General features: G+C 50.0%; 2 protein-coding genes across 3 annotated transcripts; one reads left to right on the forward strand and one right to left on the reverse strand.

The window, feature by feature from the left end:
* Positions 1-7,017: 7,017 nt before the first annotated feature.
* On the forward strand, positions 7,018-42,365 carry ARHGEF6 (Rac/Cdc42 guanine nucleotide exchange factor 6). 2 transcript variants are annotated; one of them, XM_072876817.1, is made up of 21 exons: positions 7,018-7,171; positions 10,426-10,510; positions 15,399-15,526; positions 15,941-16,142; positions 18,770-18,840; positions 20,270-20,364; positions 21,924-22,019; positions 22,887-23,009; positions 24,264-24,402; positions 26,326-26,385; positions 28,540-28,686; positions 29,554-29,640; positions 30,487-30,565; positions 31,350-31,483; positions 31,780-31,905; positions 35,927-35,947; positions 36,761-36,854; positions 37,836-37,925; positions 38,729-38,828; positions 39,727-39,781; positions 40,033-42,365. In XM_072876817.1, the coding sequence occupies exons 4-21, from the start codon at positions 15,944-15,946 to the stop codon at positions 40,171-40,173; spliced, it is 1,857 nt and encodes a 618-aa protein (XP_072732918.1). In that variant the 5' UTR covers positions 7,018-7,171; positions 10,426-10,510; positions 15,399-15,526; positions 15,941-15,943; the 3' UTR covers positions 40,174-42,365. The 2 variants fall into 2 exon arrangements, with proteins under 2 accessions (XP_072732918.1, XP_072732916.1); XM_072876815.1 differs by lacking the exons at positions 7,018-7,171; positions 10,426-10,510; positions 35,927-35,947 and having other exon boundaries at positions 15,403-15,526.
* A 4,825-nt stretch (positions 42,366-47,190) lies between these two features.
* On the reverse strand, positions 47,191-53,705 carry CD40LG (CD40 ligand). The gene is made up of 6 exons (XM_072877165.1): positions 53,550-53,705; positions 51,639-51,776; positions 50,347-50,392; positions 49,992-50,048; positions 49,631-49,693; positions 47,191-47,639 (listed from the first exon to the last, which is right to left on the reverse strand). Exons 1-6 carry the CDS (start codon positions 53,703-53,705, stop codon positions 47,269-47,271), a joined length of 831 nt encoding a protein of 276 aa, XP_072733266.1. The 3' UTR covers positions 47,191-47,268.
* Between the last annotated feature and the right edge of the window lie 3,759 nt (positions 53,706-57,464).

Here is a 57,464-nt window from a genome sequence, read left to right on the forward strand (position 1 = left end):
AGTGCATAATCAGAATTTATTTTCAAAAATCAGACCTTGAAAATAGAAAATTACTGTAAAAGGCAGTTCTAGTAACTAGGTTCGCCACATAAAGTTAAAAAAATGTTTGTTTAAAGTTAGTGTGATGTTTCCCCCCAGTCATCTTTAGTGTTAAGTTCAATTTTAATGCTGCAAATACCTCATTATTTACAGTACTAAAGACAAATTTACATCTACTTTTTTGGGCAATAGCTATAAGTTAAGACCGAGTTTACCAGATGATGGGATGCCAGCTGCCACAAGGAGGAAGGCACTAGGAAAGATCTTTTTGGTGGAAAAATTATCCACATAAAATACTACTATCTTCAATAATGTTGAAAATGTGTAGCTAAAGATCTGCTTGCACTGTCTGTCTTTAAAATAACAGAGCACTAGAAATTATTTTATTTAAAAAAAAAAAAGTTTCTTACCTTAGAGTAACGGTACTTCTGTTTCTTAAGATTTGGTGAGTTTCTGCGTTGAGCAAAAAAAAAAGTAGTTTCACACTTGAGCTCTGCAAGCAGCAGCAGAGGCAGGAAGATGTAATCACGGATGTGGGTTCCAGCAAGCTGCTGCACAGGAGAACTGCGCTGGTGGCAGAACTCCCCGCCATGAATCCAGAAGAACAAATTGTAACGTGGCTTATTTCATTAGGAGTTTTAAATTCCCCTAAGAAAATAGTAGATGATCCAGAAGAGTTCCTGAAAACTTCTCTGAAAGATGGAACTGTGCTTTGTAAACTCATTAATCGACTTCTTCCGGGATCTGCAGAAAAGGTAACTCTTTTAAGATGTGTTTTGCTAGCCTGAAACAGAGCACCGCTCAGTAAAATACTGTCCTGGTCATTTGAAGATATGGTTTTCTTTGGTAAGTACGATGAGCAAGGAACATCAGAGAGATGAATGTTTTACATTTCAGTTACTAGTTGTATCTAGTTGAGGGCAAAGTACGATTGTAGCTTTAGTTCTTTGATTTTGTCTCTACATCCAGAAAAAACCCCCGAAAGGTTGCAGTTGGCCGAGTTAACGTGTGTTCATTCAGTGGCAGGAAATACTGGGCCTACCAGAGATCAAAATATCTTGGTTTTGAATAGAAGGATATGCAGTTTGTATTTACATGAATATTAATTACAACTGTAAATATATTCACTCTTTCAGAACTCTTACTGTAAAATACTTTCTTAGTCAGGAAATACACTAGAGAAGCAGATTAGGTTAGGAATAAATAATAAACCTTGCATCCATGCCATTTTGAACTGTCCCAAGGCCAGCAAATCCATTGGTACTGAAGCCATTTAAGCCATGTGGGTACCTCCTATTACAGTTTTACAAGGCATATATTCAGACAGTCCAAGAGTGTGATAAGTAGCTGCAGGAGAAAAAAAGGGAAGGAGTCCAATGAGAGATAGGAAATGGCAACACAGAAGAGAAGCTGTTTAATTAAAAAAAACCCAGGTTCTCCACCCGGTAAAACGGGAGCCTTTATTTATTATGCAAAAATCAGTTTTGCTAGCTCCTTATCTTTTGCTTATGTGATGGTTGGGGGCAGTGTGTTCTTAAAGGTCATCAGTTTCCCACTGTCACTTAGGGCACTGTCATATGTTGACATTCAAAACAAGATGCCGACCATTTCGATGTATGCATCACTTCCTCCAGTGGCTCTTTCTTCCTGCTTCGACAGCTTGCCTGCCACCCCCATCCGCCCCCTTAAGAAGCTTCCCTAATTCAGTATAAAACGCACATGTCAATATTCTTGCAGGCCTTCTGAACAGAGGCTATATGGAAGGTAATGCAATAATCTCAGGGGATTTTCTTTCTTCAGTATTGCCTGGAGCCTAAAAATGAAGCTGATTGCATCAGTAATATTCAAGAGTTCTTGAAAGGCTGTGCGCTCCTTAAAGTGGAGGTAAGGCAACTTGGATCCTTTATTTTATTGTTGTAACATGCTTGTTTAATCAGCCTTCTGAAAGGAAGCTGGATACCAGAGGGACGAAATCGGTAGTCGTTCCTCATCTTTTGTATTATAACATAAATAAGAGCATGGGTAATTTAATATTCTATCTGGAGAATTTGGAAGCAGAGTGTATTGACTGTGAGCTTAACAGATTCCTTCTCGTCATTTGAGACAAACCTAAATGGTCAGGTAGAAATACGTGCAGCAATAATGAGAGGTCTGTCTAAACAGAGGTAAGCAGTGTGGACCTGTTTACATTTTTTTCATTATTAGAGAGAAGGGGTTGCAGGTTTTAGCCTTGCTTTAATATGAAGGTGAAATATTCTTAATATTGCAGTATTTTTCATCCCCTTGCAACTGTTGTATGAGATTCTGCCAAACACGTAACATTAAATAGATCCTTACACATGAAAGTAACCCTAATGAAGACAAAAGACACCTTCAGTGGCTATTCCTGATCCTGTCTATATGCTGATTCCTATGCTTAAGCATAGCTCATATTTGCAAGATCAGAGTCTAAATGAATCACTTAAGAGTTCAGCTAATTTTGCCATCAATTTTTTTACGAAGTGCATGTGGATTTAAAATTTAAAGGCTTTTGTATCACACTTAAATTCCTACAGTAAAAAAGAAAACTGTAACTAAGAGCTGTCACTGTCTCACTTGAAATATGCTCAACATTGTGGAAAAAGATATATTCTGAAGACAAATTCTGCCAGAAGCAGGGACAGCATGCTTGGGCATTACACAGAATATTCATGCACCACAGTGAGAAAAGTCCAACCCATGGTAGCTCTGTTCCTATGCTTTTCCTTTGAAGGTCTAAACAAGCAAAGAGCCTTTCTTCTCTTTAGAGCTTTTCAGCTAACCAGCATGAATGTTTGCTCATTCCAGAACTGCTTCACTAGCCTGTTGTTTCCCAGTAATGTATTTCTCAGAGCCTGCTGCAGCAGCCCAGTTTTAAGACCAGATATATATAGAATCACTGAAGGCCTATCACATCAGAATCAGTTGTTGCCAGTCTTCTGGTACTGACCATGTGATTTCCTCCATTTTTTCAGAGTTCATTTTTCTATTTGAAAACTAATCATAATGGTTGTGGTGGAAAATATTAAAAAATAGGAGTATTAAACAGCTAAAAGATAGGACAAGGGAACAGTCCTCAAATGTGCTTTAACTTCTCATAGTTTTGAAAGCCTGTTCTGCAATATTGCAGTCACATTCCACAGTTTTCAGATACTAGGAGCTAGCAACATTTTGTGTCCAGCTCTGGGTGTTGCTCTGATCCTCCCTGTGCCTTTTCTGCCTTGGTTTTAATTTAAGAAAAGGTTTCTGATTTTTTTCTTCTGATTTATAACTCCCTTAGTCTTTGAAACATTCTGACCCTTCAGTAACTTCCCTAGTGCTCGTGTGGTTGCCCCTGTCTTGGTTGCTGTGAAAGGAGACCTCAAAAGCTGAATAAAAGCTCAAATCTCTCAAGCTCAAGTTTAAATTTTGCAGCAAAATGCAAATGATTTCTTCTTATTTTTTGCCAAAATATTAAGTCATATTAGAATGCCAAGTGAAGACAGGAATTTTGCTTCTTCCTGGCTCCTCTCTGTAGCCTCAGGCAGAGGAATGCTCGAGGTAGGACAGCTGAGATGGTGGGCAAGACATGGCACAAGTCAGAGTGCTGATGCTTCCCTCTGGCTCTTCTCCTCCTGTATTGCCAGCTTTTCTGAGTGCTCTGAAGGCAAAGCCAGAGGAGACATGAAAACCTTCTGCCATCTGTTCCTTCTAAATCCTGCCCTGTTTGGACCCTCTTGGCAAAGAGGCTCTAAGAAGCACACCTATAGATGGTCCTCCCTCATGTCTGATGCTTAGTTTGCCTTGGGAAGGGCCACTGCCCTTCAGAGGGGGTTTCTCTGCAGCACATTTACTCTGAAAGCATGTTTGGGGCATCAGAACAGGCAGGGAACCTTCTGGTTCCAAGATCCGTCAGCAAGGAAGTTGCAGTGATCTGGTGGTGTGTCTAAGGAAGATGGGCATAGGATAGAAAATCTGTTTTGCTCCAGTAACCTAGCTTGAGAAAGGAGTAACATCAGGAAAGCTCTTGGCTTAATAGGTTTGAATTCCCTGACTGCCATCCTGCTGCTTACACAGATTTTGGATTTGACAACAAAACCCTAATGGTTCTGTCAAATTCTGCCCTTCTCCAAATGCCATAGAGAACTCTTGTTCTTAGCTATGAAGAAGTAGCCTGGGACTGGATCTGAGCCACTTCTCCTGTCTTGAGACTGACAAGTTCATGTTAAGGTCAGAGATTCTGTTCCTGTTGCAGACGTGAGCAGAAGAGGATGTTCTGAGGAAATTCAGAGCTCACAGCTTCTACTCTGGATACTGACCTGTACAAAAGGGCCTCATCCTGGGGAATCTCAAGCATGAAAAACTTCATACGTGACATTAGCATCCCATCATAGCATCCCATGGCTTCATTGTACTTTGCCAAAGCAGCGGCTACCCTCATACTATGCCTTAAATTTGTTTTTGTCGTAGAAATTTGTACAGCTGCCATTTGGAGCTGAATACATCCCTTCACTGAGCGTTGTTAGCGTGCAGGGAAGGTGATCAGTGTGGAAGGTAGGGTTTCCAACAGCATTCGGTTGAAACCCAAGTCCCACCTTCCACTGGACGGATACTGCTTGCCAGTCTCTTCCAGTGGGAGGGCATGTGAAGAGGTTACTCCTGCAGAACTACACATATGCACTTCCCTCCTACCCTTCCTCTTTGTTGTCCTGGTAACTCAATCTTAGGAAGTGGAGAAAAGGCACAGCAAGGCAAACAGCACCTTCTCCCATTTTACAGGAACAGTGAAAGATTTGGACCTAGTGGAAGGGAGGGAGAAGGACACTCCATGACCTTCCTGCTTTGAGGTGGCTCCGTTAAGTTGCAGCAGCTCTACAGGCTGGTGGTGTGAGCTGGAAGAGTCCATCTCATTGCAGGGTATAAATAACCAAAGTCTTCCTTAGCTTCAGGCCAGGACTGAAGCCTGCAAAGATTTGCTGCTTCAAATGTGTTAGTCCTAAAAAAGAAGGCAAGCAGGGGAATCAACACCTTCTAACTAGACAAGTGCTGTAATTAGGTGAAACAATGAGACTGTGTCTAAAATTTCCTAACTGCTTTTCAGTGCTAGAATTTGATCCAAGTAATGGGAATGTCTATCAGCCCAGTTCTGCTGAGACAGAGGACTGGGCAGAGGACGTGGGCACCTCTTTGTAGCTTAATTGTCCTTAGGGGATTCTTTGGTGGTTTGGACTGAGGAACAGTGCAGATGACCTGGCTGTGCTTCATTTACACTGTAGCTTCAACCTCTGAGCTGTGCATATGACCCAAGATCTGGTCCAGTGAGTGAGTACTGCTAAGGCAGTGACAGCTGGATACAAGCGGGTTGAGGTGGAAAGCAGAAGGCAAGAGGCTCAGGCCTGGTGGCCAGGTGGAGTCTAGTTTAGAATATACAGGGAAAAGATCATGAGTAAAGAGAAAAATCAGGCAGAAAGCTCCCGGCCTAGCTTGTTCTTGAGGGCACAAATGGGAACTGTTAGTCTTTGCTTTTGGTGTTGACACCACTGTGCAGGTAGTAACAGCAGCTCAATAGCTGAGTATCATTTACTGCTGAAGAAGCATAAGACCTTCATTCACCAGAAGCATTTTATTGCTAATACGACCACAAAACTTCTGGCAAGGGGCTGAATTTTGTGAACTAAGAATGGTATCTGCAAGATAAATCAATAGCTGGATTGAACCCGACTGGCCAGAACGATCATAGAGCATGCAGCGTGTTGTTGCCATCGTGGGCAGAACTGAAGCTATTTCTGCAGCTGGAGCTGCTTGCAACCTTCACCAACCTGTTTGTACTTGGATGGAGGTCTTGGGAAAGCAGATGAAAAATCATCACCCCCTTGGCTCCCCATCCATATGCTCCCAAAGCCTGCTCTGCTTTGGCTTCCCTCCTGGTTTCCTAGCTGGGTAATGTCAAAAGCAAAAGCTCCAGCCCAGCACCGACCAGTGCAAGCACTGGGGAATGGCTGTGTCTGAATTCAGAGGGACGCAGCGTCCCAGAGACCTCTGGCTCGCAGGTGGTGGGGGTGTCTCTGACACCCGTGTCCTTGCATGGGGTTGGGACCTACAGCTGGGCTTCAGCCTGGATGTCAGTACAGTGCTTCGTTCCCTTTCCACGCTGCAGCCTGCTGTTGCACTGAAGTGTCAGGGGATTTTCATGCTCCCCGCAGGAGAGTGTTCCCCAAACAGATGGGCACACACAGCAGAGGCACCGTGCTCGCCACGCCGAGGACTTGCTGTCTCTGAGAATTCACTGCCTCCACTGAACTGTGCCTCATCTACAGGCCTTTCTGCAGCATTTCCCTCCTTAGTGGTGCAAAACCGCTGTAACTACCATTTTCAATAGCCTGGATTTTCCTTTCCTTTCCCTTTCTTTTTTTCCCTTTCCCTTTCTTATTTCCCTTTCCCTTTTCCTTTCTTTTTTTCCCTTTCCCTTTCCCTTTCTTTTTTCCCTTTCCCTTTCTTTTTTCCCTTTCCCTTTCTTTTTTCCCTTTCCCTTTCCCTTTCTTTTTTCCCTTTCCCTTTCTTTTTTCCCTTTCCCTTTCTTTTTTCCCTTTCCCTTTCTTTTTTCCCTTTCCCTTTCTTTTTTCCCTTTCCCTTTCTTTTTTCCCTTTCCCTTTCTTTTTTCCCTTTCCCTTTCTTTTTTCCCTTTCCCTTTCTTTTTTCCCTTTCCCTTTCTCCTTTCCTCTTACCCCTCCTTCCTGATTTACTTTTTCTTTTTCCCTTTTCCCTCCCCTTTCTCTCCCCTTCCCTTCCCTGATTTACTTTTTCCCTTTCCCTCCCCGTCTTCCCTTCCCCATCTCCCTTTCCCCTTTGCCGCCCGCTTTCCCCCCTCTCCCCCCCTGGCCGCCCCAGGCCTCCCGCCCGCGGCCGGCGGAGGGAGCTGCGGCCGCACCGCCCGCCCGCGTCCCGCAGCGAGCGGCGGGGCGGAGCGGGGCGGCGGCGCCGCCTGTCACTTCCCCTTCCCCTTCCCCTTCCCTTCCCTTCCCCGCGCCGCGATCCGGCTCCGGGTCAGAGCCGCAGCGGCCGCCCCGCGGCCCGCAGCACCGCCCGCCGCCGCCGCCGCCATGCCCCGGGGCTGCGCGCCCGCCCGCCCGCCGCCGTGAGTACCGAGCGCGCCGCGGGCACCGGCACCGGGCGGGCCCCGCCGTGTCCCCGCCGCTGTGCCTGGCCCGGCCTCGCCGGCGTCCCCGTCCTCCGGCAGCCCCGCCGGGATCGCCGGGTGGTCCCCGCGGGCGTCCCCAGCCGGTCCTCGGGGGAGTTACCCCCACCGGGCAGCTCCCACGGGCGTCCCCGCTGAGCTCGCCAGAGGCGGAGCGCGGCCCGTTGCAGCCCAGAAGGCAAACCTGATTTTGGGGCTGGCTGGGGGCTGTGAAAGCGCCGCGGCACGGAGGCTGAGGGGTCCGAGAGCCGGCGCGGCGGGCTGCGCTCCGGGCGCCGGCGGGGAGGGCTGGCGCTGCGGCCGGAGGGACGCTCCCGGCCGCCGGCCTGTCTCCGGCTCGCCGGCTTTCGCAGAGCCGGCGGAGCCCGGCCGCGGCGCCGCTCCCGCTGGCGGCAGAGGCACGGCTGGAGGGCAGCAGCCGGGGTTAGCAGCGCCCGAAACGCCGGCGTCGCGGGCAGTCGGGGCGGGCGTGGGACGGTCTGGCTCCAGCCCTCATCCTCGGGTTTGGATGAAGGGTCGCGGTCGCGCCGAGCGTTGGGCATTGCGCCCAGCTTGAGGTTTGCCGGGGTTTTGTCTAACTGTGGAAGTAGTTTGTGCGGATAAAACAGCTCGGGCTCGAAACACAACCCGACTTCCCCTAACTTTTCTGCAGCTCCCATCCCGGTACTGGGATTTTGGGTGCTGATGACTTGCTAGACGCACCTGGGTTTGATTTTTCGTCCTTCCCGACAAGCTGGGTGCTCTTCTGGTCCCTGCCCTGTGAGCACGGGCCCCTCCTCACCTTCTCGCTGTCTTTCGGAGGAGGACTGGCAGTGCAGCAGTGCAGGTTTTCTCTCTCCCGGTGTGATGCCTGACAGCAGCCGGAGTGTTTCACCAAGGGGAGCTGCAGTCTGTCATTCTGAAAGTTGGAAAAGCATTTTAATGGAGATCCGCAGATGACAGCCGTAGATTTAAGCAGGGTTTTACTTATGTCCACCAGATCTTCCATGAGCTGAGAGTGAAAAAGTCGTTCCCCCCTCTATTTTTCTTCTGGCCTTACAGCTTGTCTTTTAGTTAGGAATGGAATTATGGGTGGATTGTGCTGGAAAAAGTAATTTTTAGCTCATAAATGAGGACTTTTCTGTATGGTGAATTTATTCTGGAACAAGCTGTAGAGTATATTTACATTACAGTAGCTGATCCAGAAGAGTTTTCCACATAGCTATGGTTCCACAGTAGCTATTCCAGACAATTTCTCCATGAAGAAAAGTCCTAAAAGTTATTGCTTGCTTTTGTGCTAGAATTTTTTGCATAACCCTCCCACCACCATTTCCCTCTGGACTTTGTCAGTCTGATGACTCTGAGCTTACAGCATTATTCTGTGCATTGAAGGATCAGGGATGTATTTTACTACTTTGGTCCTTTAAAAAATAAAAAAAGAGATGCCATTCATTCAAGGCAGGACTTGTTTTTCTGGACTCACTGAAGTGGAAGAAAAGGGTATGACTGAGAAAATGACACACCAGAGAGATGCACGCAGACATCCCAGCCTCGCTGTTTACTTTCCTCTTCTGCTTGGCAGGAGGGTGAAGGCTTGTTACTGTAATGTTGCATCCTCCAGTGACTGCCAACAGGGTCAGCGCACGCCTGGGCTCTCCGTTACCACCTCCCTTTCCACGGAGACACTGATGTCGCTGCTTAGGGCTGGAGGCGATGCTCAGATAGCACTGGCTGCAATTGCAAGGCAGGAAAACTAGTTCACGCACCAGCTGGCAGAGGGGAAGGGGTCTGCGTGGTCCAAAGGAGCAAACCCAAGCGAGCGTGGGCGATAAATCAGCTCGGAAGCAGCCCAAGGTGGGTGGGGATGTCCCTGAAATGTGCAGAGCGGTAGATGCGATCGGAGCTGTGGAGCTACTGATTTTAATATTTGTAATGACGGCTGTTCCCCCTCTAAGCATGGATTACATTTCTTTAGGGTAAAGCCTTTCTCCCAGTATTGAGTGGCTGAGTCAGTTTTTAAATATATTCTTAACAAAGAGCAGCCTTTGTACTGACTGTGTTGGACTTTGTTGCTGCACTGATTTGTCTGTCAAGGGGAAGAGATGCCGCGAGCATCCAGGGCTGCGGAAGAGGCCAGTCCCCTTCCTATTTGAAATATGCCAAGCATACTCAAGGAGCTATATATGGAAAGCAAGAAAGGGCCATCTTAAAGGGCAGTACTACCCTGAAGGTAATTAAGGCTCATTGTACTTGTTTAGCAGGATACACTCTTCAGTGCGTTGGAAGCGTTTGTAAGTAGATGGTGTCTGCCAGGAGAGCTTTAAAATCATCTTTCCTGTTCATTGGATTTGCAGATCTGTGGTCTCCATCTGCAAGACAACGTGTATTTGGGGATTAGCAGATGGTGCCTTGGTGGTACCAATAACGGGGGCTTCTTGTATCTCTTATCTGTGCTTCATTAATGGTAGGATTTGTACAGTCTGTATGAACTTGAGGGCATTTCTCAGGTGTTAGAGGGGATGGCAGTGTTTTGGAAACTCAGATTGCCCCTCGTTGTGCTGGTGGTGATTTCTGAAGGGCTGGGTGTACAAGGCCCAGGTTACCAGTCATAGAAAATAAGCCCTTGCTGACTATGTATATCTGTTTTGCCGTTGAGGCTTAGCAACACAAAATTCTTTAGAGTGGAATTTTTGCACATGAAGTAACTGGTTTTGTCTTCCTGTAAAAAAAAAAAAGTAAATGTATTCTATATGCCATATTGCAATAGCAGAAAATTCTGTGTGTTTGTTTCTTCTGCTGTGGAAAATATGTGTGTGTATATATACATATATATGTACAGCCTCAATCTCTTCAGCTTTTGATAGCAAAAATAGCAGCAAAATCTTTCCTTCCCTCAAGGCAAGCAATAACCTTCTCCGTGATTTTCTGAGGAGTCCCTTCTCTGCAGACAGCACCGATTTCTTCCTTCCCTGTCCCCAGTGTTACGCTCCAAATGCTGGTGGGTCCCCCTGCCCTTCCCACGCTGCCTGCCACCGGCACCCCAGGAATTCACTCGCTATAGAGGAAATGGGACTCGTCAGCCCTGAATAAACACCCTACCCCTGCGGGGACATACCGGCTACTTAATCCTCACTGTCACCCTCTAGAAACGTGGGCTGCTCAGATGGCCGGAGTGAGATGTTTCGGGCTCAACTGACCGAGTTCCTCTTTTGCAGGTGTTTGATCCACATGATTTGTACACCGGAGAACAGTTCTCCAAGGTCTTGAGTACATTAACAGCTGTAAATAAAGCTACCGAAGGTAAGAAAGGTTTTTTTCTGTTGTCTTTTCAAATTCTGTCTTGTGTATGCTGGGGTGTTTGTTGTTTTTTTTTTTTTTTTGTAATTCCTCGTTTATGATGATTTCTGGAGGCTTGGCAAATTGTGCTGCCAGCACCGATGCCTGATGCTGGACGGTGGAATCGGCATTTCATGCTTCTACCAACTCTGGGTTTAGATGTGGCATTTCAGAGTTGCTGTATGCATTTTGCAGAGCTTGATTATCGCTTTACCACTAAGGGACCTCTGCTCAGTTTTGACAGTACTAAGGGACCTCAAATTAGGTCATTGTAAAGGAGCCTCGATGTAAATGAGCATGCACCTCCCAAAATGCAAATGTCAGATTTTAAAGAGCGTGTTTTAAAGTCAAAGAGAAAAACAGATCTATCTGCATAATATCTTTACTGAATGTCAAAACAAACATTGTTGCCAGATGCTCAGTCAATTTTATTGATGTTTCTCTCTCTCCTCTCCCTGGGTCCATGGAGTAGGATCCCGGATTTGGGAATCAAGCTGATGGCTTGTCCTCCCTCCCCGGGTGCAGGAGCAGGCTGCTGAAGCAAAGCGAATCAGCTCCTCTTGCTTCCATCCCAAATATGTAGCTGTTCCCTACGAGCTGCTTTAAACTGATATTCAGTCACACAGGCTGTGAAAGGAGAAGTTCAACGGGGAGGATGATTATGGCATTACGGACGATTATGGTGCTCTGGGGAGGGGTGAGAGGACCAGGGTCTCTTTGCTGAGGGGCTGAGGGGCAGGTCTGTGCTGAGCTGGAAAGAATTTGCGGGATGGAAAGTGTTTATGGCCCCTGTCATGCAAGCGGATTTGCACAGAGTCCTGCACACCCACCAAAATCTAGCACCAGGAGGAGAGTTTGATTTCCCTGTTGCAGATTACATTTTAGGCGATTAAAAGGAGAAAAATTCAAAACCCAAACCCACAATTTTCCTTTCATGGGAAGGTTTTTCTGTTGACTTACTGCGTTTTGCCTCGATTTGGTTTGTGGTGGTTTTCTCAGTTGTTTCATTTCTCTTTCAACTGAGTTTTTACTTTTGCGTTCTCTTCTGCTAGTACAGAAGCTGCTCGGGTGTTCAATGAAACAACCTCATTGCTGGGACTGGACCCTCTCTTCCTTATTTCCTCTTCTCTGTTCTGTTCTGATGCAATGCTTTATAAAATCATATATTAAAAAATATATACCATATTTATACGCTGTATAAACTATTGTGTATTGTATTATAATGTATATATTATATAAACAGCAACATATATATAATAATATATAATGTATAATAATAATATATATGTGTGTACACACATACGTATACAGGTATAATGCTACTCTGAAGAAATTCAGGTTCTTAGGCTGCCTTTCTGCAGCCAGCACTCAGTTCTGCCACCAGCTCGCTCCCTAGAAGTCAGTGATGGTAATTCAGGATCAGCACATCTCCTGACAGCCTCTTACCGCTCCATTAAATGGCAGCGCCCGGTGACCCCGTGTAGAAAGCTCTTGCAGTTCAATATGATGTGGGATATAAAATGCAAGTTACCAAGACCAGGAGTAGCCTTTGCGAACGCTGTCATTATGGTTGACGTTAGCTTCGTTATTCTGAAAGCAAAAAGAGTGAGAAACTTTCCTGCCTCTGTGCTTGCCTGTTGCTGGACCGGAGCGGTGTGATGGGGTGTGTGCTGATGGGGCGGCGAGGCTGCAGTGTCGTTGTCACAGCAGTCCCCTTATTTACAGCCCCAACTCGCTTCTTGCAGCCACCTGTGTCCCAGCTCAGTCCGTGCAGTCACTGGGTGAGGGTCGGGGCTTTGCTGTCGAATAGTTTCTATCACACGTTACCGACGGGGCTATAGGGAAGCTGGAGTCCTCTTGGTTTCATGGCAAACATCTGTTTGAACATATGCTTTCTCCGTTTAAATGTTAAAAAGCACAATGCCCGAGATATAATTAGCTGCTCAGGCAGAGAGCACCCTTGGGAAAAGTACAGGGTAAAATAAATACATGTCTAAAACATTTGCTTTTTGGTGGCTTGGCCAAGTTCCTGAGAAGCAAGAGCCTGTGTCCTACAAACCACCACTGCAGATGGTCCGGTTTGTCCATCTCGCCAGAGGCCAAGGGCTGAATGGAACATCAGGACAAGCCTGGTACCGGCTACTGCAGTTCCTGCTATGGCCAGGGCTCCGGCATGCCTGCACATCCCGACACCCGCAGAGCTGCTGCATCCCGACGCTCTTGTCGGAGGCAGAGGGAAGTAGGTGACAGCTAAGGCAATGTGGGAATGTGTTTCTCAGCATCCATTTGAAGTCCAAATCCTTGTGTCTTCGTGGATCTTGTTATGCAAATAACTAGAGGCTTTGTTTGTAGCGGATAAACTCAGAGTTCAGCAGCTGTCCATCAGATAACAGCAATACAGAGCTTGAGGCTTTTATCTGAAAGAGAGGGCAAGGGAGGAAAACCAGCTGTGCTGGATCAGGCGAGGCTCATCTGCCAAAAATAGTGTAGGAATGTGAGCAGAAAACCCAGCTATTTTAACCATAGTTTAAGCAACATATGGCAGCAGTGTTCCATGCTGGACCAGGCATAAAATAGGACGCTGTCATGATGCAATATAAATGATACACTTCCTTGCCAAACTGTCAAAGTCAGTTTTACATTTGTTTCTAGGTTGCTGCAGATATTTATAAAAGCTTTGGGAGACTGGGAGGGGCAGGGAGAAGCATAAAATCTACAGTAACCGAGTCATTTCCGTGGGACTGTTGCTGATGGCTTGAATAAGCGGAGAAGTCTGGACTCGCGGTTTACGCACTCCCTTTTTAGAAGGAATCAGGGAAAGAACATCTCACGCTGGCAGCCAGCCACCCCTCCTGGCCTGTGAGTCGCCGGGAGCAGCCGAAACCGCTCCTGCTCAAATATCAGGATGCTTCAGAGAAAAAAAAACACTCCGTGTTTGCCAAGTGGGTTTTCCATGTGGAGGGGTTTTGCTGTTGTTGCAGACCAGGGAGCTGGGAATTCACCATGTGGTCGTCAGGCAGTTGTGTAACGAGCAGGGCAAGACAGAAAACTGACTCACTGACAGCACACGAGATTTACCGTGAATGTTGTCCATCGCTGGAGCATGGACCGGGCGGACTGGTTGCCGTGCGTATGGTATGGTCGGGGGTTTGTAAGGCAGCGGCGCCTGGAAGTCATAGTCACGGATCTGGTCCCCGTTGTGCAAGGCACTGGAGAAAGACAAAGCAAGTCCATTCTCCAAGAGCTCACAGTTTGTGTTGCTCCAGGTCCAATCTAAGGATGAGGTATTTTTCTATTGAAACAAAAATCCTCTGGGGAGAATAAAAGCCCAGCTGAGTTCCTGTAACTTCCACCAAACTTCCCCTTCAGAATTATTTTTCCATGTTGACATTCAGACTGGAGGAGAATGGGGGCACAGCCGTCTTAGAGTTTGTGTTTTCTGATTCCTGCGCATGCTTGGTGGCTTGATCACCCTCTCCTCTTGCAGTGTTTTCAAAGAAGAACTCCAAACGTTATCCAGGGGACTTGCACACCCAGCACAGTGATGTCTGCAGACTGCAGACTGCTCTTCTCAGTTCTCCTTTTGAGGTCCATGGGCATGCTAGGTCCACACTGCAGGTGGAAAACAGCAGCTCTGGGATACAGAAATGTTCTTAAATCCAAAAAGAAGCTACAAGGCAAATCTCAAAAGTACTTCACAGTTTACTGAAATGATAATGTCTGCCATTGCTTCATTTGAGCACCATGGCACATAGAAAGGAGGTGATCTGAGGGTTGTCCCACGGTGTGATATGAGGTACAGTAGCAGAGAAGTACTGGGAATTACTGCGTGGCTTGAAACCCATGTTTTTACTGCTCCGCAGCATCCAAGCAGGATTCTGGGGCTGAGAGCTGCGAGGTCCTGCAGGAGCTGGGACTGCTCTTGGTGACGAGGCCACTGACTCAATCTCAGCACAGGGCAGTTGTGACCGGGAAACTCTTTACCCTCTGGCAAGTTTTTCGGTATTAATATAGAAACAAATCACTAATCGTGAAAAATAGATAGGTGCCAGAGCAGCAGGATTATTTCCAGCATCAGGCAGGTGGTGTCAGGAACAAGCCCAGAGACTACTTTGCAAAGCGAGGAGCTTCGAGCGTGTGAAGGAGGCAACTCCAAGAGCTGCTGGAACAGTCTGAGCCTTTCCGTGGGCTGCCAGTCTCCTGGGGGTGACACTCCTGTCCTTCTGCAGCGCGGTCTGAATCCCTCTCTCACATGGTAATGGCAACAGTCCACAAACAGTAATCAAAATTGTGCCTAGCCTCTTTCAGCTGTATAATGAACCCAGAAGGACTTATCTAAATAGAGAAGCGATTGTGTTGACCAGCTGTTCAGCATTCTTCCCCACTCAGCAGGGAAACCCACGCTGCAGCTGCAGAGGTGACCTAAGAGCACTCACTTGCGAGCTAAACTTTGAAACACCTTCAACAGTGCTTACTCAGATCCCAGAAACATTCCCCGTTGGGCAGCATTGGGCTGTTATTCTATTTTTCTACATTTTTAAGGGGGATTTCAAAAACATACTGTGATCGGATGTGTGGCTGCAGAGCTGGCATAACCTAGGAGTGCATTGGGATGCAATTCAACCTCTTCCATCATGGAAGGGTTAACCCAGCCCAGCAAAACCATCCTCACTGTTGACTAGGAGTACCCACACGGGAGATGCAGTGCACTTGCTATTCTGCTCTGATAGATGCTCCTTCAACTATTGTGCCTGTTCTTGTTTCCTTTACAGGCTTTAGTCTTTGCTTTGCTGTGATGCAGAGGGATGGTGGACAGTTGGGTAAAACTCAGATGTTGTTTTTGCCTCACCAGATCAGCCGTCAAAAGGACCATGTTCACATCTATCATCTCTTAGCTCTGCAGCTGGAGGTCCCCAGGCTGACTCCAACGGCACAGCTTCACAGTCAGCGAGGGTGTTAAGGAGGCAGTCCAAGCCTGTGGTATCGTTTATTTAACATCTCTTCGAGGGTTTGATGGCTGGGGGTAGAGGGGTATGAGTGGTACCTCTGGGTCAAGCACGCCAGGGAGGCTTGTTCTCGCTCGATCTCCATCATGGCTTTGCTGCCCTGGCTGGAGAGAGTCTCATGGCTTCTCCAGACTGCGGTGCTCCTCTCTGTGACATGAGAAGAGTGATTCTTATCTGCCCTCCATTGCACTGTGAAACTAAATTAATGCTTGGGAGGGACTTTGTGGTCCTCTGGCAGGAGCGCTTACACAAAAGCAAGACGTTATTGCTGTTATAAAGAGCAATACTGAAAAAACAGCTGTCACAACAAAGAAGAACAATAGCTTGTCCTAGTGGCTTCTGCTTTTTTGGACTATTTACTGATGTTTTTCCATGTTTCTTTCCTTAGGAGATGACCGAGAATGGCAGTCATCAGCTGGTGGTAAAGGCCAGGTTCAATTTTAAGCAGACCAATGAGGATGAACTCTCCGTTAACAAAGGAGACATTATTTATGTCACCCGCGTTGAAGAAGGGGGCTGGTGGGAAGGGACCTTGAATGGAAAAACAGGCTGGTTCCCAAGCAACTACGTCAGAGAAATCAAATCCACCGGTAAGCAAATTGCTTTCAAGGGCTGATTGAATGACAGCAGTATAATGCGGTGTAGATCCTTGTGCCTTTGGGAAATTGCTGCTATTTATTAAGGACCGTTTCTGTCCTTAAAGCAGGAGGGCTAATGGAAAGATGAACGAGGCCAGAAGGGTAAAGCCTAGTCTTTCACATGAGTTGTTTGAGAGCTGCTCTGCCCTCTTCCCCAGCGCATCTTGCTTTTCTATTGTTCCCCCAAGCCCCAGCAGCGCGGGAGCGGGGACGTCGCCAGAGGACGAGGCCAGAGATGGCTGCCTGGGTCCCCTTTGTCCTGGGGAGCTGCCAGGTTGTTCCAGTGTCTGAGCACAGAATTAGTTTTTTGTTAGAGACCTCGGTCAGGCAATGTATTTGTGTTTCGTCCTGCCATTTCTGGCAGCGGTGGAATGGATGCTCACGGTTGCAGTGAGGAAACCAACAAAAACTACATGGCCACAGGGAACAGTCCCCTGGTTTTGTCCATAGTGATGGCTGATTTCGCATAGTACATTTCCCCCCAGATGCATCTTCTGCTGCGATATTGAGAAAGGAAGAGGGAGGGGATGATCCATCTGATGACATCTGCCTCTACTGAGCTTTGTCTTGAGTGTCCTTAACATTTTCTGCGATGTGATTTTAACCAGATGTGGGGTGGTGATGACATGAAGCATGCCCCTGGCTAACTGCCCTGGAGTGTTACATATCCATTCAAGCAGCTCACCCTGTTGTGCTTCCGAGGCCATTGTGTGACAATAAACTTGTTTTTTTACAAAATACAACTTTAATTCCTTAATGTGCCTTGAGGGCTTACTCTAGACAGTGACCTGTTGTGTGCTCGGTGCTGGTGTTATGGCTTAGGATCAGCCCTGGCCTTAAACGCCATGAGCCATCAAGAGTGGTCTGCAAAGTGGCTGCAAAGTGTACAATCCTTGTTAGACATCCTTGCTCCCACACCTGCAAGCAAAAAAAGCAAAGGAGGGAAGAATAAAATTAATGAGTGAGTGTTCAGAATTAGGCCAGTTTTTATTTAATTCTAAATGAAAAAATCACAGTTAGGATATCTCATCTCCCACTGTTACCCTCTGGGAAATGATGTGTGAGCTGGAGCAGGACGTTGCAGCAGAGATTGAAAGCTTGTCTGGCACAACCCAGGAATCACTAATTAAGTCAGTGAGTGGAGAAGAGAGATGTTTTTTAAAAAAGGAAAGCAAACTTCAGTCCCGTGGGGAAAATCAGATGGGAGCTGCCTGAAATAATGGCACCTCATTGAAGCGAAGGACAAGTCTCCCATTGATCCTGATGTAGGAGCCCATCCAATTTTTTTATCTGCAGAGCTTTTCCCTCCAGATCCTCTCTCCAGCACCCATTTCACATGGGAGGAGAGTTCGTTCCCCTGGTCTCTGCTTGCTCAGGACACGCGGCTGTATTGCAAATGATGGATGCAGGGACCGTCAGCTAACCCTCTCCTGCCCCAGGACCGCTGCCTGGGGGCTGCAGCCCACAGGGACCCTCGCTGCAAGCCAGCGGGAGCTGCTTTCCTCACCTGCAAAGTGTGAGACTTGTCACTAAATGGGAGTGTCTGTACTTCCACTGTGTCCTAAGTGTGCCTTTTGGGTGGAAATAACTAGTTGTGCGGAGCAAAGCTCCTCCAAGCCTTTAAATGAGGCACAGAGCTCCCGGCTGGAAGTGACAGGAAACTCTACGACGGCAATAATTAGACAATACATCAAGCTGCGGTTTCCAGGGGCTACATTTATCAATTTCAAGCTTCTCCCCTGCTGTCGGTGTGAAAGTAATTGCCTTCTGTGAGCGATTGCAGGGAGAAAGGAGAGACGGGTGCTCTGCACGGCACACAGCCGTTTCAGTACGAGGTGTGCGGTGTGGCCGGGGCCGGCGGTGCAGCCTTGCACTGACGACCTCTCCCAGTCCGGAGGGGTAACGGTGCCGCTGTGGTGCTGGGAGAGCTGGCAAAGCCGTGCTGCTGGCAGGGAATGGGCTTCTCTAGCGAAGGAAGAATGGAGCAGAGACTTGTGTGTGTGTGTGCATGTGTGTACCACGCTGGAGGCATCCGCAGGGATTGAGCAAACGCACAAGAAGATGAGAATTGACTTCCAGGTTTGTGTGAGCTTTTTATTCAAATCTACCTTCATTCAAGAAGGATTTTGCATCACAAATGACTGGGGGTCGGGGTTCAGCATATTGATTGTTGTTGGCTTCAAGTGCCTTGTGAATCACCTGGAACAAATCGCTGGATCCAGCATTTCTGATAGACACCCAGTTTTATAACCCGAATTTTGTGGGCCGGGTGAAGCCATGGTGTAGCTCCAAACAGTGCCAGACACTGGGCTGCTGCCAGGGATTGCAGAGCAAACCTGTAAGTTAGCTGGCAGAGGCTGCGCGGTGCTTCTGGTGTGACTCGCTCGGCTGCCTTCGGTGTCGTGCACGCCTTCAGCTTGCTCCTGTTTTTTCTGAAGCAGGCAAACAAACCCTGCAAGTGAAGTTTTGTGTTCACAGAGGTGAAGTTATGTTTGCTGGACATGATGCGGCAGTGACTTTTCCTGCTGGAATAATGAGAGCTGTGCACTGTAATTTATTGATGTATTTTTTTTGTACAGATAAACCACTCTCTCCCAAAGCACTAAAAGGACTTGAAAGCACTCAGCTGACAAAGAATTATTACCCTGTGGTAAGTTTTAAAGTGCTGATCGTACATTTTAATAAGTAGCATATTATTAATCTTCTGAACTGGCTCCTTCCTTTAGAAATCATTGAAGCGATTTGTAACAATTGGGGATGCGACTCTGTATTTAAATGCTGCTGTTGCCATTTCCTTGATTCAGGGCTGTCGAGACAATAAACCACAAATGGAAGTTGCTGCAAGATGTCAAAAGGAGAGACTCAAAGTAGGCGACTGAGATAACATAGCAGAGGTGGCAGCTTTGAGACCAGTGTTGGGAATAAGGCACGATGTCTCTGGTCCATTCCGTGCCATTGACTGCCGGCTGTGTCCCGTTGATAAAGATGGGGAGATAACGTCATGGTGTGAAGCAAGCCAAATTAGGGCTCTGATCCAGGATCCCTTTCTTGGGTTTGGCTGGAGATGTTGCACCCCGAGCTGCCTGCCCTGTGCCTCTGCCAGCAGCTGCAGCCCTCGGAGAAGGGGCAGCCGCCGCAGCTCACAGCCTGGCTTGTTAACTGGGCTTGGCTTTGGAGCTGGTCAGCGTGCCAGGCTATGAACTGTGGCTGCAGAAGGGGTGGAGAAACATCACCACCTCTACCGTCTTGGTACTGGAGCAATGATGTCTGGCAAGGGGGGGCAGGTACCTTCCTGCTGTGTCCAGGCTAGAGTGAGCCCTGCGGTGTAAGAGAGATAAAATGTCTGCATGTGAACGTCCCTGGCTCTCGGTGCCAGAGGTGAAACGTGATCATCAGCAAGTCTAAATATATTTCAAGCAAAGCAAAGCAGAAACAATACGTCCAGAGAGTTGGGAACCACCTCCACTGTCTCCAAAGCTCATCCACACTGAGAAACTTGAGTGCTAATTGGGAGTGTGCAGGCAGTGGGTTTGCCTACCCTGCTGCCAGAGACGAATTGGCTGCTGAAATGGATTAGCGGGACCAAACCCAACTCAGCACGTCCTTGAAGTGGCAACTGAGCTGTGCCCTGGCTTGAGCTGCCGCAGGAGCCGTCCTTGGTCCGGCCACTGTTGCATTTAAATCGTTGCCTGCCTTTGTGCAAGCGGTGCTCCCAGGACGCATGCACAAATCATTTGTTTGCATACCTTGGCAGCCAGTTATGCATGCAGGGTTAGGCATGAGCCTCTCAGGGGTCAAATACTAAACTCAGGTCTGAACTGACGTTGTCTTCATGCTTTGCCAGAGAAGAAGGAGCAGCCCTTAACACCTGCTTTCCAGGCCTCCCCCAGTTTGCAAAGTAAAATCCTGAAATTGGACCCCCCAGGGCTTTCCTGAGCCTTCTGGGTTCTGCATTAACAAATGTAATTTATGGACTTAAAATACACTTCCATGCTATTCCACACTTGGAAGCTGATGTCATGTTCCTTTGACTAATCGCTAGTACTAAGATCTACTCAGTGCTCTGTCTCTCACCCTAGGTGTTGCAAAATATTCTGGAAACAGAACGAGATTATGCGAAGGAACTACAGTCACTTCTGGGAACTTACTTAAGACCCCTCCAGTCTTATGATAAGTAAGATATAAGGGCATCTGAGGTGGAGAGAACCCTGTAAAATCGACTGCAGTTCATTACTTTCCTGCTTCATGAATGTTTAGGGACTGTTACTGCTCTTCTTGTAAAGCCTCACAGCTTCTCTGTGAACCAGAAAAACACCCCACGTTGTACAGGTTTCTGCTCTTTCCTGTTCCTCAGGGGTCACGCAGGCATTCGGCTGTGTTAGAGATGGGCGTTTCCATCTGGTAGAGGGCTGGCTGTTACAACCCATCTGCAAACTTGTGTGTGGCTCTCCCGGCATGCATGTTTCCCGGCGGTATGCCTTGCATGGCTTCTCCCCTTGTAATTTGCCTTGTGACTTCTCAGCCCCAAGTGGCATCTCCTAGTCATCTCTTCATTTCACGCGCAACGACACGTATTCTCTGCGGTTAGATTGCCTCTCGCTAAATCCAAACTGCTGCTGAGCAAGAAGTGACTCCCCTGCCTCCCCGTCTGCGCAGCCATCAGCTTTAAGTACCTCCATGCTTGGGAAGAGCATGCTTCCATCCCTTACAGCCTGAGCAACTCCAGGGAGACTGGGGGACTTTGTCAGGGCTTACCTGCGGAAATAAGCCGATGTGTTTTCCATCCGTGCTGGCGAGTGTGGTGCCAGAGGCAGCACATGCCGTCCTGTCCTTACCCAGGCAGTGACAGCCAGCGTGCTGGTGCCTCTCAACAGATTCCTGTCGATAGTTTCACCCTGCATAAAAGACCCAGTGTGGTTGACTTCACCTCCTGCTTATTGCTTCAGCTTTACAGTTGTCTCTTCCGAACAGTACCAGCTCAGCGACCCCATCCGTACGGCTGCGTTTGGGGCCAGGGTCCCTCCAGCTGAGCACACTGCAGGAGGACCGGGCAGCCCTGGGGCATCACGGGTGGAGGGCAGATGTTTAGACATTGTCTAGTCCAGAGAGATGGGAGAGTGGTGTCTTAAGACCTTTGTACTTAAATCTCTCCTTCCTTCCCTGTATCTTCGCGTGGGATATATTCAGCTGTGAAGATTTCTCATGCTCTCAGCCTTGGCGTTAAGCAAATGGTTTAAATGAGGGTGGTATGAGAGTGACTCTGAGGATGACAGAAGCAGACACATTAGTTTTGGCTAGGAAAAATCCAACCTTGCTCAGGGAACAAAACAACCCCTACCCGAGGGGCTGCTCTATAGGACCCTCCTCCTGTAGGGAAACCCACAGCATGAATCCCTGAAGACAAAGCTGTCCCTGTGTCTGTGCACACATCTCCTTCCCCACCCCTGGCTGAAATCCCATCTGTCTGTGTCTATTAGAGCGCTAAACATCTGAGAAGATCAGTGTGATTAAGTGATTAAAATCCAATTAAGATAATCCTTGACAGCAGACATCTTCTCTGGGAGGCTGTGGTATGTAGCTCACAGATCATGGATTTTGTTTTCCCATGTCTGATGGTGTATCTGGGGAAAGAGAAATTCTTGGGTGTTTTTGGAAGGACTACTTACAGATACCGTGGGGGTACTCCTGAAAGCAACATCTCTTTGGTGCTAATCGGCGATTTGACTCTTCTAGGCTCAGCGCTGTGGACATTGCGTCATTGCTGGGAAACGTGGAAGAAATCTCTGCGTTTCAGCAAACACTGAACCAAGCCTTGGAAGAAGTTGCAAAGTAAGCTTGTGCCATAGTGTTGAGGGTGCTAAGCTATTAAACTGCAGCTAAAAGTAATAGAAAGACACGTTCATTGATGTTCCTCCTGGCTGCTGTCTTAGACTTGTTAAATATAGAAGAAAATAACAGGATTGAAGAAAGGCAACAGGTAGTGCTTTGGCAGGAAGGAAGGTAGAAGAAACTGTGACATTTCTACTGTTAAGGCATTTGCTGAATGAGAGTGTCACTAGATCTGACATGGAAGTGTCACTAGACCAAAGGTGCAGACACGTGGGAGATCTGGCAGGCATGAAGATGGAGATTGCCAGGGAGCAAACGGCAAATTCTTGGAGGTAATAATTTCCCGCGGGGAGGCTGGCACATGTGTTCAGTCTTAGCCCAGCCTCTCCTTTCAAAGGGCTGAAAAGAGATGGGGAAAAGACTGAATATTGGAAGTGTATTCAGGCTGTGGCTTCCCTGTCTTTCTCCATCTCCTCTCTCATATTCATGGGCAGCCCAGACAGTGGGAGCACCCCTCCATTGCACCCAGTGCTTTCCAGCACATCCTCATCAGCTGCAGTGGGCTACGGCACCCCAGCTGCAGCCCTGCTGGTGGGACAGGACAGGCTGGGTCACACCTTGTCCTGGGCTGGTAACGGGTTGTGATACTCACTGTCTGCACCACAGAAACCCAGTCCCATCTGAGGACCTCCTTCTTCCTCCTTCCCAAGTGGCAGGCGTGGTATTTTGCTCGGTGCTGCAGTTATGCGGTGACCTGGGAACGTCCCCATGCAGAGGGTAGTTCCTGGGCAGATACCTGAGAGTGCCGTAGCTGCAGGGTGCAGACCAAGAGGCTTAACATTGTGGCTGGTGTGTTGGCGTCCGTAGGCTCCCCGAGAACCAGCAGCGCGTGGGAGGCTGTTTCATGAACCTGATGCCTCAGTTCAGGTCCCTGTACCTGACGTACTGTGCTAACCACCCGTCTGCAGTCAACGTCCTCACGCAGCACAGGTGAGTGATGGAGGAGGAGATTCAGACTGAAATTCCTCCTTTAAAAAGTTACTTTTGGCCTGGCATGGCTTTTGACCTGTATTTTGACAACAGGGCAAGGGGATAATATGGGATCCTGCTGCTGGGAAAGCTGCTGGGGCTTTGGGCTCTTCAGCATAGCCTCTCAGCTCCAGCATGGAGACAACTCATGCTGCTTGTCTTCAGAGCTGGTCTCACAGGTCCTGTCTGTCTCTCACAGAACTCTCTTACGTTGGGTAAAACAGAGGCAACCTCAGCCCTTGCAGTAGCATCTCCTGTGATTGTTATTTGCTAGAGGACCCAGATGCTGTTTCAGACCCACTGCTGAAGTGCTCACACACCGGCAGATGGGCGTACGTTCCCCTGTGGCACTACAGTGTGGGGCACATCGTTGCAAAAGAAGGGTGCTCATCAAGTCACCCCAAGTTACCTAATTTAATAATTGAGCTGCTGTTCAAGCAATTGGTGGATTTGCGGGGTCGTTGGTAGATCGCAGTAATAACATCTTCCTTCAACGTGTCCCACTTGAGTAGACACTTTAATTTGTGTAATGTCATGCTAAAGAGCATGCCAAGCCAAAAGGCTACAACTGTGTCATCCCTAATGCAGTTTAGCTGTCCTCCCTGCAGTGATGGAAATGCCAGGACCCCGGCCATACTGTTTAAGTCTTCCCATTCTGTAATGGGAACTCACAATATACTTACCTGCTGAAATCCAGCTTTAATTCAACCTAATGAAAAGCCTAGCTCCTGTAAATGACTCATTCATGTGGTTCCTCAGTCTGACCCCTTTTCTTAAATCAATCAAAGAATCAGCTTTGGCAAATGTGCTGACACACACAAGCCATGTTTTCCAGAGCGATGTACGAGCTCCCAGCGGCATCACGGCTCCCAGCAGGGTCCCGGTGTGTTGCTGCGGCATCCTCCAGCACAGCACCAGCCCCTGCAGCCCCCGCTGTCCACCAGACGCCTCGCCCTGTGCCACCTCGCTGTGCGGGGGGACCATGCAGCACCCTCCCCTGCGTCCCCGGGGAGCGGGGTCTTGCTTGGCTGGAAGCTCGCAGCTCCCTGCCTGCCCTGCCAGGTTTGCGGCAGGGGGTGCCTGGAGGGGAGGCTGGGCTGCCTTTAAAAAGGCGCAGCTCAGAGCAGAGCCCCAGCCATCAGGAGAGTGTGGGAGGCAGCAAAACAGCCCTCAGCAGTGGCGAGCCCTCCTTGTTGTTATTGTCTCTATTTATAGTGATGAGCTGGAGAAGTTCATGGAGAGCCAGGGTGCGGCCAACCCAGGCATTCTCATCTTAACCACGAGCCTCAGCAAACCCTTCCTGAGGCTGGATAAATATGTGACACTGCTGCAGGAGCTGGAGCGGCACATGGAGGTAGGTGGGATGTGGGGTTGCTGGGCAGGCTGTGCCCCTTGATGCTGCAAGAGCTGCCCCCCGAGCTGCAAGAGGTACCTCTGCCCATTGGTGTTGGAGCACCACATTGCTAAAAGTACTTACCAGCCCTCCAAGGAGGTGTTCCACTGCTGTGGGACATTACCTACCTTTCAGATTGAAAGTGGGAAAGCGGCGGAGTCTGGGGGATGTTGTGGGAAGGCATTGCCTGCTCTTTGCCCCAGCCCTTCCTCAAAGATGGGCTATTTCCAGCACAAGGAAAAGCAGAGTTCAGGGTTGGGCTACAGCTGGTACTTGTTTGCACAGCGGGTAATAAATCAATGTTTTTATTATCCTTTTATGAGATTCCTATACCCGGCTGCTCGCTCCTGCAGCTTGCAGGCACATCCCCACCGCTCGCCCGAGGCTTGTGCTCCCGGGTGGAGGCCGAGCCGCAGAGGCAGACATCAATCTGGCAGCTAGCGCAGACACGGGGGCGGAGGAGCGAGTGCCGGGGAGCAGGGAGAGCAGCGAGGGGAACAGACTTCCTCGGCGGGTGGCAGATCTGCTTGAGGACACTTCTCCCCCTGGGGACTGTAAAGATCTCTGCTGTTGGAGCTCTGCTACTCACCCGCTGGTGCACTCCAGCCCGCGGGGATGCAAACCTCAGGGGTGGTGTAAGGAGGTGAAGAAAACAGAAGTAACAGTCTATTTTTAACCCGGTTTGCTTTTTCTCTCTTCCAGTATTAATTACCAGTTAATTACTCAGCACGCTTAGCCATGATCATTCAAATCCACATCCCAGCCAGAGGATTAAAACCTCTGTGCTTGAGCCAGGGGTTTTTCTGCACAGGAGAGGGCATAAGAGCCTGCACTGTAGGCACACTACAGACCTGGCCTGTCCTGCTCTCACCTGGCTTAGCTGAGCTGCAGGGACTGAGCTGAGCTTGGCTGCAGCCCCATGCCCGTACAGAGACAGCGTTCTCTTTGCAGGGTGCTGTCTGGGGTCGGCGGTAGATTCGGGGACACACACATCAGCTATTTCTCTTAGTTTCTAAGCCAAGTGTGGGGGTTTTGTTGCATGAGTCAGTAGGGTTGAGGTTTAAGCTGCGATGCTGTGGGAAGAGTATGGATGTATGCAATATAGATGTATGCAGTGTGGATGTATACCATAGCATTCTCTGCACTGCTGCGCAGCTGGAGACGGGGCAGGTATGTTCAGGGCAGCCCTCGCCCTGGATTCAGAGGTGAGCGATCCCAGGCAGCCTCTGACAGCCGCAGGGACAGCTCCATCGCAACCTAGACACCCTAGGATTTGCTTGGCATGAGGTCTGGATGGTGAAGAGCTTATGATGTAGGGCCCTAGATGCCCAGGAGGAGGTGCTGGGAGAGTACCAGAAGGCAGCTGCAGAGATAAAGGACAGCATCCCGTTTTCCCCTCCCTGGCCCAAGAGCTCTCGGCTCAGACATGCCCTCCCTTAAACCCGGAGGTGAAGCTCCCATTGATGCTCACGGAAACTGCACCCTTGATGGGGCAATGGCTGCAATACCTTGCATGCCAATGGAAGCTTCCTTCCCGAAGGTGAAACCAGAAATCCACCCTGCACCTCTGCCTGTTTTGATTGATTGTCTTTGCAAGCCGAGTTTGTTCGAAGTAAAATCATATCTGCTCTTGCTCTGGCCACTTCATGCTCATTATATTGGTATCAATGAATTGCATAGCTGCTTTAAACCATGTCACATTGAACAGGGTGGTGAGGAAGATACCTGGGGGATTTTGGCCCCCTCCTGCAGCCCATGCTGCCTGAGCCCCACATCCCCCAGCACCCCCCAGGCTCCGCAGCCCTGGGTGCGCCGGGGCAGTGGGTGCTGCGCAGGGCGCTGCTGCTGCTGGTGGCTGAGGGATTTTTTCTCTCCCTTCACTAGGAGGCGCATGCAGATCACGAAGAGGTTTTGAAAGCCGTCACATCCTTCAAGTCCCTTGTGGTAGGTGGCAATTCTTAAAATAGAACACTCCATTTCAGAGCTGCATTTCACAAAGAATGAGTCAAGCCTGACATTTGTCTCCTCATTAGAAAAAAAGGTCTTTTGGAATGGAAAAGATGGGTTATAAAGAATCTTAATTTCAAGTTTCAAGCCTAGAGCTGCCCCTCTGGCTGCGTGTTTCAGCAGTTACACGCTGGCTCCGTGGTCCCAGCAGCAGAAACGGAGGATCTCTGACTTCCTCCTCCGCTGCAGAAAGCCACGTGTAGGTAGTGGTGGCAGCAGGGTCCCTTTCATCTCCTTTTGCCTCCACACCTTAATCATTTGCCACCTGAAACTAGACCACCCCTTGCTTGTTCAGATGAGCTGTGAAAGGTTGACACGGGTGTCTGACTCAACCCCTCTGAGCCCGCTGAGTGACTCTTGGTTTTGTTGAGCTTTGCTCCCCAGGCCTCAGGAGGCTTTGACCACAGCGCAGGTAATTTGTGGCACCGGCTGCCGTGGCCATCGGCAGGGAACAGAGCAAGTGGCAGCAAAGGGATGAGTCAGAGATAACAAACCTATTTCTGTGAGCTGTGTTACCTACACCCCTCAAAGTCCTACTGCAATGAGATGAAAAAGAGGGGGAAAAGCCATCCACGTGTGCAAAGGTTTTACCCAGCAAAGCTTTTTTCGGTTATTAAAAAAGCTATAGTCTCTCTTGCTTTGTAGCCACTGAACACCTTTCACTATAACCACTCCAGATGTGGTCCAACTTCCTTCCTTAGCACAGCAGATGCAAGTTTTCAGTGCGTAGCAGTGCAGATGAAAGATGGGGAGGAGAAAGTTCATAGAAAACAGGAAAGGGCGATCATGTTACATTTACTTAGAAACTCAGCTCCCTTTCCATTTATTCTAGTAGATAATAGGGGAATAATTCAGTTAAATTACAAGGTGTCATTAATCTTTAGGAATGCTCGTAAGTGATGGATGTTTTTACTTGAAATGTGTACTTGGGTGCCGAGCAATTTAATGTAATTACATTATGACTACAAAGGTTCGGATTTGAGGTTAGATGGGCAGAGATGCCCCTTGCGACAGACACATGGTCCCATGGTGGGACCGAGGACGCTCCTGAGTGACAGCAGGGCAGGGACCGCGGAGCTGCATCGCATCTGCACAGACTGCGATGGATTGCTGTGGCTTTTATATGGATTTGCATCCTGGGAACATTGGGTTTGGACACCCAGGGAGCCGTCAAAGCACATGACAGTTGCAAAACCAAAGGAAGCCCCCACAGTCTGGTTCAAAATTGTGTGTTTTCAGACTAGACCCAATGCAGCTTCTCTCTTTGAAGATCTGGATAGTCAAAGAGTTTGTATGAAACTGAGCTGGAAAGGAGGAAAATCTCTGTCAGAAACAAGGGTTTGGAAAAAACCAAGCAGCTGGTGAAAACTGAGCCCGGGTTTGGCTTTGCAGCAATTTTCCCCGTTGGCAGAGGGGTCAGTTAAAGCAAGTTTTGCTTGGATTCGCAGGGCTGTCGTTGCACAGTCAGCATTGTCCTCTGCTGAAAGCTGGTGAAGGACTGGCCGCTCAATGGAGCTCTACCAGTCCCCAGCTGCTGAGCATCAGTGCAGTCTTTTCAATTACGGCACCTTCAAAAGCTGCTTTTTGTGCTACTCTACTGCACCGCTGAAATATTGCGCCAAGTCCTGCTTTTGGGATTGCGAATTTTGATTAGAAAGTATCCACCCATCTGATTCATGGGGGCTTTGCATTGCTGCAGGTATAACTCTCTTTGCTGTTTGTGCAAAATGGGCAAAATCTCTCTAAGCAGCAGCAAAATTAGAGACATTTAACTCTGCAGCTGTCTCGGTTTGGAAAATGTGACCCTGTACTCTCAGAGGTAGGACTGGTTTGGAAAGAAAAGTTTGCTCAGTGCAGTTTGCAATTTATTTAACATTTTAACATATTCATTACTTCATAAATCGCTAGGGGGTGATTTTTTTTTAACAAACTTTGTGTAATGGAGCCAAAGCAGGCTTTCCTGATCCCTTGATGTGACCAGCCCTGAGCCCACATGGCTGTGGGAGCATTGCTGGTGAAACCATCTCCGTTGGGATGGTTTGGGTTTGCGCCTGCCCTTCAGCTAACAAAGCGCCTCGCTGTGATTCCCAGTCGCAATGCCAAGAGCTGAGGAAGAGGAAACAACTCGAACTGCAGATCCTTTCTGAATCCATCCAGCGCTGGGAAGGAGAGGACATAAAAACGATGGGAAACATCATCTACATGTCCCAGGTTATGGTGCAGTGTGGGGGAAGCGAGGTGAGTGCGGTTGTCCTTCTCCTGGCTAAAGACATTGTGTCCAAATACCTCCTTGCTCACGGGATCAGCAATGCAAGGCGGCAGCTACTCTCAGGCCAGCAAAGTGCTGATAAATGATTTTACCTGGACAAGAGCTGGGCAATGTGCACATCGCTGGAGTCAGGCACCGCTTCACGCCCCGGGGGCTTAGTTTCAGGCCTTTGGTGACACACTTTTCAAGCAAAAGAAGCATCTCAGTGTCGTATAGCACATTAATTCCCTTCCTTCCCCCCTGTGACTTACTCTGAGAAATGAGAGTGACTTGAAAGCGTGCATTAGCATAACCATTTTGCCACGTCCTGTGCACAGTGCGGCGGCTGCTGTGACGTCCCACTCCAGAGCTGACTGCGCTTTGGAAATAACTGGAGGGATTCCTGTGTTACTGGTCCTAAAGCATCACACCAGTTCTTGCCACAGACCTTCACCAGTGGTGTTAAAGTCAGGCATACTGCATGTTTGGCGTGGGAAAGTGCCTGTTATCACTGAATTGCTTGCTGTAGCAACTTTTCCCTGGAAAGACCTGTAAAACAAAGCCCTGTAGAGTCTAGTCCCAGAGTCTTGTTTGGGATGTGAGATGCTGGGGGACATAAGGTCTTGGTCTTCTGAGGCACTCTGAAATGATTGGAAGAGGATTAGCAGGTTGCAGACAAAAATGTATGCAGGAAAAACTAGTACAGAAATGAGATGCTGTAAAGAAAAAAAGCCAAAATAATTGGTTTGTGGGAGCTCTTGCAGGCTGTGATTCCAGCTGCAACAGGTTCAGTTTGCTGGAGGAGAGTGCTTGTGATGCATTGCAAACTGGACTAACCTAAATTCTTATCCCTGCAGGAGAAAGAAGAGCGATATTTCTTGTTGTTCTCAAACGTTTTGCTGATGCTGTCTGCAAGCCCACGGATGAGTGGGTTTATCTATCAGGTAGGCATGCTTAATCTGAAGTTGCAGGGCGTTAGGTGTGAAAAAGGAAATCAGATAGCTCTTATCGAATTCAAATCCTCTGCTTCCTTAAACCTCTCTGTTGTGATGCAAATGCCCCAGGCTGGGGTTTTACTATTCCTGCCAGGACACTTAGTGCCTTTGTCCTGCCAACTGGTTAAACAGCATTTGGTAAGTGTGAATGCTGTGAAATTGGAAAAAAAAACAACCCACCAACCCTCGCAGCATGTTGTCCTACATGCTGTTCTCAAGAATTTTGTGTGTGTGCGTAACGTGTCCTGACCCAGCTGTAGGGTTTTGCCCCCCACGACCAGCTGGCTCTCAGCGTTGGGCCATCTCTGGAAAATACTTCACTACCATAAAGAGCCCGAAATTTCCACTCTATGAGGCACCCCAAAACACTGCATTTTTTGTGTTTTAGCATTTGAATGGCTGCAATGAGGCTGTTGGGAGCTTGGCTTTTCTGCAGTTGCCTGAAACCATCGATACCCTCCAGGAAAAAAGCCAGGACAGGGAAGGCTTTTGGAAAAACCAGGGGAAGTTCACCCTCCTGACTTGGCTGTAAAAAGGGTTTGCACCTAGTGAAGGGAAAGGACGGCAACTGAGCTGGGGATGACTCAGTTGTCATCGGAGCCTCTTCTCAGGGTTTGACCTAGTTGCGCAGGGAAATCTAGATCCATACATTAAAGGAAACTCTTCCTGCAGTCTGAAGCCTTCACAAATTAGTTTTTAATGGCATTTCCCAAAGAGAAAGGAATCAGCAGACGCCAGCAGAACAGCTCCCGCTGGGTAGCAGATGCAGACACTGACTCTCCTCAATTCTCCTAGGGAAAGCTGCCTTTGACGGGAATGACGCTGACAAAACTGGAAGATGCAGAAGGGAACGAGCACATGTTTGAAATCGCAGGTCAGTGTGGCCCCTGCCTGGGGACATCCTCCCAGTCCAAACAGCAGCTGCTACTGGAGGAACTGGTCCTCCTCCTCCCCCCGCCCACTGCGCCACGCTCTTCTTTTGCTCTTTTACCATGCATTGTCTGAGTTCCTGAGCATCTCCCTCCCGGTTGAGGCAACCTCCTCCCAGTGCCCTTGAGCTCTGTCTCTGGCGCTGGGCTGCTTTCGGAGACCGAAGTGTTTTGTATGGGACAAATCTCCTGCCAGGGCTGGTTGTGGCTCCAGTAGCACTGCTCTGTGCTGTGCCTGCCCTGTCTGTGTCTGGGGTCCATCCCGTGCAGCTGTGAGCACCTTGTTTATTGACAGATTAACGGCTCTGGTCATCAGGTAGCTTTCCTAATGTTCCTCCCAATTTTCCCCTTCAATTTATCTCATTACTTGTAGCTATACATGGTTGTCGTGCTCAGTGACGCGGCTGCAGTGCAGCTATTTGTACTGGTGGTATTTGGTGTCAAGGTCCTGTTAATTGTGGAAATGTTGCATTTGCTTACTTTTAACCTTAAATAATTCCTCACACATTCATCTCACCAGTTCCCTTAGCTTTTCTGTGCTGCTCCCACACTGGCTGGCACTGGGTGCCCGAAGCACGATGGGCAGTCACATCTTTGCGCCGGCCTTTGCAGCCACTGGACTTTGCCAGCTGAGGAGCCATTTGCTGCTGTGCCGGGTTGAGCTCACCCTGTGTTTCGTCCTGGGTCTCTACCTTTTGCTAAAGACAGTTATTTAACCCTCTGCCGCAGGGAACATGACGGAGCGGATCACTGTGTCCTGCAGCACCAGCCAGGACTTGCACGAATGGCTTGACCACTTGCAAAGGCTGACCAAAGGGACGTGTAACACCGTATCCAAAACACAGTCCTGGGGCGCTCACTCGGTAAGCGTCTCACCTCCCCAGCCTCTCTGCTGCCTAGGGTTCCTCGGCGCTGCCTGACCTCTCTGTTTCAGCAACACACCTTGATACTGGGGTAACGTGTACAGCTGCGAGACACATCCTGCAGTTTTGCTTGTAACCATGTTGTGCTTGTGCCATTTTACATGTACCTTGCCCTATTTTTGTTGCAACCTACATGTCTCAGAGGAGTTCACGGTGAACTCTTGTCCACCCCCCTCTGCTTCTCTATGTTGTTTGATGGCTAACAGTCTTCATTTGTTTCTTGTCTATTTTCTCAGACATTTAGTTCAGCCGGACAGATCCGTGGGCCTCTGGAACCCCCCAAAATCCTCAAGCCCTGGAGCTTGAGCTGCCTCCGTCCTGCTCCTCCACTCAGACCATCGGCAGCGCTGAGTTACAAAGAGGTAATCATCCTGCGTGCCTGCAGAGGACTGTGCTTTCATGGCCATCGCTAGTGCTTGTGTCTGGGGTTCTCATCCCATAGCAAGGGCACGGAAGCTTAGGTCATGGCTTCGACAGGAGTACTCTTTGCTGGATAAAGAACTGGCTGGATGGCCGGGCCCAAAGAGTGGTGGTGAATGGAGTTTACTCCAGTTGGCAGCCGGTCACCAGTAGAGTTCCCCAGGGCTCTGTGCTGGCGCCAGTTCTGTTTAATGTCTTTATCAATGATCTGGACGAGGGGATCAAGTGCACCCTCAGTAAGTTTGCAGACAACACCAAGTTGTGCAGGAGTGTTGATCGGCTGGAGGGTAGGAAGGCTCTACAGAGGGATCTGGACAGGCTGGATCGATGGGCCGAGGCCAACTGTATGAGGTTCAACAAGGCCAAGTGCCGGGTCCTGCACTTGGGTCACAACAACCCCATGCAACGCTACAGGCTTGGGGAAGAGTGGCTGGAAAGCTGCCTGGTGGAAAAGGACCTGGGGGTGCTGGTCGACAGCTGGCTGAATATGAGCCAGCAGTGTGCCCAGGTGGCCAAGAAGGCCAATAGCATCCTGGCTTGTGTCAGAAATAGCGTGGCCAGCAGGACTAGGGCAGTGATCGTGCCCCTGTACTCGGCACTGGTGAGGCCGCACCTCGAATGCTGTGTTCAGTGTTGGGCCCCTCACTACAAGAGAGACATTGAGGTGCTGGAGCGTGTCCAGAGAAGGGCAACGAAGCTGGTGAAGGGTCTGGAGCACAAGTCTGATGAGGAGCGGCTGAGGGAACTGGGGTTGTTCAGCCTGGAGAAAAGGAGGCTGAGGGGAGACCTCATTGCTCCCTACAACTACCTGAAAGGAGGTTGTAGAGAGGTGGGGGTCGGTCTCTTCTCCCAGGTAACAAGTGATAGGACAAGAGGAAATGGCCTCAAGTTGCGCCAGGGGAGGTTTAGACTGGATATTGGGAAATTTTACTTCACTGAAAGGGTTATCAAGCATTGGAACCGGCTGCCCAGGGAAGTGGTTGAGTCGCCATCCCTGGAGGTATTTAAAAGACGTTTGGATGAGGTGCTTAGGGACATGGTGTAGTGGTGGTCTTGGTAGTGTTAGGTTTATGGTTGGACTCGATGATCTTAAAGGTCTTTTCCAACCTATATGATTCTGTGATTCTGTTAATGGGGATGTTGAGACAAATGGCCCTGCCCCAGTCCTGCGATGGATGCTTGTCGCTGCGGCTGGCTTTGTGCTACAAGCGAAGCACGAGCACGTGTGTTTGCAGGCTCAGCCCCATTCCTGATGTTTGCTGTCGGCTGCTGTAGCCAGCGCCCTCGGCTGCTGGGTGTCACCGGTCCCGCAGCGGGGTGTCCTGCAGCCTTGCATGTCCCATTGGTGCCGTGGTGGAGCTGCCTCCCCTCCTCCTCCTCCTCCTCTCTTGATCTGAGCTGTGGGTGGGAGCTGGGCTCCCGGCCGGGACGTGCTGCGTTGAGAGAGCTGTAGCAGCGGCTCAGCGCTGCCCGCACCGGCGCTGCGGGATCGAACAGCGATGCTGCACCAAGAGGAAGAGGAAAAAGGCCTGTTGATGTTTCTCGTGTCTTCCACCCTGTGTTTTGGTGGCTGGAGCAGGGCTCCCTGCAGCAGCCGTGGGGCTGCCCACCCGCGTGTTTTACACAGCCATACCCTGCTGGGAGGCAGCAGCCCGAGGGATTGCTTCCCCCGCAGAAACCCCAAGCCTGGGAGGTAGGAGGCGGCATGGGGAAACCCAAAATACAACCCAGCTCTGATTCTCACCCCCCGCTGTAACTGCAGTGCTCTCCTTCCCTGCCTCACGTTAAACTTTTGGGATTACTCACCAGTAACTCGGGTAACGTTCCTCTTACTGAACGAGCACTCCGGTTCTGAGTCAGCTGCCTTTCTTGGTACAGCAGCCCTGGGAGCGTCCCTGGCCGGGCTCCCAGGGGGGACAGGGACAAGGAGGGGGCTCGCACCCCCCCCCTCGCCAGCACTTGGGGATGGAGAGCCCGGCAGTCGGGGGGGCTGTGGGTCCCGCTACTCCAGGTAGAGATTTTAGGTAGCCTCACGGCATTTTTTTACATTTATTTCTTAAAATTTGTAAAACTACGCATTTCAGTTCGGGAATTAAATTGTTCAAAAACCAACCAAGCAGACTGGAAACAACCCTTAATCTTTGCGTGGTCCAAATCCCTAATGTAGATTAAACTGTTTCTTGCTTGCATGGTGAATTAAAATATAGGAAGAGGCTTGAATTAGAAGAGCAGTTTTTCTGCGTGAAAGTGCAAGGCTGATATTTGTTTATAAGGTGGGCCAAAACCACAGATTGAGTGATATCATTATTACCACGGTCATTTGCAGTTTCTCCATTGTCCCCTGCCATGCGTAGCAGGAGTTAAACTCTCTGCGTCGAAACCAGGCGAGAGGTTTTTGCCACAGAGGCCGAGCAGGCAGGGAGCCCCGAGGGGCGGGATGCTGCTGCAGGCAGGATGGTAGCGTGCAAAGTGTCAAAGGACCAAAAACGTGGTTGGCACGGGAATGGGCTGTGCTGGCCACGTTGGTGGAAACTCAAAGGCGACGGGTGTGCCAGAGCTGGAGCAGAGCTGGGCAGGCACAGCCTGGTACCCAGCCAGTCCAGGCTGTGCTGGGGGGCAGCTCCCCTCTCAGGGAAGGGGCTCATGGACACGAGCCTGCGATGACAAATGTGAAATAAGTTCAGTTGCTGGCCCAAGCAGATCTGCATCTGCCTTGTCCCTCCCTCCAGGGTGCTCAGTCCCTAAGCAGAGCTCCTATTTCACTGGGTTGGTTTTTTTTTAATATATTAAAGTAGGGCACAAAATAAACTATGCTAAGAGCTTGGTGCGTCACCTTCCTGTAATGAAGATATAATGAAGGAATACGAATTTCAAAGGTTATTTGCAGGGAAGGGAGTGGGAGAGTTTGATTAAAAGATTAGAGAATTTCAGGCATCCAGTGTTACTTTAATGGCTTCATGTACTGTAGGACGGGATGGCAGAGTCTTGTGCGTTTCCTTGTACCTAGCTGCGCTCAGGAAACCCCAGAGCCTGCTTGCGTACTGCGCAGCACTCTTGTTATTTCCATTGAAATTGGGTCATTTTTCCTGTTCTGTTTCCAGTAATCATTTGAAATGACAGAGCAGGTGCTGTGGGTAAAGCGGTGTGTCCGGATTCAGGTTAGCAAAGTGAAAAAAATATACAGATGATTTCTTCTACTACTTTTTAAATTTTTTTTTAAGTGGCGTGCTTTGCATTAGGTGAAGGGTTTATAACGTCAGGATTCAGGACTTTGCTGGCCAGACCTTCCGGAGAGCCGCGCGGCTCCCTGTGCCGAGCATCCCAGGGATGGGACCCTCCACGGGGTGTGCAGGGAGCTCCCCGTCCTGCCAGCGGAGCAGGGAGATGCTGCTGCGCTGATGCCTGACACTGTCAGGTCTCCAGTGAGGATGGCCGGTCCCCTCCGAGGACGTCGCCTTTGAGAAGCTGCAGTCCTGGGAGATTGTCTCCAGGGTGGTCAGAGCATCCCATCGTCCTGGCTGGGTTGGGTTGAAGACCGCAGGACTGGTGTTGAGCATGGGGCCAGACCCCGAGCTGCTCCCTGGGGCTTGGACGGAGCCGGGTGCACGGGGCAGCTGCAGCATTGGCTAGCACCAATGGGTCCTGCATTTTTAAGCACTGTTTTAGACAATCAACATCTACAGAAACCTACTACTAACTGAGGAGGCATGTTCTCTATTTTGATGTGTTTAGAGTGTATTAATGCCCACTTACCATGCGTTTCACATGTAATTTTTTCAGTTTTGCATGACACCGTGCTCCTTTGCATGTTGACAGTGCTCTAAAACCAGTACGGAGGGTGTGCCACATTAATTGCAAGACTAACATTCAAATGTGTTTTAGAATTGTGGATTTAATGGACTTGGTCAATAAAATCATCAGTCTCTCACACTCATCTTCTCTTTCTTTGCATATTCATTGTAGAGGATGTCTTATATCTTGAAGGTAAGGGTAGATACATCTCTTTGGCTTATCATGGCAAAGAATGCTTGTTCCTGTTCACGCTTCTTGTGCTTGCATGACCCTATTTTTGCCTGGCTGTATCGGTAAGTTATCATGAGAGTCAGTGGCCACTGGCAAATATATTTTGAGATAACTCCCAAGAAGGATTTAGTATTATGGTACTTCAGCTTCCTGGCATGCCTCTTCTGCTTAAAATCTGTATTGCATGTAACCTACTAATACACTAATTCTCTCCAAATCAGCAAGACTTGTAACTCTGTGAAGGAGATAAAAGCTTGTATTTCTTACTTGTGGAGTCATAGCAAACACTAACTTTGTGTGTATTTGTTTGTTTGTTCTCTGGGTATGTGTGTGGGGAATTTATACTCTCAAACAAATAGTTTGGAAACAATGTCATTTGCCAACTGTTTTATATTAGAAATCAAATTGAGTCAAGGAAATAAACAACATGGTAGGGTTTTCCGACGAAGACCACAGAGTTGGTAAGCAGACTAAAAGTGCTGTGAACGTGTTTTAATTCTTTGGCTAAAGGATCTTAGCCGAGGGTTGAATTCGCTAAAGGAGCTTGTCCTGTCCCAGACCTGCAGGTGCAATTCCCGCTGCTGTTCCAGGGAGCAGTGGGCCACAACTAGCGCATGGGAAAAGGAAAAAGCATCATTTTCCCCAACTTTGTCATTGTCTGCCTTGTAGTTCTCTAATGTGTTGTGTGTAACACGGATAGCTGCATTCAGCTGCACTGCTCCGCTGTTTGAGCTGCCTTTGGTTCTGGTTAAACACGAGTCTGTTTCTCTATAGGATTCCAGCAAAAGTCCAAAAACAATGAAGAAGTTTCTTCCAAAAAGGAAAACTGAGAGAAAACCATCTGATGAAGAGTTTGTTATTCGGAAAAGTAAGTGGTGTATTTTTATCTTCTTTTTGGAGGTTTCTGTGTACTCAGTGATCTCCACAGGGCTTTGAGAACAGCCTTTCTTCCAGTGCAGGGTGCGACAGGATGCGTGAACAAGCCTACGTGCTGCTGGGCATGGGAGGCTTCTGGAAGCGCGCTGGTCCTCAGCCTCTGACAGATCCCCTCCCAGTTACAACTACCAGGCATGCTACCACCCTCCTCGTGATTGCTAGCACAAGATCATGTGGTTGTGGGTGGTCTTGTTCTGGCTACGAAGCCAAGGAGCTACTTCGAAGTAGTTAAAAGCTGCAGTAAAACTGCACATCAGCAGTCGTCAAAATATATCTGAGAGCTGGGACAAACCCTCACCTGGCCATGCCAGCAGGTCCTGGAGCAGTTTCCATGGGGTACCAGGGAACAAAAAAAGACCCCATCCCTGCAGGGGTGTTCACCTGCAAAGAGGGATGTCCTGACAGCCCCCTGAAGTCCACTTGGGACGCTCCTCGGGGCTTTTACGTGAAAGGCCATGGTCACCCGGTAGTGAGCTGCTACAGCATACAGCCTGAAGGTCAGTCGTCTCCCTTGAGAAGACAGCACTGAGCTAGGGCTGGAAATGAAGACTTCATGTTTCTAAGTCCTGCTCTGATGCGGCTGTACCAGACCCCTCCTAGCAGGGCTGCTCTGCTGACCCATCTCCTGCTGCTCCCTGCACCCAAAGTCAGGCATCACCCCCTGAGTTTTGGCGAGATGAGCAGCTGGAAGTGCATTTTCATACCATTTAATCATGGTGCTCAATGTCACAGGATGTTGCAAAGGCCAGAAAATATAAAGGACCTACAAAAGGAATTAGGCAAAGTCTCAGAGACAGTGTCAGTCAAGGGAACAACACGCTCTTCTCTTAAGGGTCTTGGGAGCAAAGGCTGGGAGAGATGAAGCCAGAGCACTTTGCTTTTTGTGATAGCTGTTGTCTGCAATATTTTACAGGTACGGCTGCGCTAGAAGAAGATGCTCAGATCCTGAAGGTGATCGAGGCATACTGTACCGGGGCAGGCTTCCAGCAAGCTCTCAGCTCAGGTGGGCACACAACCGGATTATTTAGATCTTACTCTGCCTGCAACACTGATAACCCCTCTGGGAAAAAACAGATGGTTGCATCACACAGCAAACGAGACTCATGCTAGGAAACTGTGTGGTGTTCAATCTTCAAGATAAGGGAGCTTCATCTAACCTAGTGGTTTAGTTGCCATTGTTTTTCTTCTAAACACAGAGAATGAAGTAGGTAGGAGGGCAGATGAGACACAGCTATTTCACCAGCACTTGTTAGGAATTAAGCAAACCTAGTCAGTGGCTGTGGCTGTCAGCACTGAAAACCTGATGGTAATCTCAGGTTGCATATAGCTTTAGAAAGGAAGCATGAATATTATCTCTCAATCAGCTGCGTGTTTAAGAACAAGCTGCTTCATAAGAACCTATCTAACATCTTCAACTCTGGAAATATAACTATTTATCATTGCTGGTGAGGTGTCAAATTAAATCACTGAACTGTCAAATAATGGTACATTTAAAAAAGGGAGGCCATGTTTCTTCTGAGAGTTCTTGACCTTAATTGAGTTATTTCATTTATAAGTCATGATGTAGCTTTAGATGCAATGAGCACCCTTGAAAATTTTCCACTTGCTGCTTTAGCTCCAGGGTGGCGGTACGTATAAGCCCGTATTTAACCACGGCAGACAGCCGGCGGCTGCTCAAGCCCCCGTGTCCCCAGCCTGCCGCGGCTTGCAGAGGAGCAGGGAGGACGTGGGCTGCTGTCTCCAGAGTGGCGTGGGCATCAGAGAAAGTCTCCCTTTTTCTTCCTGATGAGTAATTCTTGTACACAGGCTCCCGGAAAGACTCCATTCCCCAAGTCCTTCTTCCTGAGGAAGAAAAAATCATCATAGAGGAAACACGAAGCAACGGCCAGACCGTCACGGAGGAAAAGTAAGCACGGCTGCTCTCCACTTGCAGATTCCCTTGTTGCTTTTTGGAAGGACATTAAAAACTAATGATCTCTCCTTCTGCATCCCTGCAGAGGAGTGGGGCTGGTGTCACCAACTGCTGCCTTAGTCCTGGCGAGGGCCACTGGGCTATTTCAGTTGCTATTTTGTCCCTTTTCAAGAACAGAGCCGCCTTCCCAGCTGCTCTGACGTGGCTGTAGCCCTCTGGGAGTCTGTGTGCTGGTCCCGAGAGCCAGTTTATCGAGTCCCAGAGCTTATCCGGATGTAGCTAATGGGGTCAGGGAGGACAGAACCAAACAAGTGGCTTTTTTTTTTTTTTTAACTACTGACATACTGGGCTGCGGCTACCCCTCGGGAGCCTGCCTGACAGCCGGGTGATGCCGTCTGTGAGTGCTCCCAACCTGCTACATAGCTTCAGCATCTGAGTGACTGCATTGATCCGCTCCTTTTCTAACCCAGACAGTGCATTCCTTTCATGCCTGTTTTTTTGCAGCATAACCTCAAGGAATCAAGGCTGTTTTACAAAAAATGCTCAGGCATTTCCAGTTTTAAAATCATTGTTATTTATTGCAGTAGCGTAAACAAGGAAGCCAAAGCCACAGACCTTAGTTGATAACTTAAAGATAGCAGACAAGGTATTTTTCTTGAGTTTTGAGAAAAGAGCCTTGAATTTTGGATCGGTGGCCTATAAATGCTCCTGGGCTGTGTTTCCAGAGTCCCCTCATGGGCAGCAGCAATAGCTGCAACCTGCTGCTTGCAAAGCAGAAGCTGGAAGCACCTTCCCCATCAGCACGTTGCTCATGAAAGCTTCTATGCTGTTGCTGTTTTGCTGCACTCCAGCTCTTTTTATTTCTTTTTTTTTTTTGCATTTCTTTTTGCAGGAGCCTTGTTGACACGGTTTATGCACTGAAAGATGAAGTCAAAGAATTGAAGCAGGTAATTTGAGGGGTTTTGTTTGTGCTGGCTGCGCCGGGTCGTTGTCTTCAACTGGTCAGTGCCCAGGAAAAGTCTTGCCGATGCTGGTGCAATCCTGCAGCTCCCTTGCAAGCCGGCAGTGACCTGTCAAATGTCCATGGGGTGTCATCACCTCTGAGCCACCAGGCAGCCAGGTGCGAGGAAGTACCGACCTCACTGCATAAAGTGCATGGGCATTAACTGCATCTTTATTCCTTTTTTTCCCCTCTCAGGAGAACAAAAGGATGAAACAGTGTTTGGAGGAAGAGCTTAAATCCAGGAAGGACTTGGAGAAGCTGGTTAGAAGGCTGCTGAAGCAGACAGACGAGTGTGGCAGGGAGGACACGGGGCGCAAGTCGTCCCTGATCGCCTGAATTCGGGGAGAAGCTGCTGGCAGTGGTGTGTGACCTCAGGTGTTTTTTGGGAAGCGGAACTGGATCCTTTGCCTCTTCTTGCTCCTTATTTTGTTGGTTTTGGGAATTTTGTTACCAAAAAATAAGTCGTAGAGAAAAAAAATTAGTTTTTCTTCCATCCAATAAGGAAATAAACCAGAAACAATCGATCACAACTAAACCAGTAAGCAAGCGGTCCGTGATTCACAATTCATCTGCAGCAACTAATACCTCATCGTACCTGCTACTGGGAGCAAATACAAACTCTGCTAATGATTGCCGCTCACAAAGGGTTTGGCAGCAGTTTCTTAGAGGAAGCTTAAGCACTTTTTAATGCTTTCATTCTTTCCAAAAGCACCGGTACCTATTTATTGAATGAAAACATTATTGAGGTGGTGGCATTGAGCAGAAACCAAAAAGTACCATGCTCCTCTTTTCAGATAATCACAACTGGGGAAGCTTTTCCCATCCACCTTCTTTTTCCCCATTAGTTGACTGTAGCGAACTAGAGCCCAGCAATACTGTGGTTCCCGTGTGGCCTTGATACTGATTAAAATGTGCAATTAACATGAAGACATTTGAACTCCTTGGGGAAGTCAGATCTGGAGCACCTGTCGGAGCGCCTGGGGAAGGTATGTTGCACAGTACTGCCTCCTAACAGCTCGTGATTAGCACAACAGGTAACTGCTGTTCTGCCCCCCCATCCCTTTTCTTATGCATGACCTATAACTCCTACCCCCTGCTTTGTTTTCACATTGAGTGTCCAGGTATCGTATGAGTTTATAGTTTTGCTGTGCTTCCCCTTGCAGGACATGCTTTTCTCTGTATGAAATGTAAACACTGCTTGACAACAAAACCAACCCCCAAATGTGCTGGTTCCCTGCTCCCTTCTGCCCACGTTAGGCTCTCCATCACTCCTTCCCAAAGGCTGGGAACGTAGCCAACGGCCACTTCTCCCCCATTGCCCCAAAGGGGCTTTCTGCTAGGAAAAAGGAACTTTCTCTTGGGATAGGAAAGCTATTTATGCTTTGACAAGAGCTGGAACGCTCCTAGGGCAAGGACGTGCAACACCCTTCCAGATCCCTGCACAGCTCCTCGAACACAGCACACAGGCAACATGCATATGTATCATTGGCTATCTTCATCTTATTTGGTGTTATACCCTAGTTTAGAACTCATGTTTTCCTTCCTTCCTTAGCAGCATTATAAAAGTAACCTTCTGTTAAAGTTAATGATAAGTCTTACATATATCACAGGGCAGCATGGTCCCAGGGTGTGCAGACACACCACAGCTCATTACAGTCATACCATTACGGTGGTCATGAAGGACACGATAGAGGCAATAATTACAACTCCCTCCTTGCAATTAAAATTTAGCCAGAACATAGCAAATGGTGTTTGGGGAGAGCTAGACTCCAAAGCATCACAAGGAGTGTAAAAAGAAACCCTCTTTAAATCTAAGCTGTTTCTAGGACAAAACAGAGGTCTTTCTTGCTCTGGCTACGTCTGCCATCTCCAGAGCATCCCAGCTGGATGGCAGCTCTCTGCATCCCCACCCAGGCACGCAGTTGAGTGGTTTGGTCAGCAGTCAAGCCCTGCTGTGCTGGTTAATCGTTTTCCAGGGTAACAACCTTGCTGCACACTGAGCAGCTCACGCCGCTGTTCTGGGATGCTGTCCCCAGACACCCCAAAGGCAGGCTGGGGACCACGCTCGTGGCGTGCAGCCAGTGCAAGGAAGCAAACCAAGGCCATTTACACTCCTAGGAGAGGGTAGAAATGTTTCCCTGCTGCCCCCCGGTTTAGTTGAAACCCGTGCTGTGTACATATGCATGTTTGTAAGATGTAATGTGATGGAGGGCACACTGGGACATTTTGGATCAAGTGTTTGTCAAGAGCTAGAAGCCAAAAAAGACGAGAAAATAAAATAAAAAGGAAAAGAAGCCATGCCGGATGGACAGCAATGGTTCCATATTTACTTTGTTTACAGTGCTTTGTAAATAGGTTTCAGTGAGTCTGTCTTTAGATGGATGTTGTGTCAGCTGCCTTCCAGTTTATCTTTGTCATGTAGGTTTATTTACTGTAACTACTTATGCAAGTTCAACTTTTCTAACATGTTTTTATTTCAAACAGTTTTTTAATTGACATTTTCAACAAATAAAGAAGGATAAAAATTGCTTCTTAGCTCTCAGTGCTGCTTCCTTTGTTTCTGCCACAAAAGCAAAGCCAATGCTTGCTCTGAGCATCCCTGATTTGCTCAAAAGGCCTGTGGCTGCAGCATCCACCCTCCAATTTACTTGATGCTGGCGGGGATACTGGTACAAATGGTGATACTGGCACTTGGGCTGTTGCTCCCACCGTCACCCAGACCTGCAGCAGGGAGGGCACCTGGTCCCAGGGGAAGGAGATGCACTTCCATCCCTTGAGCCCAGCTTGCACTCCACTAACAAGGATGCTTCATGGAGAACTAGCTGCTCTCTGCTGCACCGGTGGGTTGCTGTAGATAAGTGACTTCCTGCCTGTTTGAGATTTTTTAGTTAGTGCATGTGTTTTTTCTGGAGATTAGGTGTGGTGACAGGATTTCCTTTGGTCTACCGCTTGGACAAGACCTCTCCTGCACACTGGTATTTTTAACTCTTCGGTAGAGACATGCCATGCTCTCAGCCCGCAGCTGAAGCAGGAGGATCGAGGGCAGGAGCACCAGATCCTGCTCTCCCTCCCCAAACACAGCGGTCAGAGCAGGAAAAAGAGCAAGCAAAAAAGAAACACTGGCCTCAGGCACGAGTGGTGTTTTGGGGAATTACTGCAGAGCTGCATCCAGACCTGAGCACTCAGAGCCTGCACTGAGCAGAAGAGCAAGGAGGAGGCATTCCCCAGGCTCATTTTGGAGGGAGCATCTCCACCCCCGGGTCCCTGTGAGGCCAGATCCAGGCCTTAACCAGAGACCCTCCATCCTGCTCTCCCACTGAATACAGGACCGCTTTGGCCCCTTCTCTTACACCAGCTCCCAAACAGCCCCTTTGCATGACCCAACTCCACCACAGGCAGCATCAGCATCCTCCAAGCAACAGAGTTTAGCTCCAAACGACCATCAATTTGAAAAAACAAACAAACAAAAGCCCAGCTTAACCTGCACAGCCCAAAACACTGCCGCAGCTGGGGATGCCCTGGAGGTGCCCATTTGCAGGGGACTGCGACCGTCCCAGCGCGGCACCGCTCCACGGCACAAGTGGCCCTGAGCCCAAACCAAAAGGAGGGGGAGAAGTCTCCCTTGCCCCCAGGCAGGGGTGCATGCAACGGGTTTGGCCTCCTAGAAGAGATGGAGCAAACCCTCCTAGAAGAGATGGAGGTAGCTCCTAGGAAGAAATGGAGACCATGCCGATGGGGACCCTGCCCCGGCCAGGGGAAAGGGCTGGGGGGAGCTGGCACCGAGCAAGGGGTGCTGAGGCAAGGCTGGTACCCAGGCATACAGTGCCTAACTGGGGAGAGGGATAACAAAAAAGACCCCAAAGTAGTGCACAGAGATGCTAGGACAGGCTTGTCACCTGAGCAGCCACCGTGCGCAGCCACACAGCACGTGGACGGCTGTTCTCCAGCTCACACTGTCCGGCAGCCCTGAGCTCAGTGGCACAAGCTGGCGAGACCCTTCTTGGAAACCAGCATCACAACCTTTTTTTGAGGAAAACAACAACAAAAAAATCTCATTTCTTATATAAAACTAAAAAAAAAAAAAGTATTTCCCAGTGAGCTCAGTGTGTCTTGAGCTGTGCAAACACCTTTCCCAGCAGATGACCATGCCATTGCTTGCTTCTGCTCATCCATGACCCCCCCGTGCCAGTCCTGCTGATGTGCCCCACGTACTTATCACCCTCACATCCCCTTTGCCCTTCTTTACTCAGAAAGAAGGAAAAAAAAAAAAAAAAATCAGTTCAGGCACTGTACAATCCACAGCCTAAGGAGTGACAGGGAGGCCCCACGTCAAGGGAAAAATCAATGTATTGATGACCTTCAAACTTTCCACGGGGAGAGGAAACCTGTGCCTGCCGCGGAACCGGGCACGGGCCGGGGAGGAGAACAAAGCCACTCAGGAGAAGGCCACAGCTGGATGGTAGCAATCGCGTCTCCTCCCCTCCCACGCACTGCCTCACGTCTGAATCCCACGGGCTATTTTTGTCAAGCGAAGAAACAGAGGCAAGAAACAAAAGCCCTGGGAAAGGCAGCAGCGCAGGCAGGGGAGGTGGCAGTTGGCGCCTGCTGCTCCCGCTGCAGAATTTATTGAGCTGTTTTATGCCTTTTGTTGTTGTTGTTTTCTTCTCCCCTCTCTAACTGTTTCCCCCAACCACGCATGAAGATCTCTTTCTCCATGCAATTTACAGCTCCCAGATCCCCCTCTCAGTGATTTGGGCTGGGGATCGCAGCCCGGCCCAAACCCTCTGGCAGGTGCTCCCGGCCACCGGAGCTGGGGACTGCGGGGGGCTTCGGGGCCATGCACTGATCACGTTTTCCCCTCGTCCGTGACTAACAGCATTTCTGCTCCCCATGGTTTTGGGGACCCAAGAGCAGCCATGCACGCACTCCCCTGAGCTCTCCCCACCCACTCCCTCCCAGCCAGCTTCTTCCCCTTTCTCAGACCATGCCAGTTGGCACGGTCTTTGCTTTCTCCCATGGCTCCCACCCGCACTCCAACCGCAGCCAGGCACCTCCACTTCCCCAAGGAGGTTTGGGGCTCTCCAGCCTCACCGGCGCTGCCTCCGTGAGCCCAGCCCGCAGGGACTGTCTGGGTTTCGGCAGCGGCAGGGACATAGTTGGACCCACATCACCGCGGGAGGCGGCCGCCCAGCCCCTACCGCCCCACGCATGGCGGCCGCAGGACCCCACCTTGTGCAGAATCCATCCCTCTGCTCCAAAGCGGAGACATCCCTGCAGGCTCCATGCCCTCAGAGCAGGCAGGAATAGACCTCTTCCAGCCAGGTGTCCTAAATCCCCTTAAATTAGCCCCCACCCCTCTGCTCCACAGCTGTGCCAGGGGCTCCAGCCCCCGTGCCTCCCTGCCTTCCCAGGGTAGGGGGGTCCCTGCTCCCTCTTCCAGCCAAAATGCCCCCGGCACTGCCCGGCCCTAGCACCCCAATGTGCCCCAAGGAGTGGGACGGGATGGGATGGAATGGGATGGCTGCCCCTAGAGGCTTTTGGGACTGGCTGTCCCCACTGTGCCCCCCAGTGCCACCCCACTGCCCTCCAAGCAGGACCCTGGGAAATCCAAGCCTGGGGCTGAGAAGGGTGAGCGGCCTTCAAGGCATAAAAAGCACCCTATCCCTTAATTCATAAATTGTATTAGTTGTAGGGTAACAGTGGACGAAACCCCACACTCAGGAAGGGGGAACCATGAACGTTGAAATATGCTGCAAAACACAGCTACAGCCACGCACAGTCCCTTGGCACACAGTCCCTCTCTGTTTACGAATATAAGATGGTTTTAGTTAAAGAAATAGTTTTTACACATGGGGTCAGACAAGAGTGGTCCATTCCCTGACAAAGGCAGTTTTGGAGAACAGCCGACAAATACATACTAAATTATAGTCAAACCAGACTGGCTTTGAGCTCTCCTCCACTGACTTTGGGAGGGGGGCATGCCAGGCACCCAGCACTGCAATGAGCTGTGCAAAGACTGCCCCGTCCGTCCCGGCAGTGGTGGCACTCGGGCACTGTGTTAGGACCAGACCTGCAGCCTCCAGCCAAGCAAACCCTAAGGATTGCCCACATCTGAAAGCTCTTCCACTTGCTGTCCTGTTGGCTTCCAGGAGTATTTCCAAACTTCTGCACTCCAAAAAGTGTAACCTGTATAACGAAATACTCCAGGCTTGCCACCTTTGGCATCTTTAGATGCTTTTAAGAAATGCTGCATCAACATCCTTGTGCCCTGCGGTTGCTCAGCTCACCTTCCCTGAGGGCCAAGCTGGAGAAGAGGGTCGGGGAGACCCCAGCGTGCAGTGTCACCCAGGTACCCCCTGCCCAAGATGGGGTCCTGCCCATCTGCACAGTCCTGCTCTCCTGGAGCTCCAGGAAAAGTGCTGCTGTGGGCATGTCCTCACTGAGGACAGCCAGAAGATGCTCTGCACAAGCACTTTGGAGGGCTTGGAACGAAGCAAGTTGGTCCTGCCACCCCCATGCTTTCCTGATCCTCCTCCTAGGGTAGGAGGGGTCTCAGGAGAGGAGGCAGGTCCAAATTTGTCAGTGGTGGCCAATGCCCCTTCCACAGTGGAGTGAAACGGTCCGCAGGCAGAGGGTCCTCTGCCTGCAGAGGTGGGAGGAGGACAGTCTGGCGAGCGGATTCGGGCCACCGAGAGCAGAGCACCGCTGGTGCCTTACCCTCACTCTGGTTTGAAATCAGCAGTCCCCCCCTCGGCTGCTGATCACCCCTCTGATGCAGGGCGATCATCACCAAACGTGAACCTGGCTAAGGCAGTGTCACCCTAAGCAGGAAGGCAGGTTGAGTTTCATAGATAGGCAGGGGTGGAAAAAAGGGGTTTCTCAAGATAAAGCAGACAGTTAGGGTGGCAACGATGCATCACCAGCAGCTAGCATGTAAGGACAGCACTTGGCTGACTGATTCCTTTAGAGGAGACGTTCCTAAGCCTTTTAATGTTTTTCCGTTGATGTTTTGTAAGCAGATTGGTACGGGAGATATGTATGAACCTAGCTTGGCTGGAGCGCCCTGAGCCATCCTACAGTGTTAGGAAAGAAACGTTGATGGTAGAGTTTGCTAAATAAAGCTCTAGTGACATAACGGGTTCATCCACTCTGCCAGGCACGCGGGACATGGTGGACCCAGACACACAACACCAGCACGTACCAAATTGTTGGCAACGAAAGAAAAAAGCAAAGTGCAAACAACAACAGCTTCAAACTTTGTTCCATTTGTGTTCTCAGAGCCCCTTGGCCCTCATTAATAAATAACAAAATATACAAATTAAGAAATAAGAAAACCAAAGAGGCAGAGGAACATAAATACGGGAAACAGGGAAAGCCACTTTGCTCAACAAAGTCGGGCTGGACCCCTAGCTCGGGGTGGCCCCCTCCTCACTACAGCTTGAAGATGCCGAAGTAGGTGCTGCCGTGCCTGTAGTTCACTCGTGTTGAGTCTGTCACGTTGACAAAGACCATGTCACCTTCCCGGAGCTTGAATACGCCTCCCTCCCGGATGGACTGGAGGTCGCAGGTAGACATGGAGGTGCTGTGCGTGTTTAGTCCCTTCAGCAAGAGCCGGTCCTCTTCCATGGGGAGATACAAATAAATATAGAGGGTGAAGGGTGCTGAAGTTGCTGCCTTGGTGCAGAAGCTGACTTGGGAGTAGATGTAGTAGAGCCCTGCTTCCTTCACCTTCAGTTTCCCATCCTGGTAGGATATCACGTTGTTGTTCATGGGGCCATACATCGTCGTCTTCCACTCTAGCACTGTAGGGGGAAAGCATGGCAGATGAGCTGGGAGAAGGACACATGCAGTTTGGCAGGCTGATTTTGGGGGGACACCCCACAGACATTTGGCATCACAGCCTCTGTCTGCTGTGGGGTGCAGGGGTGGGTCCTGCCCACCCCAGGACACCATCCTCAGCCCAGGGGAGCAGGGTCCCCTTCCCTCAGGCCAGGACATGTTTAACCCGTGTTTCTGGTCACTAGCCTTGACAACCTTGAATCAATTCTGTGAGTGGAGGAGCATTTTGCTTCCTTCATCCAACGAAGTGGAAATGCTTAGGGTGGAGGATTGCACACAGTTGCCACCAGGGGCCAAACGCCTCCTGTGTCCACCACTGTAGGGTTGCTATCTCCATGGCTTCCAGTGGCACAGCCTCCAAGCCCTCAGAGCACTGCCAAAACACACTGCAGTTGCTGTCTTCAGAGGCACCCATCCCAGGGCACATAGTTTTTCCAAACTGGGTGCTGCCTTTCCTCCAAAGTCCTTCCTCCACGTGGCCTCCGGAGAAGGTGAGACTTCACCAGGGAAGCACAAAAATAATTGTCTCAGAGTTTTGGTCCCTGGTAGGGTGCAGAGCTGGAAGGGTTTTGCACGGCAAGTGCTGCCTCCTACCACCAGGACCACTGCCCACACAGACCTGCTACTGGCATGGCTGTTGGGGCACATCGGAGTAGCTCATGAACATGCACTCCCACTGGAGTTGGTACAGATAAGTCAATACAGAGACTGGGAAACCATGGCCATAGGGGCTGAGCTCAGCTATGACCTCCAGGAGGGATTTTGGACCTCTGCCTTCCCCAGCCTACAGAGACACTTGCAAGAACATCAGGGGTGAGCAACCCAACTCCGTGGGGAATAACGGGTTTGACTGTCCCAGCCCAGAGTCCCAGTCCTCACAGCAAGGTGGCACAGGTGGTCCTGGGAGAGCCACGCAGCCCGTGGTCCATGCCCGTGCATCCCGCAGGGATGTTTCCTCTGCTCTCGACTGCCGAGGCGCAGAGCCGAGCTCCAGGCAGCTGCTGCTCGCTGGGCAATTTCAACCTGCTTTATAGGCTCAACAAATGCTTTAGCAGGGAGTTTTAAAATGCAGCGAGTTTCTCGCTTCTTTGATCTTATCTACCGCTAAGCTTTCCACAGGTAGACTGAGCTCTGGGTGAAATGCTGCGTCAGAGATGGAAAGAGCAGTTGCCGATTACTGGCAGTTACTCCAGAATTAAATCAAAAGTGCTCAGATTGTGAAATCCTTGCCAGGTTGAGAGACTGACCTTGGAAGCTCTTACTCGCTTCGGTAATCCTTGCTCTTGCAGGATGTCCCTTAGCTAAGGCAACACTGGGGGACGGAGCTGCGAGAGCAACCATGGTCTGTGCAGAGGGATCCACAAATGCAAATGGAGGTAGGACTCACACGTGTTTCTCAAACCTGATGTTGCCACGGCTGTGAATAAGTGCAGCTTGTCTAAATCAGTTTGGAGCTATCTATACTGCAACTGTAAAGTTGTCACCCAGCCCGTATTGCTACCAGGACCAAAGATTATATCAGCAGATATAATATGCCAGCAGAACCCTCCTGCAGCAGCCACACGGGCAAGGCATGGCCAGGAGAGCAAAAGCGTTGTGTTTTGAGTCCAAAAGAAAAGTGAGAGGTTGGTTTCCTTAAATACAAAGAGAAATAGTTTTCCCCTCATAAAAAAGCACCGTAAAGATTAAGCCATTGTAGTGCATTTCTAGGAAGGCATATATAAGGCTACTGGCATGGGATGTGTGAGCCCCGTGTGGCATAGGTGCACGTGGTGACGTGACCACTGGGAGGTTTGCTGTGCTTTGGGGACACGCTCTTGTGCTGGAGCTGTACTGTCCCTGTCCCTGCCCTTACAGAGCCGCGGGGCAGGATTGCGGGGTCTGGCCGGGGGATGCACACTGTCATGTCCCACTGGCTTCCTGGCCAAAGCAGAGCCGAGCGGGTCTGTCTTACCTGAGACTGCTTTGTTGCTCTTCTGACCTGCCAGGTGGGCTGCGATCGGCTGCCTCTTCTCTGCTGCAATTCAGAAAGGCCAGTGTTATCGATGCCTTGGCACCCGCTGTCCCCCCGGCGCAGCACAGCTCCTCTGCAGGGACCACAGCACCTCCCACCCTTGGTATTTCTCTATGGGCCAAATCCAGTTCAGAGGCACAGTCTCCAAAGCCCCCCCCCAGCTTTGAGTGATGTAGGATCTGGCCTCTGCTCAGCGCCAACAGTCGCCTTCGAGGTGGAGCCCCTGAGGGATAAAGCCTGCAGAGGAGACCGTGCCACCATGCACGCTGTGGGAAAGGACAGGAATGTGCCCACCCCTTACCTGCCACGGACGTCTCATTCTTGTGCATCAAATGGGGATGCTCATGGTGCTCATCGCCTGCAATGCAAAAAGGCCATGGATTTAATTTTGGATTAATTTTCATCGACTTGAGGCAATGTGGCACCCAGAGCCACCTGCCCTGGTGAGACAGCCATGCCCAGTGCTCTCCTCTGCCAGCCCCATGCCACACACAGTCCTACCCTCATGGGGATGCTCCAAACCCCAACCCCATGCCCTGCCTTTGTGCCATGCCCTGGGGCACTGGTGGGCTGTTGCAGGGTGAAGGAAACCCCTTCCCCAGCCAAGCCACTCCTCCGGCAAGCGATGGGTGTGCTAGCGGCACCAGAAAACTCACCTCTCTGCATTTCAAACTTGGGCTGCCCTTTACTGGCTCCCCCGTCCTGAAACAACAGCAAAAACATATGTTTGGGGTTTTTTTAGGATGTACAAGTCAACGATTTTGAAAGCTTCTGTGTAAAGGATGCTCTGGCCATCACGCAGGCTGGTGCTGTTTGGCCCTGACAGCCCTGCCAGCTCTCAGCAGAGGGTACCCGAAACCGCAGAGCCCCTCCAGCACCTTTCCCAGCATCACATATGGCCGTGGGCTGACCAGCTGTTTGCAGCAGGGGGTTTGTAGGGTTTATGATCTTAGGTTTTATGCAATTAAAATGATGTGACGGGGAAAGTTTATTTGAAAAAAGAGAAACAAATAAACAAAATCTCCATTTAATTTAAAACCATGTTGGACAGCCATGCTGCCCAGCAGGCTGGGCATGTCCCTGCCCCTACAAGAGGGGTTTTTTCAGGACTGCTGAGCAGGGCCCATCTCAGACCCAATCTTCTGTTGTCAGTTGGGTACTGATGCAAACCTGAAGGTTTAGCTGAGGCATTTGCTGTCATTGGGCACTGACAACAAGGAAGAAATGTCCCTCTCCTGCCTGCTCTGGCCAGCACAGCCCCTCCTAAGCGGCGAATTCAAGGGCTGAGCAGGCTGAGAGCACCCCATCCCTGGCAGGGCAGCCCTCAGCCACTCTGGGAGGACGACACGGTGCAGGGTGGCTCTTTTGCACCCAAATGTGAGGAGCCGCTGCACCGGCTGGAGGTGCCATCCCTGAGCCCATGGGGTGGCATCTGCACAGCATCGTCCTCCTCCTCGCCAGCTGCCAGGAGCCGTGCCACCTGGCCCAAGCCTTGCACTGTCATCGACCCCTGGGCAAAGTGGGCGTAAAAGTGCTCCCAGTGGCATGTGGCCACAAGCATCATCACAGCCACTGGCCACAAGATCAGAGCAAGGTGCCAGACAGCAGAAAATCAATGTATTTTCAGACCAGGATCAGAGCGCAGAGCCAGGATGGCTGCAGCTCCATCCCTCCCGCCGCAAGCCCCGAGTATCCCTCGGCATGCCGCAGCTGGACGTGCTCTGACCAAGACCGTTTTAAGAAAAAACTGGATGAGATTTTTCAATTATATCAATATAGTGGAAAAATACGGTGTAAAAAACTATAGTGTAAAAAAGGGCATGTGCTATGCAGCCCCAAGGTAAAGGGCACCCATGGTTGCAAAAAAAAGCTTGGGATGAAGCTGTGTGTGCACCGGAGCCCTCCCTCCACCTTCAGTGGGGTCTTTATCCACCTAACAGCAGTGTACCTTGCACTGGAGGTCCTGGAAGCCCTTTAAAATCTTTTCACAGTCCAATAATGTTGACTTCTGACCTTCTGCCATCTGACATTGCTGTACTTTCCTCAGGAAGATGTAATCTTCATTTAAGCTCAACACCTCTTCCATCTGCCGGTGGGGGAGAGAAAAGAGGGTGAATGGGATGTTAGTGGGAAACCTGCAACGGCCAGCAGTGGAGCCATGCTGTATTCCTGCCAGCGATAAATCGCAGCCTGGAAAGCGCAGGGTCGGTTGTTCGGCGGCGGGATGAGCCAGGCAGACACACAGCAGGTACCAGCCGCCCGGCACAGCATCTGCCCCTGCATCCGCCGGGAATTGCACCCACGGGGCTGACCCTGGTTGGCAACGCTGGATGAGAGGAGGATCGCTCAGGATCCCTTCCTATCACCTGGATAATGAATTTAAATTTCCCACTCTGCCTTTTCCAAAAGGCAGGTGGCAAATATGCGCCCGCCTGCATTTACAGACAGCAGCACAGAAATCTCAGCGCGTGGCTCAGGGCTCGCTGCTGCTGCCCCAGTGGCCCCGGCAGGCAGCTGGGATGCTCTCTCAGCCCCGCGCTGCCCTGCCCATGCCGGGTGGCTTTTCATTTTTTCAGCTAGCTTATTGACTAAAAGAGCTGCCGAGAGACCAAAATGACTTGTGAGTTGGGGATGAATTCTGCCAAGAGCTTCAGATTTAAAAAATCATTTTAAAAAAATATTGGAAAGCCAAGAAAAAAAACCAACTGATTTTTGAAATTACATCTATTTTTTTGTAAAAACCTAACATTCAGCTAAACGGTAAAGAGAAGTGCAGACGGACACAAGGACACACAGCCTGGCAGAGCGCTCAGCGCAGGCAGCGCTGGGATGCGGAGGGTCGGGTTTGAAGCCCTGCCGTGAGCTCTGAAGGCAGCTGAAATCTTCCTGCCACCCGTGACTGCATTTCGGCTGCCTCTGATCCTCTGCCACGGCCCCTGCAGTCACGTTTCGCTCTGCCAGGGACCCGCTACTCACGCCTTCACCCCAGGCTGCAGCCTCCGTGCAGCAAAGTCCCCTTCCCTCCCCCCCAACTTTTAAGCCCCTCTAGCTCAGGATTGCTCAGAAGTCACCCACTTAAATTTCAATTTAAGTTTAAAAATCAGTATTGATGATCTTATCATTGTATCTGGTAAGGAGAACTCCCTCTGGTTTTTAGACACACTTCATTTCTTTAGCTGGTAGTCTTTTCTGGTTTGGAGGAAAATAGCTTTAGATCAGTGATTTCTAGCATTGTGCAGTGCGGCTGCAGTCATGGCAACCTCAAAAACAGCTTTTCAGATTTTAATTTTTTGGTAAATATTGTCCCAAGTACGGGACAGGATCACTGATACTGTGTCTCTTCAAAAAAAGACAAAGTACTAAGATCCACTCTTTTCTTCCCTGAACAGAAAAACAGCATCTGAAGTGAGATGTTGGTAAAATGCATACATGCAAACACTAAAAAAAATTCCACCTCTGGATCCCCGAGGATCTAATCCACGATTAGTGTCACAGTGCTGCCAAGTGCTACAGCAGCAGAAAAACCACCACCGAGCCTAAAATAGCCACTTGTGTGTTTAAGCCACACTCTCCTCTCCCCAGGCTGGCCGTCGGCTGCCAGGTGTGCTATTAATGACTTTTCTTGATTGATCCATTCTCAATTTGTTAATGAAGGGAACGGATCTCTTCCTCAGCGTACATCTTAGTGGCAAATTAAAGCAGAAATGAGAACACGGGTGTAATAAATGTCACTCCTGCATCCATCCAGTGGCCAGCATCATCTTCTACCATGTTCATCCTTTTGGTGAGCGCATCTCGCCACGGCTGAAGGCAAATTGTGTTAGCAATCCAGCAGAGACTACCTTGTTTCTATACTTACCTTATCCATCTTCATGTGAAGATACAAACAGAAGAGTACGGTCCCGATCGTCTGTGCTACAATAAATATAGCGAGGAAGCCCATGAACATTTTCATGGTGCTGGGTGAGGTGTTGCTGATGGGTCGGGGTGTCGCAGGGCTGTAGGGGTCGTTCATCCTCTGTGCACGTTGCTGGGGCTCCTTCAAATGCACTGCTTGCAAGTAGCATGAGAACTGTTGTGTGAGCACCCGCTGCTCAAGGGATACAGGTTGCAGCAACCTACACTTCCTGGAAAAAACTCTTCGTAGTGGGTAGGTTTGTTCACTACTGTCTCCCACAACAAAAAAAGGTTGCTTAGACTTTCTTCTCTGGTGCACTTCCATGCTTTTTCCTACCGTTCTACCAGAAGCAGAGAGCAGTTCTTATTCCATATATTCATATTTACCCTCGAAACGCTCCAGACTATGCCCCAGTGTTTTTTTCCTGCTGTGGATGAAAGGTTCATGGCAAGTCATCTTCAAATAAATGAAGACTGTGAATCCATGGGCAGAGCTGCTGAACTGCAGTGTGGGCTTCCAGGGGCTAGGAAGCACTCAGAAAGTCAGTTGTTTCTCAAAAGGAGAAGAAAGGCTTTTTGCCCTCTGTTTCCTTCACGAGAAGGATGATTTTGCAGTTAAGATGCTTGGCTGAGGCAGGCGGGTTGTGCTGGTTTCTGGCCTTCCCTCGTGCTGCCCACGGGTGAAGTCTCTGCCTGGGTAGGCTGGGTGATCCTTATGACCATCGCTACGGGCACTGGGACCCCAGCGTGGGCACAGCTTTCATGCTCCTCAACAGACAGCAGGATTTCGGGTCTTGGTGCTTGACCATGAGTTTGGAGAGACAAGTTTTAAGCAGCTTTGTCGGTACCCCAGTGAGGTGCTCACCCTGCACCCAAGGGAACAAGCATGCTCAGACCCTGTCCCCACTTAGCAGTGTTACCTGTATCTATATATCTGAGCATGAAAAAGGCTGTTGGGGATGCTGAGCACTCCTGCCAGCTGCTGACCTCCCAGCATCACCTCCATGCAACTCTGGGCAACCCAGGTCCCCACACCCCTTAAGCCAGCAGCAGGTTCTGCTGAGGTCCTGCCACTGAGCCTTCCCTGCCCCGTCTCAGAGCTCTTCAGGAATCCAACACTTGCGTGGCCATGCACCACCAATACAATAATTTAGGGTAAATGCAGAGAGGTCCTCACTGCTTACAACAAGGGACAGACCTCCTTTTCTCCATGTAAAGAGGATAACTCTGGGTTTCTGTTGGGGGGCAGAGGAGGAGGGCTGCAAGGCTGTACTACGAGGAGGGCTGGGGCACTGGTTTGAAGGCAGTCATCACGCCATCATGTAAAGTTGTTTTGAAAGTAGCACGCTGAAGGCAATGCTCTTATCAGATGTGCATGCAGCAAATGAAGGGTTGGATCCTGCTAGAAGCAGCTGGGCGCTGAGCAGGGTGCTGCTTTCCAGCAGTCCCAGGAGAGGAGGGTACACAGCGCCTTGTCGGGGCTGTCAGAGCATTGCAGGATGGAGTCGCTTTTGCTATCTATCTACCCACTCTCTCGCATCCTGTCCTGTGTGGTTAGAGCACTGTGAGCTGCAGTTGCAAAAGCTGGTAACAAAGCACAAACATGCCTGCAATCAAGTCAGCGTTTGACCTTGGCAGGTCACTGTGTTCCTAAATATAGCATCCAAATCACAAGTGTGGGATGGCACCAGGGTCTTCGTGGGAAGCAATTCAGTGGCTGAGCAGAGGACAGCCCGGGGCTGAGGCCCTGGCTGGTGCTTAGGAGCTGTGTAACCCCTCACTGTGCCAGGACTGTCCCCTCTGTGACGAGGGGAGCTTTGGGACGGGGCTGCCAGCTCCGGGGCCAGCCCCTCAGTGTCACTTTTGCCTTCCAGAGGAGCGAGTGGCCCCTGGGGTCCCTGCCCGTGCATGCCCATGCCCCGAGGGCTGCCCATGCACCCTCACCATCCAAGGGCTGCCTTGCTCTCCAGCTCGCTGGGGCTTCGCAGCCCCCACAGGAGCATCCTCCTGGCAGGAGTGGGGTGACCCAAACAGTGCTGGGGATGCACCAAGTCGGGTGGCAAAAGGGGGTCCCCTTGGCATCAGCAGGGCTTTGGACCCTGTCCCTTGGGCTTGCAGCCCTGCTGTGCATGGCACCAAGCCCACACACAGCCTGGGGGCACTGCCAAGCCACTGGGTTTATTCTTTTTTATCTTAAAATTGGCATTATCTTTGGAAAGGCCAGCTCTGGCCTCCTCACAGGGGTCTGGTCTGACACTGAGCTCCTATACCCTGTCCCTGCTATGGCAAGCAAAAAGCCATTTCGTGGTGGACATCCCCAAGGGCACCCCACACAGCTGAGGGCCATGAGGCCACAGTGGGGAGCAGCGCCTGCTCCCCAAAGTCCTCGCCCCATGCCTCAGCCCAATGGCGCTCACTGTCATTTTCCAGGGCTCTTCAGAGTTTCCTCTGAATTTAACACTCACGTTTGGGGGAAGTCTCGACATGAGAAACAAATCGACATGAGAAGTCATCACTTAATACTTTCCCCGAATCCTGAGAGTCGGGACTGAGAGTCAGCCAATAACGTGTGAAACCACAGCAATGAGCGTTGCAGAGAGCAGCAAGCAAGGGTTTGCACAGCTATTCCTGAGCCCTGGCTGTCCCCGGCAGACGAAACCTGTTCAAAGCTGTTTCTGGATAGCCACCCGTCACTGTTTCGCTGAAATGAAAAGAATCTGTAGGTAACGCCGGAAACCCTAAGTGCGTCGCCAGCCCCATTGCATGCACCTTGCTGGGGAGGCTGGAGCTGTCGGCAGCCTCGGAGGGGCTGCTGGGTTCGGGGAGGAGGATGGGGAAAGGCTCCGGTTTTGGGTACCCAGCACAAAACATCACCGGAGGGTTGGCCGGCTTGTGCTGCAAACCGGGAAACGGAGAGTTGCTAGTCACCAGCACCCTGACAAGAGAAACCGGATGGAAAATATTATAACGGGGATCCTGGCAGAGGTTCGTCAGTGGGAAGGGCAGGCTGGCAGCTTCTCTTCAGGAAACCATTGCTCCACGTCAGCAATCCAGCCCCCTGCCGCCCCGGCTGGTGGGGAGCAAGCCCTTGGGAGGCAAGCCCTTGGGGAGCGGCTGCTGCGGCTCAAGCCAGGAGTCAATGCCGGTAGCACCAGTTCTACCAGGAGGTGCTGACCAAGCTCTGGGGAAGGTAGAGCCCCGTTGGGCCGCCCCACCACCATTACTGTTCAGAGCCCGGCAGCCTGGGAGGACAGAGTTGCCGCAGGCCGTGCTGTATCAGTGGCCCCTGGGGACATGCTCTGTCGCTGCCTCACTGCTTCACATGGATGGTAGGGATGGGGAGAAAGACTCAAAATCCCCAAAACCCACGTTATCCCATGCCAGGGCCAGGTAGCATCATGGTTGTACATCCTTGACCACTTGGCTGCTGTAGGAACACGGGGAGCGCAGCAGAGAGTGGGGACAGCCTTGGGGAAAGAGGGGCATGGTCCAGAGGAACAACGGGCAACGGAGAGAGGACTCAACACCTGAGCGAAGAGTCTGCCTGCATGGGGTAACCCCAGAGAAGGTGAAGTCATCCCTTCACCTGGAGATGAGCCCACCACCAAGAAACCAACAGGGTTTTCTTTCAGCCCCCAAACCCTCTGAACATAAGCGTAACCATCCGCTTGCAAACTCAGACTGGCACAGTTCCTCCAGCCAGATAACACCCTGGTGAGACAATGGGAAAATGTGATCCATCGCTTGCATTCCTATTGACCTAGTTGAGGTATTTCCGCTGATCAGCAAATTGTCTCCACTTGTACTCGGCACTCAGAGTTTTGTTTACCGAGAAAATATCCGGTTGCCTGCCCCAGTGATCTGTCAAAGGCTGGGA

The sequence above is a fragment of the Ciconia boyciana genome, chromosome 12 (assembly GCF_034638445.1).
Source record: "Ciconia boyciana chromosome 12, ASM3463844v1, whole genome shotgun sequence".
Lineage (NCBI taxonomy): Eukaryota > Metazoa > Chordata > Aves > Ciconiiformes > Ciconiidae > Ciconia > Ciconia boyciana.

What these genes read in the sequence shown, in the direction of transcription:
- ARHGEF6 (XM_072876817.1), top strand. Translation starts at nt 15,944, where the DNA reads ATGACCGAGAATGGCAGTCATCAGCTGGTGGTAAAGGCCAGGTTCAAT. An exon ending in TGAGTGGGTTTATCTATCAG is followed by an intron (nt 29,641 to 30,486) that starts GTAGGCATGCTT and finishes CAATTCTCCTAG; the next exon opens with GGAAAGCTGCCTTTGACGGG. An exon ending in GCACATGTTTGAAATCGCAG is followed by an intron (nt 30,566 to 31,349) that starts GTCAGTGTGGCC and finishes CCTCTGCCGCAG; the next exon opens with GGAACATGACGGAGCGGATC.
- CD40LG (XM_072877165.1), bottom strand. Translation starts at nt 53,705, where the DNA reads ATGAACGACCCCTACAGCCCTGCGACACCCCGACCCATCAGCAACACC. An exon ending in TCCAGGACCTCCAGTGCAAG is followed by an intron (nt 50,393 to 51,638) that starts GTACACTGCTGT and finishes CTGTTGTTTCAG; the next exon opens with GACGGGGGAGCCAGTAAAGG. An exon ending in CAAGTTTGAAATGCAGAGAG is followed by an intron (nt 50,049 to 50,346) that starts GTGAGTTTTCTG and finishes TTTGCATTGCAG; the next exon opens with GCGATGAGCACCATGAGCAT.